We start from the raw sequence: 58,602 nt of genomic DNA on the forward strand, positions 1-58,602 counted from the left end.
CCGCCGCCACGACCCATGGAGCGAGGCTTTTGTATGTAGACATATCCAGGGGGAGTGGCTTGATTAAGTGCCATGAAATCCTGCTGATTTTGCCAAGTCTCAGTTAGACAGAGAAAGTCAATTTTCCTGTCAGTGATGATATCATGGATGAGATAAGCAAACTGCTTTTGAAATTCAAACGTGCATGTCAGTTAACATTTGTGAGTTTACCATAAGAATTGTTGATTATGGAATAGATATCAGTAAATATTGTATATAGATATTGATTGATAATAAAAACTGCATTTACATATTCTTGGAATTTGTATATATTTTTCATCTTGTCCACTGCATATTATCATTTTAGTAGAATACAGATAGACTCTCATTCATGTCTATTTAAACATTTGTACTTGATATGTTCCTGACATATTGAAATTGCTATCTGTCTTGTTATAAGAACGACATTTAAGTGCAACACACAGCAGTCAAAAAACATGTCAAAACACCCACATCCATTGTGTTATATGTAAGCCCACACACTGACGGTGTCCTGACGTGCATTATTGGGAGTTGACGAATATCAGCTCGCCATACCAAACACTACTGTCCTATTTCCTCCTATGTCCTATGTGCTTCATTTAAAAAGCATCTGTTTTATTCAACTGTCACTTTATTCCATTCAAATGTTGTTAATCTGTATCCAACTTTACGGTTGCTATGATCAAACTTTTCCTGTCCTGTATCTCTACAAATTATATTCATATTGGACTGTTCGGTACCTTCAAATTTACTTATAGTGCAATCTTCAGTGTCTAAACTTAGCCATTGCTTATTTGCCATAACCATGGTCATCCCCTAACGATTGCATGTGCACATATTGTAAAAAAGAAGGAATTTATAAAATGTTGGCTTTGAACATTAATATACGGTTATTGTTCAATATCCACTTGTCTGGCAATAGGTTGGTAATGTCATATAGCTATCCATCCTTTTCCTGCTGCTTATGCAGATCTGGGTCGTGTTGGCAGCAGGCCACATAAGGTAGTCCAGACATTCTTCTTCCCAGGTCTTTCTGGGGGATCCCCAAGTATTCTCAGGCTGAATTAGATAAAGAATCCCTCCAGTGTCGTCATTGAATTCCAAATGGCTGACTTCCTATTGGGTTTTGGGTATAACTCCAAGAGGCTTTTTTGTGCGTTTCCACATGTTACATCTGCCTACCAAATTTCATACATGTAGGTGAAACCTCAACGAGGGGCTCAATTTTTACAACTTTCTAGGGGGCTTTTGCAACGCCCAAGCCCAAAACCCTTGAAATAACAACATGTTCACGTCATCTGATAAATGTGTAAAGTTTAACAACTTTTCGAGCATGTAAAGGCCCTTGAAAATGCGATTCATTTGAGACAAGAAAAAGAAAAATAATTAAAGCTGCAAGCAGCGATGAACGGGCCCTCGCCCTTATGGGCACATCTGGGGAACGCGCACGTCGGGGCATGTACATGTCTTCAGGCCAAGACTCTTTTAAAACATGTCAAATTTGGGGATGATTGGACAATGTATAGTCAATTTAAAACAACTTGCTGTTTCCTGTAGGGGGCGCTAAGACTATCACGCATAATACCATGTATATGTCTTCAGGCCGGCACCCTTATAAAATATATCAAATTTGGGGAAGATTGGACAATGTATAGTCAATTTACAACAACTTGCTGTTTCCTGTAGGGGGCGCTATGACTTTCACTCACAATGTTACATATATGTCTTCAGGCCTGGACTATTATCCAGCTTGTGAAGTTTCGGGCAGATCGGACTATGTAAAGTCAAGTTACAACAGCTTCCTGTGTCATGGCGAAACATCAGAATTCGCCGCGCCGCCACAACAACGCCGTTTAGCATAAATACAAAAGCTTCTCAATTTAGCATCACGAAGGTGTTGAGATTCTGCTGTCCGACTTTGAGATGGATCGCTTGAATCCTCTAGGAGGAGTATCGCACAGTTCCATACCTAAAACGTGATAAAATGGCGTCTTTGCACATGACGTATGACATCACCGTTCGCGCGATCAAATATTCCTTCGCAATTTATCATCACAGTAGTTTGAGGGTTGTACCACCCAAATTTGACGCGAATCCGATGAACTCTCTAGGAGGAGTTCGTAAAAGTATGCATAAAATACATAAAAAATACATAATGCAATATGGCCGACTTCCGGTTGGGCGGAGCTAATGAAACCCATTGAGGAATATGTCTGAAATCATGAGCAGGATGTGCCTACCAAATTTCATGAATATCGGATCAACTTTGACAAAGTTATGATTTCAACGCGTTAGGGGGCGCTAGAGAGCCCGTTAAACACACTGAACCTAATGGCTGTACATTTACATAAAGTTAACAGGTGTCCATCATATTGCCAACTTTCATGAGTTTTCGAGTACCTCAAGGTATGTTCCATATCTAAAAGACATAAGGGGGCGCTAGAGAGCCAACATGCCACGCCCAAGCAAAATTTCACCACTAAAATAAAGTAATTATGAGTTTGGATGTGCGTGTAAAGTTTCATAATTTTTTATGCATCCTAAAGTCTTCAAACATGTGTTCGTAAATTTTAAAATCACGCAGGAAGTCCAACATGGCTGACTTCCTGTCGGCCAAAAAAATCTCAAAAATATTTAACACGAACTTCAAGACGTATGCAATGACATACTTTAATTTCATGAAGATCGAAGAAACTTTCCCTGAAAAACAGCCTACATTAGGGGGCGCTATCTCGCCCGCTGGCGACACCCGATCCGAATCACTACAGAACTTTGAATTTCGCGCCACTTCTGACGCATATTCCACTTTTGGTGAGTTTTTGGGGATGGAAAAGGTCACAAAAACGCGATATTCCAGCAGAAAAATAATAATCCTTAGAAAAACAATAGGTTTCCTTGCACTTTCGTGCCAGGACACCGTTGGGGTCCTGGCACTTTCGTGCTCGGGCCCTAATAAATAATAATAGAAATGCCATAGAAAAGAATATATATGAGGATGGATGGAATCAGGTTTGTAAAAAATGTATGCGGGATGACCAGATGGAGGGGTTTCTATTGCTGTTTGTGATGGAGGAGGATCGATTTTCCATATTGATGTAGTGCATGAAAAGGTTTTTCCAGTGAGCGATATGTATGGTGTTCCTTGATATCCAGTTCATGACGATAGTTTTGTTTGCGATAGTTAGGACTAAGGAGTAATCTGTTGTTTGTTATATTGAGGTTGACTGTTGATGTGTCTCCTAGTAAGCAGAGTGAGGGGGATAATGGGATGCGGCAGCCCAGAAAGACGTAGAGTGATTCCGTCTTGGATAGTGATTTCTATCCAAGTGTTTAACGGGTGTGCAGTGCCAGGTGGCGTCAAAATAACTATCCAGGCTTTTTTGTGTGCAATGAGAACAAATTTCTGATGAAAATCTCATTTTAAAAATGTTTGCACAGTAAAGGGAGTTCTGTGAAGTATTTTATACTGTATGAGTTGTAGTTTAGCATTTTTAGTCATGAAGTAGATGTTTTTGCATATTTGGTTCCAGAAGGAGCAATGGATATATCTAGTTCCCATTCTATTGATGGTATGGCTAGTGTTTTGTCAGATTGGGATATTATTCTTCACATTTTGGAGAGTTTTTTTGATGAGATGATGTTAATTAACTCTGAGGTTGAGGGAGGCAGATCAAAGTTGGTGGTCATAATGTTAAATTTGGATTGAACGGATGATTTAAAGTGTAGATATTCCAGAAATTGTTGGCTCCCGATGCCGTACTTCTGGACCAAGTGGGGGAATGAAACCAGGGTATTATTATGGAAGATGTGTTTGAGGTGTGTGATTCCTTTATCTGTCCATGTGTGGAAATTAAGTGGTTTCTTGTTACTTATAAAGTCAGGGTTGTTCCAGATGGGGATGAAATTAGTTGGTGCAAAGGTGGAGTTTGTGATTTTGTGGAATCAGAGTTTCAGCTATTGTTAATGTTTTGAAACAAGGATGACGTTCGATAGACTGGCCGAGAAATGGTAAATCTGAGATTTGAATGTCTTTACAAACTGTTAGCTCTAAATCTAACCATATGTTGTCTGATTGGTTGGGGTGGATCCATTTGAATATGTACTGAAGTTGATTTGCCAGAGAGTAACGGTAAAAATGGGTAGCTTCAAGTCCTCCTTGTGTTTTTGGTTTTTGCAGAGTGGATAGTTTAATTCTGATGAGATGATTGAGTCCAGAGATTTAAACCAGGTAGGGGTGGGTTCGGATGGGATAACTGTGAATAGGTAATTTATTTTAGTAAGTATTGTCATTTTAACGGTAGCTATTCTGCCCATGAGTGAAAGTGGTAGGTTCATCCAGCTGAGGAGGTTGTCAATTATTGAGTAGTGGAGTGAAGTTGAGAGTGAACAGCTCTGACAGCCTGGGGGAAATATTAACACCTAAGTACATGATGTGCCACATCCCAGCTGTTGCTATCTAATGGAAGGATTGAAGATTTGTTCCAGTTTATGGAGTAGTCAGAGATGTTGTAGTATGATTCAATGAGTTTGATGGTTTCCTGTAGTGATGAGTGAGGGTTTTGTAGAAAAAAGTAATATGTCATCCGCATAAAGACTGATCTTATGTGTGTTGACTGTTTGGATTCCTTTAATGTTGATGTTCTGACGGATGGTTGCAGCTAACAGATCAATGAACATGGTGAATAAAGAGGGAGAGTGGGCATCCTTGCCTAGTCCCCCTGTGCAGTGTGAAGCTTTGTGAGGTTAGTCCATTGGTGATGACGGTGGCTGTGGGTGAAGTGTATAGAATGTTGACCTAGTTAATAATAATGATTCCCCAAGCCAAATCTTTGTAGAGTAGATAAAATAAATTTCCAGTTTACTCTGTTGAAGGCTTTTTCTGCATCCAAGGTGTCTATGATGATTCCTGCTTGCTGTGATAATGAATAATGTAAAGTAAACAGTCTGCGTGTGTTGTCGGATGAATGTCTACCTTTGATAAAGCCGGTTTGATCTGGGTGAATTATGGATTGAGTGACTTTTTCTATTCTGTGAGTTAGTGCCTTTGTCATAATTTTTATATCTACGTTGAGGAGGGAAATGGGACGGTAACCTGATGGCAGGGTTGGGTCTTTGTTGGGTTTGAGGAGGAGTGAAATTGTGGCTCTATTCATGTTTGCTGGAAATCTTGAATTTTGTTTTATTTCAATTATCATTTTGTTGAAAAGTGGAGCCAGAATGGACCAGAAGTGTTTATAGAACTCAGCAGGGAAGCCATTGGGTCCTGTTGCTTTGTTATCGGGCATACGATTGACAGCAGTGGAAAGTTTGTCCGGTGTTATTGGTTTGGTCTTTACAAAGTTGTGGTAGGTCAATGCTGTTGAGAAATGAGTTGATCTTTTCTTGACTTGGATCCTTTTCCAATGAATAAAGATTAGCGTAAAATCTTCTGAAAATGTTATTTATTTCTTCAGGTGAATGTGTGGGCTTCCCTGCTGAGTCCTTAATGATGAAGATTGTTTTTTTTTCTTTATTTCGTTTAATTTGATTTGCCAATACTTACCAGATTTATTGCTATGCTGGAAATTTTCTTGTCGAAGTCTGTGTATCAGGAGTTGTGTTTTATTTTTAATTTCATTTATTTGGAATTTATAATTTCTTAATTCATTCTGGGTTTCCTCTGTTGGGGTGCTTGCATTAATGTTATCGAGTTGATCGATTTTTTGTTCCAGTTCAGCTTCTTGTTCTTTTTCTTTCTTTTTTTTATATACGGAGATTGAAATGATTATGCCTCTTAAATCTGCCTTCCCTGTTTCCCCTTAGAAGTGTTGGTGATGACTTTGGAGAATCATTTATTTCTAGGAAGGATGCCCACTCTTTTTTAATGAGACTGTCAAACTGAAGGTCTTTGAGGAGAGATGTATTAAAGCGCCATCTGATGGCTGGTTTGTGTAGACTGACTCTGTTCCATGTAAATATTACAGGGGCATGGTTGCTAATAATAACGGGGTGGATCTTTGATTCTGAAATATTAGATATAATTGAGTTGCTGGTGAGGAAGAAGTCAATGCGTGAGTGTGTATTCTTTTACAGCTGGATGTTACATCGACAACTATCGGCAATACCAAAATCACTCATGAACTCTTTTATTGTTTCTTGGGACTGCCAGGTACTTTTAGTGTTTGAAATGTTAGATCTGTCTACTGATGGGTTGATAACTGTGTTGAAATCGCCTCCTAATATAACTGGGCAGCTGGAAATGTTTGAGACAGTGGAAAAGAAATTATGAAAAAACTATGGGTTATCGGTATTTGGGCCATAAACATTACAGATTGTGACTGGGCTATCATGTTTATTATGATGAAATATCCTTCAGGATCTGTGATGGTGGTGTTATGGACAACCATGTCATGTGGGGCCAGTTTGGGGCCACCAGAATTACTCTCCTATTCTCCGCCTGCACTCTACGAAGAAGAGGCGGGAGAAGGCTGAATGGAGGGAAGGCTTACAGTTGGCCCTGAGGCCATGGAGCGTCTGTCCCGAGAGGGGGGTTGTCCTTCCCCAGGGAGAAAAACAGAGAGCAATGTGTACCTACCTGGAGGCAAACAGATCTGCGTCCACTGGACCAAACCGGCGACAGATCTCTGATACAACCTCTGGGTGTAGCCTCCACTCCCCCGGGTCCAGACTTCCTCTGGACAGCCGGTCTGCTGCTGTGTTTGTAGAGCCTGGCACTCAGAGAAAGAACCTGGGGGTGCACCCATGTCCAAAGCTTGTGTGCCAGCCGACACAGGAGGGGAGAGTCCAGGCCCCCCTGCCTGTTGACATAGGCTGCAGCTACGGTGCTGTCGGTTCTTACCAGCACATGGTGCCCACAGAGACGTGGCATAAAGTGCATGAGTGCGAGGTGAAAAGCTCTCAGCTCCAACACGTTTATGTGCTGACCTGTCCAGGGGCCAGTCCAGTGACCGCTGACACCCCAGCCTACGTGAACTGCACCCCCCCAGAGAGGCATCTGCTGTTACCAGCTGGCGAAGAACCACTAGACCCAACATGCTTCCCTTTGCAATGTTGCCTGGGTGTTCCCACCAATGAAGGGCCATACGAAGCCTCCGGGTGACCGACACCTCGGTTGACAGGGACCACTGAGGGCACAACCCCAAACTCAGGAGACACCTCTGCACAGGCCGCATGTGTAGAAGTGCCAAGGGTACCACCTGAACAGCAACTGCCATCAGCCCCATAAGGCGGAGACACAGTCTCCAACTGACCTTTGCTCCTAACCGGAACTGGGAGAGACAGGCCATTATGGCCTCTTGCCTCTCCAAGGTCAGTGTCACTGTGGCAGACCTGGAGTCCACTATCATTCCCAGGAACTGTGTCACCTGTGCGGGCTCCAACCTGCTTTTGTTTGTGTTGAGGTGCAGGCCTAAACCCTGGATGTGCTCCAGGAGCAGACACATGATGGCGGCACACTTGTTCCGTGGAGGCAGATATTAGACAGTCGTCCATGTAATTCAACACCTTGAGGCCCTGCCGCCGAGGAGGTGCTAGGACAACATCCATGCACCTCAAAGTCCGAAGGGCAGAAGAGATACCGAAGGGGAGGACTCGAAACTCGTAGGTCCTGCCCTTGAACTCGAACCTCAGGAAGCGCCAGTGATTTTCCCAGATTGGTATCTGAAAATAGGCGTCTTCGAGGTCGATTGTAGCAAACCAGTCGCCTTGGCTGACTGCCTGTCTCAGCCTCGGAACTGTCAGCATCTTGCATCTCAGGGGACAGAGATACTTGTTGAGCCCCCTGAGGTCCAAGATTGGTCGGAATCCCCCGTCCTGTTTGGGGACAAGGAAATAATGGGAGTAAAACCCTGCTTGCCGGTCGCCCTGTTCCACCTCTCTTATGGCTTCCTTGGACAGGAGTGATGTCACCTTCGCCTGCAGCACTTCCCTGTGCTTCGGGTCCACCAATGTAGCCCGAGGAGCTGAATTTGCCAGAGGAGGACTGCACAGAAATTGCAACCGGTATCCCTGGGTCATGGTAGAAAAAACCCAGGGACTCGCCCCTCTCGTGTCGAGAGGGGCGAGTGGCGGTCTGGGTTCGGCACACCGTCAGGAGCGAGGTGATGGCCTAGAGCAGGGGTGCCCAATACGTCGATCGCGATCTACTGGTCGATCGTGAAGGTAGTGTGGGTAGATCGCATGGCATTAAAAAAAAAAAAAATAGACGTCAGCCTATCAGAGCAGATTGAGAAACTGTCTGTCAGAGTTTGACAGACGCTTTCAAGACTTTGTTTTACTGGAGCCAGTCGCTACATTCATGTGCTACCCTTTTCGGGAAGATGCTGAGGCTGATTCACTCGCATCAAAAATTGCAACACTGTTTCACCTGAACTCATCTGGAGTGGAGAATGAGATTTTGACACTACAAGCTGACATTCAGCTTAAGTCCAGGGCTCATGGACAGTTCTGGAACTTACTCACAGAGGAAAAGTACCCCAACATGAGGAAATGCGCTACCTCTTTGACTGCATTATTCGGCTCCACTTATTTATGCGAGTCAGCCTTTTCCCACATGAAGATTATTAAGTCCAAATACCGTTCCACCTTGACTGATGATCATTTGGAAGTGTGCTTGAGGCTGGCTATCAGCAGCTACTGTCCGGACTATGCATCCCTGGCTGATTCCATTCAGTGCAAGTCATCAGAGTAAGGTAATGACAAAAAATTTACAGAGTTATATTGTACAATATGGGTTCATGCAGTTATGCAAGGTACACCAACATATACAGACGTAGGCAAAATTGTTGGTACTCTTCCGTTAAAGAAAGAAAACCCCACAATGGTCACTGAAATAACTTGAAACTGACAAAAGTAATAATAAATAAAAATTTACTGAAAATTAACTAATGAAAATCAGCTGTTGCTTTTGAATTGTGGTTCAACAGAATCATTTTAAAAAACAAACTAATGAAACTGGCCTAGACAAAAATGATGGTAGCCCTAGAAAAGATTGAAAATAATTTGACCATAGGGACATATTAAACTAAGGTGTGTCCTGTAATTAGCATCACAGGTGTCTTCAAACTTGTAATCAGTCAGTCTGCCTATTTAAAGGGTGAAAAGTAATCACTGTGCTGTTTGGTATCATGGTGTGTACCACACTGAACATGGACCACAGAAAGCTAAGGAGAGAGTTGTCTCAGGAGATGAGAAAGAAAATTATTGACAAGCATGTTAAAGGTAAAGGCTATAGGACCATCTCCAAGCAGCTTGATGTTCCTGTGACTACAGTTGCACATATTATTCAGAAGTTTAAGGTCCACGGGACTGAAGCCAACCTCCCTGGACGTGGCCGCAAGAGGAAAATTGATGACAAATTGAAGAGACGGATAATACGAATGGTAACCAAAGAGCCCAGAACAACTTCCAAAGAGATTAGAGGTGAACTCCAAGGTCAAGGTACATCAGTGTCAGATCGCACCATCCGTCGCTGTTTGAGCCAAAGTGGACTTAATGGAAGACGACCGAGGAGGACACCACTGTTGAAAGCAAATCATAAAAAAGCGAGACTGGAATATGCCAAAATGCATATTGACAAGCCACAAAGCTTCTGGGAGAATGTCCTTTGGACAGATGAGACAAAACTGGAGCTTTTTGGCAAGTCAAATCAGCTCTATGTTTACAGACGCAAAAATGAAGCATACAAAGAAAAGAACACTGTACCTACAGTGAAACATGGAGGAGGCTCGGTTATGTTCTGGGGCTGCTTTGCTGCATCTGGCACAGGGTGTCTTGAATCTGTGCCGGGTACAATGAAATCTCAAGACTATCAAGGCATTCTGGAGCGAAATGTGCTGCCCAGTGTCAGAAAGCTTGGTCTCCGTCGCAGGTCATGGGTCCTCCAACAGGATAATGACCCAAAACACACAGCTAAAAACACCCAAGAATGGCTAAGAACAAAACATTGGACTGTTCTGAAGTGGCCTTCTATGAGCCCTGATCTAAATCCTATTGAAAATCTGTGGAAGGAGCTGAAACATGCAATCTGGAGAAGGCAACCTTCAAACCTGAGACAGCTAGAGCAGTTTGCTCAAGAGGAGTGGGCCAACATACCTGTCGACAGGTGCAGAAGTCTCATTGAGAGTTACAGAAATCGCTTGTTTGCAGTGATTGCCTCAAAAGGTTGTGCAACTAAATATTAAGTTAAGAGTACCATCATTTTTGTCCAGGCCAGTTTCATTAGTTTGTTTTTTAAAATGATTCTGTTGAACCAAAATTCAAAAGCAATGTCTCATTTTCATTAGTTAATTTTCAATACATTTTTATTTATTATTACTTTTCTCAGTTTCAAGTTATTTCAGTGACCTTTGTGGGTTTTTCTTTCTTTAACGGAAGAGTACCAACAATTTTGCCTACGTCTGTATTGTACATATAAAGAATACTCAATATATTTATAAATAAATATATGTTTTGCATTTTTATAGTAGGTAGATCATTTTGACTTGGTCATTTTATAAGTAGCTCGCATGCTGAAAATGTGTGTGCACCCCTGGCCTAGAGGGTCTCTGACCTCGGCCATGCCTCCCTTTCTTTCCTTGCCGCCAAGCCCTCTGCCTACGAAACGCCTCCAGCTGGGGTCTAAGGTCCTCTGGACCCCACTGGGGCTGCGCAACAGAACCCTGGGGTTGGGGGCCACCGACAGAGGGCACCCGACATCTCCCTAGCATAGTGCCGGGCTTCCCTGGCCTGTTGCAACATACTTACCGTATCCGGACCAAAAATGGCAGAGAGCTTAACAGGAAACCGTAGAAGTGTGTCTCGGTCTTCCTGCTGCAGCCGGGGCTGCGACAGCCAAAGGTGGCGACCCACTGTCCAAAGGGGCGCCATAGCTTTGCCTGCTGCCTCAGCCTGCTCCTTCATTATCATAGGTAGAAGAGAAGAAGCCTGGTGCATCTCTTCTGTCAGGCTCACCTCCCCCTGCTCATCCTGTGACCTGCGTGACAGTTGGCGCAGATACAATGATAGGATGGCACCAGTATTGACCAGCTTTGTTTGAACAGCCATAGCCTTGTGCATTTTAAATAGTAGACCATGGTCCTGCAATTTTTGCTAGGGCAGCTAACCCTACTAAGCAAGGATTGAGAAGGAGACATAAGGGCTGACAAAGCCTGGTCCACTGGAGGTAGTGGCCCACAACCAATCCTCTCAGCTCCACTTATGTCTTCCATCCACCTACTGACACCAGACCACCTGTGTGCTGCTGTAGGTGCAAGAAATTGCTTCTGCACTACCTCCTCAAAATCTGGAAGGAGGGGTACTCTGGTAGGGGCAGGTCAAGCTTCACTCTCATCCTCAAACAGAGAGGGCGGTGCCCTTGGGTTCTCAGGCAGAGGAATCTCAAGCGCTCCTACTGCCTTGTCAATGACCTCCTTAAACCGGAAAGCCAAAGGTGGCTCAGCTGCCCCTAAGCCCTGCTCGGTCTGCTGCCAAGCTGGCAAATCGGCCTCATCCTCCGAAGGAAACAGGGAAAGCACATCAACCTCCTCCTCCTCTTCCTCCTTAGCCCTCAGTGCATGGTCATATCCCAAGCATGAAACACACCTGTCATGCCCATCCTCCATTGGCAAATTAACACTACAACCATTTTAAACAGGAATGGCCTGCAGTGTCTGCCATACTGACTGAACAAAATATATATATATTTTTTTGTTCTTTTTTTTTTTTTTTTTAAATCCAAAGAATGCCTCTCTTCCGCACACTTTTTCTTTATTTTATTTTTTTCCCAGAAATGAAACAACTCTTTAATGCCCAGGAAGTGATGTCACCAGGTATCCAGTCCCGTGATACATGGAACCCGGAAGCGGCGCATAAGATTGTGTACATCTCTTTTCCTTTTTTTTTCGGAATGTCGCCTGAGCCTGTGCTTTTTAGGAAGCAGGATAGGAACACACACACACACCGGTCGACGTTCGCCGCTGTAGCCGATTTAACGGCACAGCAGACAAACTGCCTCTGGACGCGTTAGCGACTCTCGCAATACGCCCTGGAAGCCCCGGTACCTCGGTCAACCAGATTAGCCGCCACGCAGCACACCGGAGACACGGTTACCAGACAGGGACAACAGCAGTCCGGGGAGGCTGCCAAAGACAGACGCCCGCTCCTTACACCAAGTAAGTGGACTCGATGCTGTAACCCTGATATTCTGGTTTTTCTGTTAGCTGTTTCCTCTTTCTTTATCACACGTTCTGCACCGGTGTGTCTAAAATAAGTGTCCACATCACCTGACCTAGGAGAGGTCATTCCCCATACATATGGAATATGTAAGCTGGAGAGATAGTCTCGATACGATAGAGAACTGCTTGTAGTTTGGCCAGATGATTCAGAACTTTTATTTTTTTTGCCTTTGTACCAATTCCACGGATATTCCAGGTTATGAATTTGAGTGATGACATATTGAAAGGGTTATTATGGTCTAAACATTAATGTTGACATAGGAGTGTGTGTGTGTTTGTGGCACAGTTGGACCTGCAGAAACAAAGCAGAGAAAAACAAAAAACATATAGAGGCACACAGACATAAGAACACAAGCAACAAAATGCATTAAACAAAGAAACAGAAAAAAATGCAAAGTGTACGGTGCAGATGGACGTACTGTAGAGTGGAGTGAGACATGCGATGAATGAGTAAAAATCCGTTTTGGGTGTAATAATTAATACAGGATATGTATGTCATCAGACAGAGAGAGAGAGAGAGAGGGAGATGGATATACTGCTGGACGGTGTGTGTGTGTGTGTGTGTAGCTAATGGAGCGGTGTACAAGAGAGAGAGATAGAGATGGGGGAGGGGGGGGGGGGGGGGTTAGAAGAGTCAGGGGGTTATGTCCTTATCACGGTACAACTGTCCATCTATGTATAATTTGTCCACTGAGATTATTGCTTTTTTGCCTTCTTTCATCATTTGTTTACAGAATGGAACTAGTTCTTTGCGATGTAGCATGATTTCACGTGGATATTGATCATTGAGTTCATAGTCCGTTCCTTTGAGCTGCCTGCCTTGTTGTTTAACCTGAAGTTTTTGTTTGTAATGTTCAAATTTTGCAATGATTGTCTAGGGTCGGTTATCATTGTTTTTGGTCCCAGTTGGTGTACGCGGTGGAAAGTGATGTTTTGGACGGTCTCGGTGGGTAGTTTAAGTTGTTTTCAGATGAATTCCTTGATTGATATTTCCAGGTCTTCTGTGAATTGTTCGGGTATGCCGGTGAAAACTAGTGTGAGTATTTGGTCCTGACTGTATTCTAAGCTGTGGTGAATATGTAGTGTTTCAATGTGTGAAAGTCTGGCGTCCAATCCGGTAAGTTTATTTTGGATGGATATTAGAATGTCGCTTACCTCTGTGGTGGTTTCGGAGATGTGGATGGAGTTGTACCTGAGCTGGAAAGTGCATCCTTGCGTGATCTTTTACTGTATGGTGTGGTGGTCTTTTCCATGTTATCCGTGTTGTCCTTATTCATGGTGCAAAATCTGTTAAAATACTCGTCGATGTAGTTTTCCAGATGTTCCAGGTCGATTGATGGTATAGTCTGGGTTATGAATGAAGAGAGAACGGAACAGTGAAGAAAAAACAAGGTTTTGTGTCTGAAGGGAAATGTTTGTTTCTGTCAGTCTAGCAGCTGGGAACCGTCAGGTTGAATCTCGCAATGGCTCGTGAGAGATTCCTTCGCGCTGGCATCACAGCCAAAATGACAAAAACGTAATCTCAATATAATGTAGTTATTTGCACTTTATGGGGTTTTGTTGTTTGAGTTTGATGGATGCACTTTTTGTACATATTGTAAATACTTTGATTGATTGTGATGGAATTATGCATTTTTGATCATAAAACTGACTTCAATAATAAATATATAACTGGACTTACACATTTCCAACAATTTCAACAAAAACTGAACTTCATGCTGTTGTATTGGACTGCATTAAACCGTAAAGGGGTGTTTCATAAAGTGGCCACTGAGTGTTACTATGAACAACTATGCTAACCAGTCATTGTTTTGAAAATATGGAAATAAAATGCGGATAAGAACTGAGGTAGAGAGGCTTTTTGAAATAGACTAAAGTGCAGAATAAAGCTGTACATTGTTTGTAGAATACAGTAAAACCAGTCTATAAAGGTGCAGAGTAGAGCTGTTGGTGGTGTGCATAATTCAAAGTAGCTCAGTCTATTAAAGTGCACTGTGTGCATTATTATCTGTCCTGCAGACCGTCCTCCTTTGTCCCCCCTCCTCCCCAGAGAGGTGTTGTACAGTTTGATGGCTCAGGGGACAAAGGACTCGCACACTCCTTTGATTGACATCCCACCCCCCACCCCCCCCCCTCTCTCTCTCTCTCTCTCTCTCTCTCTCTCTCTCTCTCTCTCTCTCTCTCTCTCTCTCTCTCTCTCTCTCTCTCTCTCTCTCTCTCTCTCTCTCTCTCTCTCTCTCTCTCTCTCTCTCACCCCCCTGGCCGTTAATATACCTGGGCGTCTGTGTGGGAAACACTGATATTACATACAGTCAATATGACTGCTATGGCCATTCAAGGTAGAAATTCTCAAACTATTTTGTGTTTTGTAATTTTGGTAAAATAACAAACAGTCTACACTGTAAGATTTTTATTTTTAAGGTAAAAACAAATAAAAAAATAAGTGATTTTAATTTTTCATTTTTTATATAAACACTGATATTTATTTGACAATGGAAGCTTGTCTATAATGGAGAAGAAACACCTTAAAGACATTAAGCTACTGTAAAAACGTTTGCTTGGAAATAGCGTGGTTAACCCGGTTTACCTGGTGAGAGGCCGAAAAGATGAACACCAGTCTCTGAGTACAAATTATAAATTGTCTTTATTTCATGAACTACAATAGACTATTTAAAACATGTATACTGTAGTAAATCACTCTGCTATGGCTGGGTGATACCAGGCGACCGGGCGCTAATTATGGCTTTCCCCACCTGACTAATACTGAATCACTCATTGGGAAAAAGTAAATGAATTATAAGGAAATATCCTAAAAAAAGAAAAATGAAATAGGCCTAAATCCCACCATTTGTCCTCAGATAATAGTTATGATCAAATAACAGATAATAATATCCTTAATATTACTTCACGGACGTTTTGAAAGCCCTTCCCTCGGATCCCTTCACATCAGTCACACGCAGTCAGTCAGTAAGGCAAACACATCTCAGTCAGATATTCACCTGCTAGAAAAAGGTTTTGTTTTATCTCCTGGAAGGAGATATGTAGCATCCCCTTGTGCGCCCGGTAAGCCTATTTAATAAATCCAAAGGAAAGAATCGAACGACAGTAAGATTAATGGAGAACAAATGAGAAATGTAATTTATAGTACATTTAATATAAGATTTTCAAACCGACTGATAGACATTAGTCTGAAACATCAGTACAGTAGGCCTAATTGAAATACACTATACTTTTGTGTACGTGGGGTTGCTTTTGGTCTGCTCCGTGGAGCCATGCATACAGTATTTAAAAATGCATTTGTAACTGCGTAGGTAAATCGCACAAGCTTCAAACATGTGAGGTGTGTGCGTTTATCTCTCTTTTTTGTGAACATAGCGTGCCAAGCAAAGTTCATGTTCGTGTGTGACTGTGAGCAAGGCAGGTGCAAAAACCACAAGTTTGCAGAAGCAACAGGTGCACAGGAAAAGCAACTGTTGGAAACAGGAAAACATCTGCTTAGACACGATGCACCTGCTCTGAGCTGATGCAGAGGCGAGATGAGTTGCGGTCAAAGTGAGCATATAAAAGAAACGCAGTTAAAACGCTTCGGGGCTCACTTTCCTGATGCACCGGGAGGCTTTGTCTATATGGCTAAAAATACCTTTTGGCATTTCACACTTTGTGAGATAAATTAATTTAATTCAATTCAATTTATTTTTATGTAGCGTCAAATCATAACAGAAGTTATCTCGAGACGCTTTATATAGAGAGCAGGTCTTAGACCATACACCATAGTTTAGAGACCCAACAGGATCCACCAAGAGCATTGCAACGCGCTGTGGCCAGGGAAACTCCCCGTTTAGCGGGTAGAAACCTAGCGCAGAACCGGGCTCTGGGTGGGCGGCTATCTGCCCAGACCGGTTGGGTTGAGAGAGAGAGAGAGAGAGAGAGAGAGAGAGGGAGAGAGGGAGAGAGAAAGAGAGAGAGAGAGGGGGATGGAGGGAGAGAGAGATAGGGAGAGAGAGAGAGAGAGAGAAACCATAGCAACCACAATAATAGCCCAGCTGCTGTAATAACTAATACAAGTAGGACTAATAACAAAAATCAATAGCAGTGGATGTAGTACGTCCATGTATGTTGGTGTACGACGTCCCTGTGATCGATACCTGTGCGTTGGTTCCCACAGCACCAGCATGCTCGCTGGGAGTTCTTGATGTTTTTGGCAGTGACCGAGAAGTCTCATTAAGTTCATGGAAGCGTGGAATAGATAGAGACGTTTTTCTCTACTAGGCACACGTCTGCTTTGACAAAAGAAAAATCTAAAACAATCTATATTTAGGAGGTTTCAGCACCTTTACTTTTTCTTTATTTGAATTTTGCTGTGCTGAAGTTTTAAAATGAAATAATCTCTTGATCGCCAGTTCTTGTTGACTTTTTTCCCTGAAGAGACTTTTTACACACAAAGAAGACTTGTCGTCAACACGAGGCGTCGCTCAGCCCCCGAGAGGTAAGTTCAGCGCTCTCCGCACAACGGCAAACATTACTGATATAATTAATACACAGACATAAATCACTAGGTAAAAGAGTCTAGGGTGCTGGTCCCTCCCCGACCAGGACCAGGTGTCCCGGCTCGGAGAGATTCATAACTGTTGAATTTTCTATAGGCTAGGGAGTTTAGCACAGACTTTCTGAGATGAAGTAAATACCCAGACCAGGCTGTTATGCTATTAAAGGGAGAATCAGTGAACAGAGTCAAAGACGTAACTTTATGTTTGATTGTTCGCTTTAAATAAATCTAACTGTAGGCCAGTAGTTTAAATAATAGAAGGGGCCACACTTCACCCTCTCGCCTTCCCTTGTCTCCTCTTTGGCGTTACATGTGGAGTTTACTTCAAGTGGAGAACGGAGCCGGCTAATAGCCGAGGAGGAGTTCAGATCGGGGTGCTATGATAACAACAGGACGTTCACAGTGAGAACTAACTGTTTCTCTTGGGAGCTACTGGCTCGCTAGCAACTGTGATACTGATCCTTGAGTGTTATGACGGCAGATTAATGAACGTGCCAGCAAGTAAATATCAGCTTGAACAAACAAAAGATCTTGTGGGATTTATTCACTACAACATTACAAGACTCCAATATCTCATATTGTGGCTTAAGCTTTCAGCAAAGTTACGGAGATACGGACAGCGCCACTCTGCCATTGCTGACCACATTGTGGTCAAAGGGGGTACTGTATACAGTATCATCAAATCCTGTAATCAAGATTCAAGCTCTCTGCTGCCATCTTGCATCTCTAGTTATCAAGTACAGCCCAGATACATCTAATTTTATTAGTTTTTCTCAAATTGTATTTATGATTTGGTTGAAACCGTAATTATGATTTAATATAAATCAAAATATTTGTTTGGCCAAAGTCAAAAACTTACATTCACACAAAGTAAAAAGATTATTTATTATGAAGACCATAAACTATTTTTTTACTTTGTTACAACTTAATTTTTCATTTTGGAAAAAACTAATATTTACTATTACATCCAAGTAGAGTTTTACTTTGGAATAAACTAATTAAAATGCTTTAATTTGTTACATGCCATTTATTACTTTGTTACAACTTAGAGTTTTACTTTGGATTAACTTAAAAAAATCAAGTTAATTTGTTACATCTAATTTTATTAAGTTTTCTCAAGTCAAATTTCTGATTCAGTACAAACAAACTAAAATTTTAATTTACCTTAATCAATATATTTTCTTTAGTTGCAAGCCAAAATGATACTTTATGTGTGTCAATATAATAGCATTTTTTGCTTTTTTACAACTTACATTTTCACATAAACAAAAGCTAGTAGAATTTTCACATAAGATCAAATTCAAAAAACATTTTGTTACAGACAATTTAGTTTAGTTTACTATTAATAAAGACAGGAATATTCTCTTCAAATACCTAAATGTTTATTGTGATGTCTTTTTAAAATATGCATCACCTTTTCTGTTATGTACTAAAAAAAAGAAAAGAAAAAAAAACCCAAAAAGGAAACCCACAATGAATTGTGCGGCCAATAAAGCTAGCAAGTATACTCAACACTTGAGGAAAAATACATAGTAACTATAAAATCAAATAAATCATGATCTTTTCAATGTTTTTTAAACCTTATGCAACCTTTCTGTAACCTTAACCACAGATATCTTAACATGTGAAACGGGTTTGTACATCTCTCCTTTAGAACCTGAGATATGTAATGTAATAGCCATTAAGAAATGTAAAAATAGATTCTAACAGTGTTAAAACTTGACTATCCTTTGATAAAATGACCAGAATGTATGAATGTCACATTATTTTGAACCATTACAAATGTGAGATCAAGAGACCCAAAAAAACAACCAAGGAAAAGTGCAGTTCAATTGCTGGGGGTGCAATCTATGAACAAAGCTTGCTCTTTTGTGCATAAGTCAGTTTAAGAACATTACCATTACTAGTACTGAATTGCTGGTCATTGTGAATTTAGCATTATTCACATTTCAGTGTTAATAACAGTGCCACAATATTTATACCACAGAAATAATTCTGTTAACAGGGAAAATCTGAAATTAAGGCCATCTATCTTTCAACTCTTCCACTCCTGATTCCTTTCCCATAATGTCCTGTCTTTGCAGTGAAAAAGTCTTGTCCATTTTGTCCTTTATCACTGCACAGTTGTTTCGCTTCTTCACATCACTTAAAAGTGACAGTCTCTGTTAGGTATGTCGTTGGCCTTTCCACTTTTTTTTGCTGGCAATGCATCCTCTGGAGCCAGTTTTGAATTAAAGTCTGTTTCTCTCTCTCTTATTTACAATTAACAATGAAACTCTTCCATCATCTTGGAATGTATTTGAATACAAGCTATAAAACAGAACAAAAAACATGCTGTATCCAAATGTCTTTCTTGATTGATCCAGTATTTAGAGCTTGACACTCAGACTGCACACTTTGCATGTCATTTTCTTTGGCTCTATCTCCATGAATATTTTCTGTAGTGCATCAAAAGTGTATTTGAGCTCACCTGGATAGCTCAAGTTTAGAGCATAGATGAAGCCAAATAACATGGCACATGCATGTGCGACCGATGGCAACTCATTAAGGACTTCCACACCTTCAAGAACAATCCCAATGTCATGTGGTGGCTGGAGAGGATCCTCCTCCTCCCTGATGACAAACACTGCCATTGTACACCTCTCAAGCTCGGTTTCAGCTTCATCCTTCTGCACAACCTGATAAAAAACAAGACATTTATGAGAAAATGATTCTGATGAAACCACTGACTGATGTACCAATACAAGAAAATATCTATACAAACAATTCTCTCAATCAAATCTCAATAAAAAACTTAAATTGGGGTTCTAGTGATGCGAAAATGTTAATGACTTGCAAAGTCCAGCAGATTTAATGGCAGCTCCTCCAAATATTTTCCTCATAGCAAACATTTGACTTTATCGCAAGTAAAGCATTGGTACACGTATTAATAAAAGCTATACTATCCAAAAAGTTATAACATCTTAAATAGTACAATACAGTAGCATACATACTACTATAAGATTCACTATCATGTTAAAAGATACAACTGCCTTGTGTCTTCATATTTTCATTAATTTCAGAATCTTCAGACACTTTCCACAATCCAATATTTGGATATAATATCCATTTTATGTCCAGGCTTTTCGCTACTCCATCTGCACTTCTGCTGCTGCTCTGAAGTGACAAATATTTCACACTGCAATTAAAATATCTTAATAGGTTCCAGCCAAATATAGCCACACTATATAGTGTTTTACAAAATATAAAATATAAACCAGCACAGAGACTTAAGTCGTTGTGTTAGACATATTCAATTTAAAAAAAATTGTGATGATTAATGAACACTGGGGGGCAGAGAACTCCACAATAATTATACGCAGTCAAATGTACAGTACATGAATGTACGATACGCTTGAGTATTTTTATAGGAACTGACACCATGTATATGAGCTTTAAAGTTTGAATATTCAATGTTTTATCTTGTGTATAGCTTAAGTGATTCATGCAAAACTACTTACCAGATACTCCTTGATAAGTTTGTCCACATCTTCCCCAAGGTACAGAATAAGGCACTTCAGCAGACACTCTCTTTTTGGATTCACCTCGAGGCTCTAGGTGAGAGCACAAACACACGCACATAATGCAAAACTATACTGTCCAATTTTTCAACTTGAAGATGCAACCTGAAGATTCAAACACTGCACAATGCAAAAATGGGAGTTACAGTAATTGTGATTTACAAATGCTTTGAGCAAACCAGTTAAAAGGCCTGTCAAACTGAGAAGACAAACGTAGTACATCTTCCAACGTGTAATCTAACTCCACAATCAAATGTGTTGACAAGATGAGCACTATTGCTTCTATTTACAATGTTACTATTTATGTGATATAAGGCAAATGTTTATGTATTGTATGTACCAGTACATACTTGATCAAGAACTTTCAGTATGTTCCGGGTCTTCTCCCTGACAACTCCTCCCTTGTTTCTGATGATGTCAATCAGCTTGCTGTGGTGCTTGTCCAAGGAAGCCAGGAATCGCGGTTGAAGTGGAACAGTTGTGATCCTCATGAATTCAGCATTGACCTTTAAAAAACAAAATAGCACATGCAAATGTTCTTGCATTACATGTTACATTACAGCTGTGTGGTGCATGAGATTTTATTTTTGATATCAAGGGCCAAAACATGCATTTTAAATTGGTTCGGCTCCATTTCTTAGCAGGTTTCTTATGATAGGGGATAATATTATTTACTATACAGGCCACCACTGAAGTTACTTACCTCATCCATTGTGAACAATGCAGGCCATCTCTCTTTCATCTCTTCCACTCCTGATTCCTTTCCCACAACGTCCTGTCTTCGTAGTGAAAAAGTCTTGTCCATTTTGTCCTTTATCACTGCACGGTTGTTTCGCTTCTTCACTTCGCTTAAAAGTGTCAGTCTCTCATTTTCTAATTTTTCAGGGGTCTCTCCAGTTGGAATGTCAGGTATGTGGTTGGCCTCTCCTCTCCTAGGTCTCTTTACTTTTTTTGCTGGCAATGCATCCTCTGGAGCTTTGGACTTCAATGAATTTGCAAGTAATTCAGAACACCCTGCTGAGTTCGGTAGTTGCACATTTTTGTCTTCAGTCGCTGCTTCCACCCGTAGCAACCGTTGTACGAACCAGGCTCAGAGAGGCATGGATGCTTCTTGATTAGTGTTTCGGCAATGTCACTGAAGTCAGCATCTGTTGGGTAGGCTTTGTACTTGAATATCTCTTCAGCTACCTTTTCCAGAATATCTGAATTTGTTTTTGAACTCAGTGTCAACCTTGTCTTGTTTGACCTATACACGGCATTTCCCTTTCCTAACTGCAGTTCAGTGTCATAGGAAAATGTTGGTATTGGAAATTCTCTTGGCCACATCTGAGTTCTTGTAGAGACAGTGCTGGAGGGTGTGGACAGGAGCTCTGTGTCATCTGATTGAGTTGACACTAAATCATCACAGAAAGTGAGAATAAATTCTTGGCTGCAATCATCAGTTATGGGGACGACCTTGACGGTTGCAAAATCCTCAAGTTCCGCAGTAGATGTCAAGTTCACTAGTGCATCTCCAAAGTCTCTGTCTTGGTACTGCAGTCTAAAATTCCCATTTAATCCACATACTTCCCTGACTTCATTCATAAGCTGCTCCATTGACTCTGGTATTCCATCAGGCAGAATTAGCTTCCTGATGTCATCAGGATTCAGAATAACTCGCAACTTGGCTGGCCTTTTCACGGCCATGGCAGCCCATCCAAAAGGATCTAGTAAAAGCAAGAATAAAAACAGTAGTGTTAGTTGGAGTTCAAAATCGGCCATTAACTTACATCTGATTCATATTCACAAATTCATTGATTCACAATTCTGGTGAAAAGAAGTTATTTTTGATTTGTGTTTATAATTCTTAAAATATAATAATAAATTAAACATGTAAAAATACTGATATGAAGTGAACCTGCCAATAAATGTTCATACTGTCATGTAATTTCCACTGCATTACTAATTCAACTGAAATTATTGAAATTGCATTTATATACTACATTAGTAAGTTGGCCTATACATCTGTGGTAACTTATTCTCTAAAGTGCTGTATTTCTATTTTGGGTTTGTCATTCCTATTTAAACATACATGAAAATGATGTTCACTGTTGTTCATTTTGGGACTTACCAAATTCAGCAATGTGGCTAAACTGTGACCTTTTCATGAAACAACAGCAAACCTGTAAACACAAAGCAAAAGGTGAGATTTCACATTTAGTTTTTTGTTGGGATAGTTAACATTGTCCATAATTGTCACTACAGACTCTAATTTAATAATTAGGCCATAGACATAATGGTGGTATTACAGTATACTGCATTAACATTGACAAATGAGAGAATGTGATATGAATTCTTCCTCTTTAATCGATACTCACCGTCTAGTACTCAATCCATTCTCATCATTTTTGATTATGCTTAAAAAGAGTAAAAGTAATATTCATATGAGTTCACAATATTTATATTACAACATGTTGTTTCAAGAGCAAAAAGAGCAAAGTCACCATATAAACTAACGTATTCCTCTTAGCAAAACGGTAACTCTGGATTAAAAAATGTGTAGGGCACAGAAAATTGTCATTCACCTGTCGTACTATCAATCCCTCCCTGTGTTGCTAATCTGAGCAGATTCACTGCTTGGAGGGTACCCTGATAGAGGGAGGTGGGGGTCTGGAGGGTACCCTGATAGAGGGAGGTGGGAGTCTGGGGGGAGCTGCATGGTTTTTCTGGCCTTTTCAGACATGGGATACCTAACTTTTAAAATAAACGAGGTTCCATGCAGTAACCAGAGAGAGAGCTGAGGCTGTAAACAGACCGGCTGTGGATGAGAGACGGCCGATGAACGTGCGTCACCTCTGTCAAATTACGTTTTGTTTGTTAAACACAAGTTTTAATAAATTGATTTCGTTTTTACTCCAAAGGTTTATGACACTTACAGTAACGTTCATTATGGTCGTCAATTCAGTAACGTTAAAGTGTCCGCGGAGTTTCACCTAGTCCTCCTCACCTGGCTCTGCTGCTGCTGCAGCTCTCTGTGTGTCTCTGTGTGTCTCTGTGTGTGAGAGCGGCGGAGGAGCCCAGCCCCGCCCTGGTAGAAACATGTCCAGACCCGCCGGCCGTCTACCCTTCTCCCGGTCTCCCGGTCTCCCGGTATAACACAGCCATGCCTCTCCCGAGCACTTTTCTCATGTGAAGAAAATAACTTTAGCTAACAACATTAGCATTAGCATTAGCTACAGTATTGACTTTGCACTTGTGAAACGTTGGTAAAGAAAGGTTTCTCTTTACATGAGACATTAAAGCAGATAACCTGGTTTAGCTAGTGTTAGCTAACAACCTCGCAAAATACAAGAGACAGTAAAATAGTTGTCCATCCTGCCACTAAACATAAATGTACACGGAAAACACACGTGCCCCTAAAAACAACACAAATAGAATTCTTACCTTGTTTAAAAGAGTTTTCTTGAACAGCAGTCGTCCTCTCTGTTGAAGCGAGGTAATGGCTACAGCAAACTTCACGAAGGAGCGAGCTGATGTGACGTCATGTGGTCACGTGACATGAAAATCTCTGGTTTGAAGTGAAAATACTATTTGAGTTAAATTATTGCTTTACTTTACTCCAGGGGGAGTATTATTTGCTTTAAAGCAAAGTGAAAAAAACTGGTTTAAACCAGAAACCATGATTTTCAATTAGACCAATATAAAAATGCACTTTAAATGAATGACACAGCCGTTGCACTTTTTTCAGTGTACAGGGTGCTGCATTAAAGCTGCAGCTTCAGTCCTAGAAACCCTGGAAGATGTGCTATTTAGATGTGATGGAAGTGTATTTCTTGGTAAACTGTGTGAAGATGATTCTTCTGTTTCTCTGGCTGCAGGGCTGCTTTTCTTTACATTGTCAAAGTATTTCGCAAATGATCCTGTTTTGAGGAATTTCTTCTTCTGTGTAATGTTTTCTGCTCACGTTCAAGTTCTTATAGATGACCTGCTCGCAGACAGACAGAGACTCGCCCACACACTCAGTCAGAGCATTATAAATAAAGATAGTAAGCACATAAGCAGGAGCCTCACTTTCTCCCGGAAATAACACCCTCCTGTTTGTGTTGAGGTATCAGACACCATCCATCAAAGGGCGATCTGTGTTTCTATCAATAAAAACGCTCATGCATTTTTCAACATTCAAATACCTTGCAGCTCCGGGGACGGATGTTGCATTCCTGCCTGTCTGCCAGCTCTGCCACAACAAAAGAATGATTCATAAATATTAGAGTGCAGCATTCCCAGCCTCCTTTTCACTCAATGCTCCCTCTTGATTTACTGTAGAACTATAGAGTTAGTCATTTCTCTCACATGGGCTTTTTGGGGTTTTATAAACTCCCTGCCTGCCTGCTGCCTCTGACACTTTCCCCCGAGGATCAGCCTGCATATATTTACCATTAGTTTACTAGCAGGTTATCCATTCAACAATGTGTCTCTGAAATAAGCTACAGAGATGCCTGTGGTGCACATAAATAGACAAACCCTTATACGTGTGTTGAAGTTGGAAAACAGTGCAGATAGAAAGCACTTGAGGAAAATTGGGCGACACAGATGATAGATCACACAGCATTTGCTCTTTGGCTGTTTAGCTACTGTGTTTTAAAATGATTCATCTCTGCATCTCTGAAAGCTGAGTCCATTTTTTCTTTGTTTGTGTGAATTTAATCACAACACAGACACAATCCTGGTCTCAGCATGACACCTCACTTCAATTCCTGTCTGAATTTGCAGATGCGGCCGACATTGTTATGGATCTCCTGTATTTTTTTTTTTCAGAATGATTATGATAAACGGATGTTTCTCTCCCCCGCCCATTTCCAACCTATTCATCACAGGGCCAATAAAAGATCACAACAGAGGCTTTTAAAGTGCCTCACAATGGAGGCAGCGGCACAGAACTCCTACATTTAGCCTCAAGGGTCTGATGACAAGGATAACACAAGGGCAAGATATTTCTATTCCAACATACACACATACTGTATATACCCTATCTTATAAGATATAACACAATATACCATACAGCCCTGTCCTTTTCATGTCACTGATGATGACTTCTGGCAAGTCAATTCCTGTCTCATTTCATGAGGAATGGAGAGACAGACATATTGTGCTGCTGCTTGACGCCTGGGACACACAGGGAACGTCAGGAGTGCGTGGCGGCTGCGTGGCGTGGTGGCTGCGTGATTCATGCATCAGGTGCTCACACCAGCTGCATTTCTGCTGTGTTTCTGCTGCTGCTGCTGTCAGCTCTTTATTTCTACATAGAGTTTGCCTTTCATAATGGCCATTTCATTTCATTATAAATATCATTTATATTTATTTCAGACAAAGAAAGGTTAAGGAACGTGTGGTAATTTGTAAATAATAGTAATAATCTACAATTAAAACTCGGTACTATATTCATTCATGGAGCTCTCCAAGTCACTGCATGTTCTACAACACTGTCCAGCACATATTTAGAATAAAAGCATTGTGTTAACAAATGAAGGAATTATGTCCACAGAAAAAACGCTTGAGGGCTTTTATTTTGAAATGAAAGCAGGAAGTGTTGATTTAAAAATAAGTCTTTTTCAGGTAACGCAGCCGCCACGCGCTGCTGACGTTCCTTGTGTGTCCCGGGCTTGAGATGGTGATTGTAGTGTTATGTAGCGTTATTAATCTGCTCTATAAAAAAGCATAGAGCAGATTAATAATCAATCATTAATTGATATCAAAATATGTATCTATAATTAATTACCCAAAATTATGAGTCATAAACCCATGAATTGTCATAAAAGGTGAAGGAGAGTGGTGAGACTCAGCTTCAAATATCACACACAATTAGTTTTAATATCAGACTTTACCCAGGTGCCACCCAGTTTTATAAAATCAGGGAAAAATTCACAATTTTATATTAATCAGTTGAATCTCATAATCTCAGGGTTGCTATGGAGTTCTTGGGCATGGTGAACTGTGACACACACAAAATCAAGTAACCAAGTTCTTTATAAAATGAAGTGTTTATTTGACTAACTAAATAACTAAACTATTAACAGAATAGAATTAAATAAAAGATAAAACAAAAGGAAAAAGGAATAAAATGAATAAAGTATAATCAAAGGAATACAGGGAATACAATGATGAACACTCATGGATAGAAACAAATCAAATGTGACCAGGTCAATTCAGTGACTAATGTCCTTCTGATTGGATTGGACATTTGCCTATCAACTAAATATAGTTTTGATATTAATGTACCATTCAGCAGCAGAAAGTTAAGAAGAACCAGGGAGGGTTGAGAAGTAGTTTCATCATATAAATTTAGCCGTGGTCTAATTCATGTTTAGAATTTACGGATGGTTTTCCTAATTTTTCTTGTGTTTAACATTGATTATCCATTTTTGTAAACTGACCTTATTTATTAATTGACTATAAATCTGTTTATTAGTCTAGTCATCAAACTCTTCTGAAAATGCATTTATACATCCCCCTCACTGAGTAGGCTGGTGGATGGGGGGGTTGTGCTGTTTGGAGTAGAGTGGTGGCAGATTCTGTCTGGGGGGGAGCAAAAGGGACCAGCTCCAAGAGCAGAAGCACGCGAAGACTAGCTGACTTCTTCTTATCAGTTGAGAAAGGGGTGCGGCGTTTAGTTAGTGGGAAACAGCATTCTCCTCCCATCTGACAACTCTACTGATTCTTTCAGTTCAACTTCTTTTGCTGGATCAACACTAGCTCATTTGTTACACATTATTAATTCTTTCATATTTGTCACAAAGTGTGGATGAGAACAAAGAAGCAGACATGTGGTGAGTGTGTTTGTGACCACAAAGGAATGTGTTGCACGTCATAAATCAAGAAGGCCTGGCCTGGTGTCTTCATTGCTTCTCTGAGTCTGACCTTTGACCCATAACTCAGAGAAAAACAGGGCCTGGGTCATAGATTGAGGGTTTGTCAACTCCATTAGTGCCGTAGGGGTCATGTAAGCAGTTTCTGGAAGAAGTTTAAGGATTGAGATATAGATGGTCATTGTTTTCATTATCACATTTCCTATTCTTCATCTTTCAGTCATCATTTGCTACATGATGGATGTGCTGGCAACATGCTGATTGGTCAGAGACACACACAAAAGCAAAAGTGAAATGCACACATGTAGAAGCTGTCACGTATATGAAAGGGGAACAAATGATGACATGGACATATTTCCACGGAAGGCAGCCAGCAGGTGTACATGCTGCACGTTACATGGTTCTTACTCAATATTATTTTATGTAAGCAAAATGCCCAGAGAGGCACTGATACAAGAACATGTGTTTATTTTGTATGTTTTGATGCCATTCTCTAATAAGAGTTTCTAAGTTGTAAGTAATAGCTGTATTAAAGGGACTGTTTGTAAGAATCAGAAATTGGTTGTAACAGCGACACCTGTGGCCGTTAAGTCAACGAAAATCAGCGCCCTGTTGCTCGCGCTCGCCTGTGTGCAGGCGCTATCTGAATGTGAGCAACTTTGATGTTTTGATGCTCCCGTGTAGTTTGTGTTGGAGTCTGAGTCTGAACAGCGTAGCCACACGTGAGCGCGCATTGGACACCCACCCGGATTGATTTATACGTGTAAGAAGTTACAAACAGTCCCTTTAACCCTCTGAGACCGGCCCACAATCCCGACTGATCCAGACTACTGACCTTACAGTCTTTCAGGGGCTATATCAGGTTCAGTTTTAGTGCTAGACTGAAGGTACAGATATAATATGAAAGTAGAAAAACCTAAGGAATCCAACCATGTCATGCTAGCATGTTCGGAAGAACGCTAAATTTTACGCTAAAGTTACGCTAAATTGTGTCGCAGAAAACTGACACATTGAAAAGAGTTTACACAGCTCCACAAACAGCTTTAAACAATTTAGAAAATCATAGGGAAACAAAAGACTCAATTAAGTAAACGTTTTTTCATATTCCTCAGACATATAACATGAAGAAAAACTCAATATATTAACTTATTATGCACCAAAAAAATTAACTTCCATGGTCTCTGCTATTTCTGACGACGTCAGCAAACACGCCACAACCAACAGCAAACACAACCCCATTTGAAGGCAGCACAACACGGTTGGGTGATGAGGTCTGGCTCTCAGTCGGCGTTCCGCTTCATCCCAAAGGTGTTGATGGGGTTGAGGTCAGGGCTCTGTGCAGGCCAGTCGAGTTCTTCCATACCAAACAGGGGAAAGCATTTCTTTACGGTGCTGGCTGTGTGCACAGAGGCATGTCATGTTGAAACAGGAAAGGGCCAAACACAAACTGTTGACAGCACAATGTTGTCTAGAATCATTTTGTATGATGTAGCATTAAAATGAACCATCATTGGAACTAAGTGGCCTCGCCTGTAGCCCTGGTTTGTTGCTGCCACATATTACCATCACATTCAAGTCACAGAGCTCAACATCCTGTTCTCTGACAATCTTTGAAAACCCCTGAGTAGAGGGGAACACTTCCTGATTTTCTGTTCTGATCTCCAGAACCTTCGAAGACTCTCCCAACCACCTGGAATAGTAGTTTTAACCTGTTTCCCCAAGTTGTGACTCATGATGAATTTACTTACTTACTGTCTTTATATTTTCCATGTGTTGTGTAATAAGATCTAAGACCAACTGTATGTCATTTCTGGGAAAGAAAATAGCTGCAATAGTTGCAACAAAGGAACAAAGTGTGTAGCATTTCGGGGGATCTGTTAGCATAGATGGAATATAATATTCATAACTATGTTTTCATTAGTGTATAAACACCTGAAACTAAGAATGGTTGTGTTTTCGTTAGCTTAGAATGACTCCTTCATATCTCCAAAGGGAGCAGGTCCTCTTCACTGAGTCCTCCATGTTTCTACAGTAGCCCAGAACGGACAAACCAAACTCTGGCTCTAGAGAGAGACTGGTGCATTTTTATGTTACCTGAAGGCCACCGTAGTTCTCGAACTGTGGGAAGAGTTCAAAACCGATACTGGTATCATATGAAACTAGTAAACCTAAAGAATGTCCATACTAGCTTGATATGAAGGAGGCTAAATAACACTCCAAACTTAAGCAAAATTTTAGCAAGGAAAAACTGTCATGTCCATTTTCAAAGGGGTCCCTTGACCTCTGACCTCCAGATCAGTGAATGTAAATGTGTTCTATGGGTACCCACGAGTCTCCCCTTTACAGACATGCCCACTTTATGATAATCACATGCAGTTTGGGGCAAGTCATAGTCAAGTCAGCACACTGACACACTGACAGCTGTTGTTGGCTGTTGGGCTGCAGTTTGCCATGTTAGGATTTGCATAAAGCAGCATATTTGTCCACTCCCATGTTGATAAGAGCATTAAATACTTAACCAATCTCCCTTTAAGGTACATTTTGAACAGATAAAAAATATGCGATTAATTTGCGATTAATCATGGACAATCATGCGATAAACTGCAATTAAATATTTGAATCGGCCCAAATATAAACATTTCCTCGTCAATTTGGAAATATTCTCGTAGCATTGAGTTTCTTACCCAACCTGGTCTCAAAGGAGGGTGTATAAATAGCATGACATTTTAAGGACATTCCCAAAATTCGTACCTGAATGGTAAATGGTAAATGGACTTGGACAGCGCTTTTCTAGTCTTCTGACCACTCAAAGCGCTTTACACTACATGTCAGTATTCACCCATTCACACACCCATTCATACACTGATGGCAGAGGCTACTAAGGTGCCAACTTTGCCCATCAGGATTTAATCTAAATACTCATTCACACACCGATGGCTATGCCTCCGGGAGCAATTTGGGGTTAAGTGTCTTGCTCAAGGACACATCGACATGTGACCCGGAGCAGCCGGGGATCGAACCACCGACCTTCCGATTGGTGGACAACCTGCTCTACCCTCTGAGCCACAGCCGCCCTGTGACAACATAACAGTACAGAAAACAAGTCACAGAGGTCAGTAACAGAAGTTCACTTTGGGACACGAACACCGGTCTCCTGGTTGAAAGCCTTGTGTATGTTTGACCCATCTTTGGTGGATGATCCACCCCCCTTCGTCCCTCTCCCTTTTTATTCTACATCACTAGATCTGAGCGTAGCATATTCACGTGAATGTGTTTACATTGCTGTCAGTATAGAATTCATGGTGTGAAATGACACGCTAAAAGCAAGAAGGGCATTATTATTGCACGATAAATGACTTACAAATTGTTGACATTCATATGCCATTTGGTGAGACCAGGCTGTCTTACGCCCGTCCACACAGGGAACGTCAGCAGCGCCTGGCGGCTGCGTTACCTGTTCTTTTTTCGGTGTCCATGTGAACAGGTTAGAGCAGCCACACTGCTACACGTTTCTTTACCTTTCTCTGTCTAAAATAAATATAAATGATATTTATAATGAAATGAAATGGCCATTATGAAAGGCAAACTCTATGTAGAAAGAGGTTTTAAGGGGTTTTAATTTAGGATTATTACTATTATTTACAAATTACCACACACTTCTTAACTCTTTCTTCATATATATAAATATAAATTACATTTATAATGAAATGAAATGGTCATTATGAAAGGCAACACGCTGCCGGTGTGGACAACCCATGCATGAGACAGCCGTCACTTGCTGCTCACGCAGGCAGTCTAGACAGGCCATAAGTGTTACAATATGTGTTTGCTGTATTTGTATAGAAATTAAATTTTTAGAAGACATGGTTACTGAATAGAAGACATGGTTACTGAAAGAGTATATCCTTTATGTAATATACTAATGTGTAATTCTTGAATGTGTTTACAGTCCATCCATGGCTTTATACATTTAAGAGAGGTAAACCATGGCAGTTGTCAGTTTTGGCTTATGTGTATTTCAACAAACATCAATATTTGACATACTGAATGCAGAGAGAGTATTTCCCCCTTGGTGCTATATAATAAATAATCTCAGTGGGAAAGTTTAACTAAGTGTAAGAAGGAAAATGCTTCATGTCACTTTTCACTTTCAGATGAGAAATACTGCAGACAAGGTTGTTTTAATCTTTGAATAAAACACAGAGCTGCTCTGAAACACAGGCCCATAAAGGAGAAGCATCCATTTGGTGTGTGTTCATAATCACTGTCAGACGGCTGTGACCAGATGGCAGAGATGCTACTTTGGACAAACTCCAGAGCCACTTCTGTTCTCTGAGGAGATTTCTCTGTGAAATCTAACCTTGAATCTGCCAAAGACTTTTCCCAATATCTGCATATGCCCACAAAAAGTTGCTGCCGGCTTTGTTGTGGTGCTTTCAGGATCAGATTCTCTCAAGTGAAAGTCATTCACCTTCAGTGATCAGCTTGAATGGCTGCCATCAACTCACCGCTGGGCTTCTGTGGACCTGGAGAGGAGTCCAGAGATGAAGCAGAAAAGAAATAAGGAGGAACAAGGAATAAGGAGGAATAGCTTCAGCTGGAGACTGCTGACTTTTAGAGAGCAGGGTTTTTGCAGTTTCCCCTAAACTTCTACCATTTGTCATCTCATAAGTGATATATCCTAAAATTGCTGCAATCTCCCAGACAACACTTCAACAGAATGTCATCTGCTTTGAATGGGGCTAAAAAAATCTCCAAATCAGAAAGGCTTTTCTCACAAAGTCAAGGTTGTTTGGGATGACTTATTATTTTGATGACGCCGAGCACTCTAAGTGACGTCGTGACAGGGTTTCATGTCTGTCCTACAGAGTCCTTGATTAAAGGTGCCGGGAGAAAGCAATAACAGCAAAGCTGTGCTCCGGCATTAACCCCTCTGAATTAGAGAGGAGCAGACAGAGACAGAGGAGACAGAAGGCTTATTGTCATATGCAGCCATGTTTAGCATTCAAGCGGCCTTCCTTTGACAACTGTTCAACCCTCAGCCTGCCCAAATGTTCTGGCTCTGTTAACCATCCATTTGGTTTGCATAAATATTGAAATGAAAGAATGTGACATATTTCCAACAGCAGTGTGTGTGTGTGTGTGTGTGTGTGGGTGGGTGGGGGGGGGGTTCACTTCATTGTATTTCTATCATACAAGCTCCTTTAAGACATGCACTTTCAAGTATGTCCCCTACAAAGGACATTTATGCACAGTTAAATGGTTTTGCGTAATACATTTAGCAGGAAACATAACTGCTGCCTGGAGTGGTTGAGGTGAATGGTAGGAGTGCAAAGCTGTGAGACTGTGGTTTGTGTCCTGTCCTATTTAAATGATCTATAGCGCATGGTCTAAAGTGCATTTAGGGCGTGTCCAATCCAGTTTGGTAGTTAAACAGCTCATAATCTGAGCGCAAAGTAAGGCGCAACGGGCAAAGGGCTTGTATTTAGTATCTTAATCAATCATAGGTGTGTTTTGTTCGTAACAGGAATCAAACCAATCAGAATGTCCTCTCCCATTCCCTTTAAGAGCCAGGTGTTCCTGCACCGGCTGCATCGCTATTTAAAAGGCGTATTCGGCAAAATGGATCATCGAGCGGTTTTCTGCTGTGAAAATCTGAGCAAAATTCAATATACTGTATGATTGTCAGCACTAGGCTAAATATGATAAACATGTATTGATAAATAATGAAAACTGTATTGCTTTCCAAGGCTCCCGATCGTCAGACCAGCGTCTTGAATGGTAGCTCACTGCCATCGGTGTGTGAGTATGTGTAATTGAGAGGCAAATTGTAAAGTGCCATATGAATTCTACTGCAAAATAAGTTTTAAAACTTGATGATGTAATGTTTGACACTCATTTACATCATTATCGTCCAACTCACCAGAAATATCACGCAAGCTGTGACCCAAACTTTTGTCTGAATGGAGCCGTTACAGAACATTTAGGTAACGAAAAGCTGTATTCTACGGCCCAAAGTCCACTATTTGAATAAATGAATCCATCAGTGCTAGATTCCATGTAAAGGGGCTATGGTGACTAAGCCCAGATTCATACGCAAGTATCTTTCCAAAATACCATTAGGCCCATCAAATAGCTGGATGTCTTGTTTCTGCTTGTGCTGCGATGTGGAGGATAAAATGAAGACTTAAGCTGCTCTTTTCCTTTGTCTTTGCCATGATCAAACACCCGTCCAAGCAAGAAGCAGCTAATAATTAGCATAATCACTGAGTCCCCAGAGCACTCAATCACCTCCAGTGGCAGTTTATGAAGCAGAAGGGCAGACATGATGGAGAGGAGCTTTTCTAGCCCATAATTGGCTGTAAATATTGTACGCAGTGTGTACTTTTTTTCCATCTGTGGCCCGGATACAGCTGTATGTATGCAGCATGTCAACTGTGAGCAGAAGGAATGGAGGAGGATTCACCATCCTGTTGTTTTCAGGAAAGCTGAATCTTCACTAAACAGGTGTTCAGGTAGATAGCACATCCCAGAGGTAACCACACACACACACACACACACACACACACACACACACACTTAATAGCAATCAGATAGTAACCAAGAGCCAAGAAATGTTTCTAGAGCTCTGAGTGTGTGTGGTGTAGTTCTGTTAGCACATGCAGGCCTGAACATTCATTACTGTATCCAAAAGAAAAAAGTGTGCAAATGATAAAATGTTTCTGCTCTTGGAAACAACAGCAGAATGATGAGGCATTTGGGAAGAGTGCTAGATGTCAGCTTGTATCCACATTCCAACATCATTAGTGTTAATGTCACACTAATGTCCCCAAAATATCATGCTTTGCCTTATTTGACATTTTCAGAGCCACATTTGATGTCAGAGAATACATGCTCGAGGACGCATCAGAGAACAATCCCTCACAGAAATGAACAAAGTGAGTTTTTTTCCAGTCCCTCTGGAGAGATTTATTTATACAACTGTCATCTAATTCTGTCGCAAACACGCACACACCCACACACCCACACAGGAGATCTGCCCTCTACGCTGCATATCCCTTGAGAAAGAGGTCACGATCCAGCACCATCCTCCAGGGAATAGCCACATAAGATGGCGCCGCTGCTCCCCGTCTTCCATCTCCAGGTTGTACACTTGCTCTAGCTGCAAATTAAATTTAGCTGAAAAAAACAAACAAACCTCAAAGAACATCTCTGAGGGCCCTCAGACCTTGTGAGAGGAAGAATAACTTGTCTCTCACATTAGCAGCACCTCAGACATGTCAGAAAGCCAGGCCATCGGTCACCTGCCACTCGCTTGTCAACACCGACTCAAAGACAGTCTCACACCTCCTGCGAGCTGCTCAGACCCGCTGATAAGAACTCATCTTCACTTCAGACATAAACGCCCGCGGCTGCTGCATTGTGTGAAACGCTCATCCTGTGCATAAATCAATCACACTTCCGACTTAAGACTATTTTCCAAATAAGTGGTGACTTGTCAGATCTGCAGTCTGGGAGATGAAGGGGAGGATTTGTCAAACACAGCTTTCTCATCACTCTGCCACCCACTGAAATGAAGATGGGTGTGGACTCCGTCTTATTTGTTAGAAATATGCGGTCGCAAGTTAGATTGTTGTTTTGTGCTCCTTTGTAAAGAACATCATGTGTGCCAGTATGCTCCCATGAAGGCACTGCACTGTACAATCATGTAGTCCATATATTAAATCAATCTTTTTTTTTTATTAACATATGAGTTTATTACAAATGTCAGTGTGATTTTGCAAGAGAGGGAGGGGGGTTGGATGGGTCAAACAAACACAAGACTATCAACCAGGAGACCGCTGTTCGTGTCCTGTGTGAAACTAAAAGTAACGTTGACTTATTTTGTCATGTCAGCCTTTAGTCACGTGACTCGTCGGTATCGTCAGTCCCGTGAGTCACGTAAGTCGAGTCCGTTAGGTTATCGTCAACCATGACCGTTTCCTAACCCTACCTAAGTGGTTGTGTTGCCTAAACCTAACTTTCTGTGAAAACAGAAGTTTATTTTGAAGGGACTCTATGCATGTAACGAACGTATATTGACACGCCGTCCCTGGTCCGTCCAAAAGTAACGCAAGAGGGTACCCCGTGTGTCAGTCTGCGATGCTCGAGGGGCTCTGACCAACGGCGGTATTTGATGAGCTAGGAGTGAGAACGTGTTGGTTTTCTCACCTCTCCACTTTCACTTTAGCGCCCTATCGACCAGGGCTGGGATCGTCTCACAGTGCTCAGTAATGAGGGAAGATGTCAGCCAGCGCCACAGTGTGGATCATCGATGTGTTCTTAACAGTTTTTGGACAACATGGAGCTCTATGGCACAGAGGAGAGAGATACAGGCTTTGATACACACAATACTGGTTAATAGATCCATTCACTGTTGGTTCACATTTTCCGCAGGATTTCTTGACAATAAGACAAATATAGAATGCCATCAGGCTTCTCTTTTAACTAGGGCTGTCAGTTATTCAAATATTTAATCGCAATTTATTGCATGATTGTCCATGATTAATCGCAAATAATTGCAAATTTATTGCACATATTTGTATTTGTTCTAAATGTACCTTAAAGGGAGATTTGATTTTGAAAATGGACAAGACAGTTTTTTCTTGCCAAAATTTAGCGTTAGTTTGGAGCGTTATTTAACCTCCTTCCCAACAAGCTAGTCGTTAGCTTGCGTTAAAGCGTTAAAGAAATTAGTGTCGTTAAGTAATTTGCGTTAACACGTTATTATTGCGTTAACGTTGAGAGCGTTAACTCTAATTTTTTTTTTACAAAGTACCACTCTGAATTTATGCAAAGAAAGAGAAAGTGAGCTGTTTCAGTTGTTTCACACTGTGAGTTGTCAGCAGTGTATCTGTAGACAACCAGTTAGATTTTGTCTTCTTCCCTGATTTGTCCAGTTTCAACGAAATCATCTGCTTCACTCTCGGTACGTTCTTGCTGTGCAAGGCCACCAGTCCTTCTTTTCCTTTAACAGTTTCCTAGCAGGCTCTGTGCCTTTCTCTCTCAGAGTCGATTAAAAACATTGCCGCCACACACGTACTGATCAATGCTATCTGCCGGCTGATGAAACAGGAGTGTGATTGCCCATGGAAACACTGTGTTTAGTTCCTTATTAGCATGTGAGCTAGCACTCCCGACGGGGGGTCAACTTCATCAGGTCCAACTCAAACTCTCAGCGGTAACCGCAGGGTGGGAGAGCCTGTCAATAGCTTCCTTTGACCTACCTGCACAGCTTTACAAGCTCCCTTTGAACAACATCCTGATGCTCATGAACATAATGAGTGAAAGAGCCACACTCCCTTGCTGACTTGAATTTGTGGTGATCATTATTAATCTTGATCTTAGTAAATACACGGCATCATATATTTGTTTCATGTTTTACTTGCACTTTTTTTTTATTATAAAAGGAAAGGACAGAAAGAGGAAAAAGTAACTAGAAATAAAATAGATATGCAGGTGAGGCAGAAAGCCACTACCAAGGGCTCATCTAAAAGCTCACCTAAAAGAGAAAATATACAGTATATTCATAAAAACAACGATGCTAAATAAAATACCAATTAATATGCATATATTTGACATGCTTAAACACATCATATTTTTACAAGTTAGGCTGCTATTGATAAGAGCAAAAAAGTTGAAAATAAAATCAAGATTATTCAACATAAAATATTTTTGACATCAAAAGTTTACACAGTATTAACGCATTAATGCAAATTCAGTTTAACGCATTAATGCAACTTGCAATTTCAGAATTTGTACCGAGCATCGTTTTTAAGCTAGAGTGAAGATACTGGCATCATATTACGAAACTACCTAAAGAATCCATCGGTACCAACCATGTCAGACTAGCTTGTAGTGAAAGAGGTTAAATAACGCTCCAAACTTACACTAAATTTTGTCGAGGAAAAACTGTCCATTTTCAAAGGGGTCTTTAAAAAGAACAGTACATATTTGAAGAATGTTAATATCAAACATAGACAATACATTACATTTGAAGAAAGATGCAGAGGCTGCAACATGGGACTTTGAGAAAGTTCTGACAAAACGTTTCTACAGCAGGACAATTTTAGATATACAATATTACAAAAGGTAAGGTATCGGTATATTAGGCTGTAGTATAATGTTAGAAGACAAGAAGTGTGTAATAAAGCACTAATTATTCTAATAATCCCCAGAGATTTTGTAATATGATCTGATCTGAGCTTCTCATCGATTAATAAAATCTTGTTGAACTTTGGTCATTTTTCGTCAAGAACTAGTTCCAAGTTCACATCTAATGCCCATTTATTTGTCTGAAACTATTTTGAATATGTGAGATGTCCACTGTTCACTTCACTAATGAGCACTGTCCAATCTCTATTGGAAATTAATATTATCTGCTTTTTGTTAGCTTTGTTCCCCGTAACGACCTTTAACCCTGTGTGACCATTTACTGGAGGACAATGGCCATTAACAGTATGTAATCAGCAGCAAGCACACACACCCACACACATGCATTCACACACACACACACGCACGCACGCACGCACGCACACACACACACACACACACACAACCTGATAAGAATATATTTTTTTTTTCTTTCTTTATTTTCTCTACATTATTATCATTATTGATATTATTACTTACTACTAATATAGTCTTTTCATTTATACTCAAATAAATTATTATTATTATTATCATTATTTGTATTATTACTGTTGTGATGTCATGCTGTGATGATGATAGTAACAGTGGCTTTTTTGTGTGTTTGGTATGCTCTCATGTTTTATTTCCTCTCTTCTCACTCTCCCTCTAAACTAGTCCCGAAACCGTCCTTATTAGAATTATGTGCACTATAACTACTTACTTAGATATTCTTTTCACTTGTAATCAAATAGTACCATACTAATTGAATTGCCACTTTGGCCCCAGGGAGCATAGACACAGAGAAGGACCTAAAAGAAAAGAGCGTTTTGTTTTCCTGACCTCTTGTGGTTGTGCATGTGATGTTTCTCAGAAGCAGAGGAGGAGCTAGAAAGACATGAGCCACTTTTCCACTATTATAACATTGCAAGTGTTGGGGACGCAGGGAGGAGCTGGTCTGGTTATTAGCAAATATTAAAGGTAATTATTAATATCAATAAAAAGTATATTAATACAATTATCAATATATATTAATAATAACAGGGCACCACAATTATGGTTGTGCCGTAGCTCAAAAAGGCATTACAAGTAGTCAGTAATTATCAAAATAATGTATTGAATTATTGAATAATATGACTTAAATTCATATTAAGTGAATTTGTGGGGCACCATCCTTCTTATCAAATGACAGCTGATTAATGTAGTCTCATAGAAATAGTCTCATAAAGTGTACTAAACTATCAATTTGAACTCTGATTAATAATTAAATGTTTCCTGTATAATAGAACTGAACAGCCTGGCAGAATTCATGAAATCTCCTCCTCCCCAAAAAACGTGTTGAGGTGTTGCACTGGACCACATCAGCCTTTAAGCAGCCTCTCAAAGCCTAATGGTGTACGTGTCCACAGGCTCCGTCCTTTCCACGCTTCCAATTCATTGTCTATGTAAGGAGCCGTGCAATGCATTCTGCTAGTGTGGCGACACGATTCGAGAGGCGGAGCGTCACGACAGCCGTTCCTCATTTGCATAAATGTCTAGTCTACTTTATGCAAATCAGGGGCATCCAACGTGACTCGCTGCCTCTCAAAACTCCCGAGAATCTTTTAAACTAAACGTTGTCGATCCAAAATAAAGACAGATTCAGCAACTGCACGGCTTATTTCTCGCCTGAAATATTTTCAGAAACACATTTCGCTGAACTGTTTTCGTTATATAAGAGAAGGCAGTTTCCAAACGAGCCGCCATGTTGCTTCCGGTTTGAAAGCTGAGAGCAGCAGCCCACGAGGGAAAGCGTTCATCCAATCAGGAGCCTAGTGCCTTGTGTCTAGTGGCAGCCCATCAAGCATCCAATGCTGGGAAGCGGCGCGTACCCTCGCGATAAAATAAGCCCGGTGGACACGTACCATCGAAAGCTTGAAAGCTTGAAAAGTGTTATGATTATTCTTATTATTACTACACTAGTTGCCTAGGTTACCCATCTCTACTTTCTTCTGTAAAACAACAATCACTGCAGCCTCAGGGTGAGAATGAACCTTGTGTTTGTAATGTGTCACTAGAAGCCCGTCTGTAACAGCAGTCTGTTGCCCAGTCCGGGATCCAATGCAGCAGAGTGCAGCAACATATTGGGTCGCCGCACGTCACCATAGTCCCGCTGTGGGTCCAGCCCGGACAGCTGACGGCAAGGCCCACGGCAGGATACGGTGGGGTTCGGTGACCCAATATGCTGCTGCACTCCGCTGCATTCTATCCCGGTATGGGCGACGGACTGCTGCACGGATTCATCAGAGCTGCTACAACCACCACTTTCTTGCCTGCCCTGCAGGTGTCGCTGTTGAAGCATTTTAATCTGCAAATAAAAACATATTTTATAAACTAGAATGACACTCGGAGGCCAAGTGTAGAGTACGAGCAGGGAGGCGGGGAGGCATCTGATTGGTTCTTTCCAAGGAGGACCGCGAGGCAGTGATTGGTAGACGTTTTTACAGGATTACAGCAGCTATAGATGACGGCTCTTTTCCTTTTTCATTGCTCATCAGTAATGGATCGCTATCGGGGGGTAAAGACCATTTCAACCAATAGAACAGCTAGTGAAGCTAGCTAGCTGGAGAACATCGTCAACCCTGCCTTTAAAATGTAGCCAGTTTTGATATTATGTCTTATATAGTTTGTACAATATTTGTATAATACAAATATTAACAGTTTTACTGGAAACTATGTGTAGCAGCATAGGCCTTATACCATCCGTCTTATTGAAACCATACAAAACATGGAGCCCAGAAAAACCTGGTGACCTTTTGGAAATAACATCCCTGCTTGCTCCCTCTCTGTCTCTGCATGATAGAATCACATTGTCTTTTCTGAGGGTTTAATGAGGGTTTAGGGTGAGTATAGGAGCATCTTCCTCCTACAGCTGGCAGCTCTGAAGATACAGAAGCCTATAATTAGAAGTTTAAACATGGCCATCATTTACTCTGCCTCTGATGTCTCTGTCTTCCTCCACCTTTAAAATGCTTTCTCATAGTCGCAACAGACACCGGGGAGAAGCTGAGACGGAGAGAGTCATTTGAGTGATAATAAATCTCTATTTTCAGTCACAATCCTTATCCTTAATAAAGCCTCCACTCCTTTAAAGTGTGCACAACCTGCCAGTGTTTCCCAGATAAGGGTGGGGGGTTGCATTTTGCTCACTACCACAACCCCCTGGATGCTGTCCCACCACCCATGCTGTGTCGCAGGTACTTCTTCATGTGCCATTTGATTAATAGATTAATTCCAAAGTAACATGCTCTTATTCATTGTTTTCTCTGGTGGGACTCGTTGGCAGAAACGTTGATTAATGGGATTGAGTGTGGAAATGGTAATCTGCACTTCTGAAATTCATGACCTACTTTATGGACTACTTAAAAAAAAAAAAAAAAAAGCGGCTCTCTTATTTGGCTGAGTCTTTCTCATATTATATCTGCGGTAACAGACATATATGCATTGAAGCTGCAGCATAATTCCCCTGGGCCATTTTGTTTATATCTGCAATAAAGTGCTAGTGTCACATTAAATATGGTAGACTGGAGACAGGGGAGAATATATTTAGTGTGGAGCCTTCAGTGAGTGAGTGTTCCCAGGCCTGGCTGCGGTTTCTCTCCACGCATTCTAAACTAATGAATTGGTCCAGTTAGTGGACCAATTAACAACACCAAGAGCTGTGCTATCAATTCTCCAGCTCCGTGAGAATACACATACACATACTGTACTGTACATACTAATAGGAACTGTTGCTTCCCGGGTATTGACTTTTGATTTAGCAGGAAATTTTAACTTTAAACCTGCTCTGGGCAGATTTGCATGTCAGTACTTCAAAATGTCAGAGAATTGATGTTGTGGTCCGACAGGTTACCAGAGGAGCTGACGGGCACACTTCCCAAATCTCAGCAGTGAATCGTGCTTAACATCAAGCAAGCTGTTTGTTTGAATCAACTCCTGCCAGCAAGTGCGTTGGAAAAAAGTGAAGAAAATGCTCTAAATCGTATAAAAGTGATAATATGCAAATGTCTTCAAACCTGCTTTATCAATAAGGGGAACTCGTTGGTCTGTTGTCTTGTCGGTGCACCACTTTGATCCAGACTGTATTTTTGAACTTCAATTTTATTAGAATCATCATATACATACAGGTACACAAGTGAATTTTGACCTCTGCATTTAACCCAGTGAGTGGGCTGCTGTAAAGAGCATCGATGGGGACTGAACCCTCAACCTTGCAGTACCCTGAGGATGCTTCCGATCGCCAATTACCCACTGACTGCTACATCTCTGCGGATGGAGTCGCCGCTATGAGAACCTCGCCAGTACCAGTGGTCACCGGGGTGGATCTTCATGACGCCTGCTTCCTATGCCTTGGAGTGGACCACACAGAGGAGGGCGTTCAGTAAATGAAAATACATTCCTCAAAAAGCACATTCCTCCCCTCTCCTCATGGCTTCTTGTTGAGATCGGCCAGAACCGAGCATTACGATTATTTGAGTGCCCAGTGCACTTCAAACACATAACGGCCGTGTCACCCCACCACCAGTAACGAAGGCAGCGGGCTGGCACAGATCCCCTGTCCTGTGCAGCAGGGTCTATACTCTCCCTTTTAACAGTCCCTGATGGATAGAGGGCTGTTTCATGCCACTATTAAAGTGTATGCAACAGCCATTTCTTCCTGTAATGAGGGTTTTGGCGACAGACCGGTCTTTGGCCACCCTCACATGAAGCGGTTTCTGCAGGGAGTCAGGAGGCAATGACCAGTGGTGTGTACCTCCTCCCCGCAGTGGGAACTGCTATTGGTGCTCGAGGCTTTGATGAAGGACTCCTTTAAGTCTTTAGAGCTGAAGGACTCCTTTAAGCCTTTAGAGCGTTCCTCTTTGAAGGCGTTGTCATTCATTTGACCTCAGCTAAGAGAGTATGTTGACTAACCACCCTTGATCCTCTTGGTGTCCGCAGCAGGGCTACTCTCAGACCAAACCTCTCCTTTGTTCCTAAGAACTTATGGAGTTCATTCAGGTCGATGGTCATACAACTGGAGGCAGAGTTGCATCTGCTATGTCCATGTACTTCGCTGATGGTATTGCCACAAATTGTTTTCCAAGAAACGCCTGGCGGGATGTCTTTGTGAGTGTATCTCCCAAGCCGATAGGCCGGTGGGAAGAGCCCTCCCACTGTGGTCTGCTCACATTCTAAATGCAGCGCTGCGTTGTCGGCACCTTGTTCAGTAGGGTGAGTGTCAGGGATATGTAAGACCATCATGGTCGACGCCTGATCCGTTCATACGGTTCTATCTCTTGGACATGTCGGGCTCCTTTTCAGGGTCTGTGCTCGCTGGAACAACACAGGACTGGTGAAAAAGGTGAGGTGTGTGTGTTGCACCTGACCCCCCCCCTCTGGGCATGATACACCTACATGTTCCTGTGCTCCTTGATGTGCAGGGTGTCGACTGTTTCTTTTTGACCCCTGCAGTGTTAGACCATGGCTTTACCCAGATCAGTTGTGTATTATCAGAGATGGCTAGGGCCCCCCTACCTCTCTGCTGTGGCGGTCTAACTTATAAAGAAGTAAGCGGGCTGTGGTGTCCTTATCCTTAGCCAGTCTGGATCAGTGTGGTTGGGTTGATGTGGTGTTGCGGCAGGGTGTACATCCATCAGGCTCCACTCACTGTACCCGTAGAGTCCAGTAGAGGGCGCAGCCTGTGTGAGTTACAACGAAGGTTACGGTACTGTAACCCTAGTTCTATAAGCACAGGCGGAGCCCTCTACCAAGGAGGCCCTGTCGCTCCTGCGCCGCTCGCTGAAGAGGGCGTGGCATTGCAGGCAGTGCTGGACGCCACCTTTGTAGTAACGCACGTATTCAGTAGGCACGTCCTGATTGGCCAGCTATGTTTATGCAAATCTCAGTGGGTGAACTCGTGCGCGTGATTGAGGGACAGTAGTACCCATAGAGTTCAGTAGAGGGCTCCTCCTGTGCTTATAGAACTAGGGTTACAATATCCTAACCTTCGTTTTAACTTTGGTAGGGACATTTTTTTTTACTTGCTCTATCTCTGTTTTCCTCTTACATATTCACACGTGCGCACACATATACACACCCAAAAGCTTGTTTACTTCATTCTGCTTCAAACAGGACTTGTATCATTGCATTATTCTATGATTTTACTGTCAAAATAATATATATTTTGAATGATACAGAACAGCTACACGGTTACTTTACTACACTTTGGTTCTTGATGTCCTTATGAATAAAGTGAATGAAGAAAAGATAATTGTTTATCATAACATATTATGTGTGGTAATAAAGTCTTGACAGAAACTCTTTGGACTCTACAGGGAGATTTGTAATCGAGGGGCGTGTACCCCGAGCAGCAGCGAGATAAATCCCCCCATGAAGTCCAGACACTGGCGATGATTCTGCTGAGACTGGTCGGCTGAGAAGGCTGATGAAGCTAATGAATCTAGGCAGTGAAGGGGAAGTGGAGGGGCGCTTGTAACAGCAGTATGAACGCAATGAAAGCAGAGAGAGAATCTTATTTAAAAGGAGACAGCAGCAAGATGATAGGCTAACCATGTAGATGTGTGACTGTACTATTGGATGTATGTGACCAGCTGATGAGAACAGCTAATATTGCCATTACTTGAAACAATTACAGCAAGGAAATTATGAGTGAGCATACGTGAGAGGAGTGAATGGCAGGATGTATGAGAAATAAACCACAGGCCTAAGCATGCAAAAGTATAGTCTTCCTGACGGAGCTTAAGCTAGAGCCTCATGTCTTAACAACGCTCAAACATCAGCCAACACTGTACATCTCAAGCTGTTTAATTCTGCAAAGTCTGAAACGTTTAAAGTATACTTTGTAAGCACTTCAAACTGCTTTTCATCACTATTCAGACTACCCTACAACTAGCCAACAATTCGTAGTAGGCCTACAGCGGGTGGGTCAGATCATTAGGTCAGGTTTCTCCCATATCTATAACCCTCTTTTTGACAACACACAAACCTGGCGACTCATAGATATATTGAGTAATACTGTGTTGAGCGTGTCTGAGATCAATAAAAAGATTGCACCACCTGACTCTATGTCACTGTGGATAAAAGAGGGCCATGCACGGCCACTGATTTTACACATTTCATTGTGAGCAACGCAGGTTCATCTCCAGAATGTCCAATACACCTATCTGACACTCGCTCCTGAGGCAAGAAAAGAAATCTTCAAAAAAAACTAAATCCTGCCTCATTACCATATCAATTAGATCTGCAGCTCAAGATGGCCCAGGCTTTAAAGAATCTATGTGTTTGCTGCAGTCAATGAATATTCCTAAAGCCTGATCAGCTCCAAGAAAAAAGGAAAAAAGAAAGAAGTGGCGAGCTTAGGCTGACCTTGGATATCGCAACTGTTGACCCTTGGCTGGACCGGTCAATCAGAAAGTGTTGTTCCCTCCCGGGTGGATTAGCCAATTACAGTGTCCAGTGCTGGAAGGCATGTGTCCTCCACTGAGATGTCTGACAGTGCTGAGGGTGAGCACACACATGCAAATGAAGCAGAGAAACAATTAAATGTTCAATCAGAGGTTATTCGTAAATATACCAAAGTGCTGATTTACAGAGTGCCCTGAATTCCTCTTTTAATCCCTGTGTCAGTTTATGTTGAGAGTTTTATGTTCATTTTTTTTTAATAATCCTTGCGTGATCACATTTCACACTTTCAAATATAGTCAGCATGTGTGATGTAAAGCCTTTCGTCCTCTCTCGTCTTGTCCTCTCAGTGATGAAACCTTCCCCTCAGCGGACAATCTCTTCTCGTTGCTGGGAAGAGAACAAAAGCTGTCATTCACTGATCTCCCCATTATACACAGTGTTCCTGCCATCATCACCTCTAAATTCAGCTCTGCTTTTAACTGGGCTTTTCACCGCCACACAGAAAAGAGGACCCAAAATAGAGAGGAGGAAAAACAACACAAGATTTTAAACTTTTTTTTATATTGCTGTGAGACAGATCGATATTTCTCCTCCTCTCCAGGCTGCATGTTTTGGAGGATAGGGAGCTAATTACGATTCCCTTAACTCCCTCCTCTGTCATCTGTAATCTTATTTTAAAGCAGGCCAACCTGAATCCTGCGACCTTTTTTTTACATGTGGGAAATCTGTCTGAGATTGTGTTCTCGTGTATTTGTGTCTGGGGCAAAATGCTGCATTCTGGACAAGGACAGAAGAACATGACCTCAGATAGAAGCACCTCTCTGTCCCTGTGTACATCCAGCCGGTCTCATTCCCAGGGTGTCAAACACCGATGCTTTGTCACGGCCGTTAGCGTTCAATACGCCGCACAAGGCACCCCCTAGCGTCGGTACGAAACTCACCGGGCGTTGCATTAACTACAATGTAAACCCATCCACGGCAACAGTAAACGCTCAGACAAAGTGCGCCTGGAGTGTGGTGACGTATTTTAAAGAATTGTAAAGAGACACACCAGGTGGGCGGGAGGGGAGGTGGATGTGTCCAACAAACACTTTCATCCAGGAAACCGCTGTTTGTGTCCCATTTTCACAACTTTCAGTGTCATTTTTACTGTACAAACATAGTAGATTTAAGCCCGACCATGTATTTCTTTTATAAACCAAGGACCAAGGACCAAGAGATGAGGCGCCCCCCGAGCCACAGCCTATTTGACATTTATTGTTGGGGAGTTGTTGTATTTTCCTGTTCCTGACCACGACCAGTATGTACTGGTACCGAGTCCAAACCAATGTTCGGATTTATTTTAATGCAAATTTTAACTTATTTTCTAGTAGGTAGGTGGGAATGTCGTAATCATTTGTCATAATCTGTCCATGTGCGCATGATGATCTTGCAGCATTGTTTGTACCCTGATTGAAACCTGTAGGAGCCAAATATTAAAAAAGGATAAGTTCAATTCCTTCAGATAAGATGTATGTTGACAGAGTAGTGGTTGGTATTTGTGCCTCATGTGGTCAACCATGGCATTAAATTGTTAATAAATTGGCACCAGTTGACCATTGTAATTAATACCAGCTGTGCACAGCGCACGCTGCTTCAGGACGCCAAGAGCCAAAATAGTTTCTCAACAGGCTTTAATATAGTTACTTGTTCATTTCACAAAGACAAAGTTTAAGTTGATCTTTGTCTTTACTTTGGGTTGCCACAGCATATCCTGTTTGGTTGTTTTAGTGCAGTTTATCACACGCACGCACACACATAGGCTGCACGTTGTCATCCATGCATCCATCGACAGACCTAATGGCTGGATATCTAACCGTGAGTAACAAGATGAATGAGCGTAACATCATTCTTGTTGTTGCACGTTTCTTGGTGATGGAATTATGGCTTAAAGGAAAGAAAGAAGGAAGCCATAAAACGTACTGTATGTTGTCACATCTGAAGCATCTTCCTTTTTCACAGAGTAACAGAGGATAACAGCATAGCAGACTATAGACTTTTACAAACCTCTTCTCTCACAATTAAATGCACACCCAGCAGTAATGGAAATAAAGAAAGGGTTCTGGAAAAGGATGGCAGAGCAATGCTGAATGCTGGCAAAGCCGTAGCTGTCAGGTAACTGTCATCTCATTCAGATCCCTGATTCCTTTTTGGATCCAGTTCCCCTGACGCGATTCTGATCTGATGCCCCTATAGTTAGTGCCTTCCAAAACTGATTGTTGCTATCCACTGCTATGGGTAAGGTTTGAAGGTTATGCTGCAATGTCAACAGAATGGTAGGCTAAGTGTTGGAAGACCTGTTATTCCGAGCTGGGAGTGTACACGCACTGTGAGTGCCACCTTTTCTTGCAAAAATCTCCCAATAAATGATGTTCAGTTTTATTCCAACAACATGGGCTGCTGGTCAAACAAGCAATGCGACTTCTGTAACTCTTCTGGCATAATGGTGTGTACTTCCTAGATACACACTGTGCTTATAAACTGCTCACAATGTTTTTAGTTGTAATGTTTTTCTAACTAAAAACAAAACGAAAGATAGTTTTGTTAACATTCACAAATTATTCTGAGGCACTTACACATTTAAATTAATAATTTGCTTTACATGACGTACGTTCTTTCTGTGGGGCGGGAGGAGAAGAATATGAAGCGATGAAGATTGGGGTAGTAGTACCGGCAAGAGCTTCAATCTACGTTCACCCCGGGGAGTAACTGCCAGCACATTATAGTGAAAGGTCACAGTTTGGGTCATTAAGGTTACCTTAATTGGACCTTAACCTTAATTGTCATAATTAAAAGAAAACCTTAATGTCTGTGAGAACGACCTCGATCGTGGTCAAAAGGAATTGAAATTGTAAAAGAAGGAGGAGAAGGAGTCTTTGGACTCTATAACATCATGCTACTTTTGCCATTGAGACAAGAGTCATAATTGACACGTCCTGTAGGAGGTCAGGGAAATGTAATCATACGTCATCTTTGAGCATTTGGGCAGACACCTGATGCTATTGTTTTTGTCTTGGGAGGACAGTCTCTCTCGTATACCACAAATATTCAATGTTGATTCAATAAATATTACTATCTAGAGCTGCAACCATGACAATGTCTGGACAATGCTCAGTTTGTCATCTTCGTCTTACATTTCCTGAAACCTTGCAAATCTAAATATACTAAAATACAGTATATTGTTTATTGTTATAAGATGCTGTATTGTTATTGAACTACACATGTCTCCTATAGCCTCTTAAATGTTGTGTGTTTGATCCAGCTAGTAATAAACTACATTACTGTAGCAGTCCAGTGTGTTGCTGTTTGAGTGCAGTGTTCCTTTGATACACAATTGGGACGCAAGTGTGAAATCATTTTGTATCAATTACTCCTTTTTTTCCTCTTGTCATGTTAGTACAAAGTTGTTTTTAATAGAATGACAAAGCAGTGATATGCTACATTTACATTTCCCCCCAGATGGTTGCCCACATGCTTTTAAAAATGTATTTGAAATCATAACTTAGACAAGCTGTCAGCGCGTGTCAACAATGCAAGCGGTGTGAAACATGTTTAACGAGAGAAACTCATTTAAAAAGAGTGGATGTGCTGATGAAAGCAGGTAGTGCTTACACAACCATTAAGCAGAACAGACACATAAAGCCTCCGTTTACTGTACTCTGCCTAAGGCACAGCATAAAACAACTAAACAGAAAACAAAAATGCTTTATTGGTGTATGCACACAGCCTGGGATTCTTCACCGCAAAATTAATACCAAGTATCACCAAGTACTACTGCAGTAGAGCTGCTCGGAGAGTATCTACAAGTGCTTCAATAAGGGAGTAAATGTATCTACATGCTCAACAACTATCAACAGCCTACAATGAACTGTTTTTACCTGTAAGGGGACTCAATGGAAGTTAACAGTGACAATTGTGGCCGTCGAGTCAACGACAGTCGCTTGTGCTCGCACAACCGACACACGAGACTGAACGTGATTATTTTCGTGAACAACAGAATGCTGCGTCGCTTTAAATGTTGCGGCTGCAAGGAATTGTGGGACGGCATTATCTCCTTTTCTTTGGTAAAGGATGCTCCAGTGTATCCTATCCTAAAGGAGATAATAAATGAAGAATTGAAGCTCCTTTCCTCAGCATTTGGAGGATTCAAACAGCTCTTATCATGGCTGCTGCTGAGATACTTCTGGGTTTTTCACTCCGTTAGGAACAAAGAAGACTATTAGACCGCAGTGATGGTCACCTTAACGCCACAGGAAGCAGCACCACAGGAAGTGACTAAATACCTGCATGACTAATTACATTTATATCATTCTCAGTGTTGGCCTACCTGCTAAAATCTGTATGTTAGCATTGTCATTGTAAACATATTAGCCAGTCCCTCCAAGAAGTTGCGATCACAACAATTCACGCAAATTCAACCAATCCCTGTGAATTTTGCGCGACCCTGCAATTCTGTTCAATCATAGCAGTCCCCCCCGCCCACGTCACCAAACTCGCTAGCTCTGAGCAACTATTTATTTTAATCAAAGCAAATATTTAAATGAAAATACAGTCTTTTATTCCCTAATCAATTGAATCAGAATCAGAATCAGGTTTATTTCTTCAAGTATATAAACACATGGAATTTGACTCTGTTTTTTATGCAGCTCTCTCAATGTACTTACACAGAATAGAAATAACAGAATAAAGAATACAATCTTAAAAATACAAATAAAATGTCTTTATACAAGTCAAGTGTTTGGGAGTTGTAAACAATACAAATAGTGCAACAAAATAAAAATACTGGACGGATATACGTGGACTAGATGATTATGTACAGTATGTACATGTGGAGATGTTTATATAATGTATGTACAGTCAGGAGGATTGATATTTACAGTGACAGTTATGTAATATGTACATAAAGTGACATGATATGTACAGATTACAGAAAAATGTACATAAAAGACTGTGAGAATTATAGTCTATAACAGCAGCAGCAGATATTTTGGTGTTAGTGTTATTGACCCAATTGTGTGTTTGAATGCAAATAACCCCTATAGATGACGATAGAAAAGTATAATGATAACATTCAGAGTGTCTGACGTTTACACTGACTTTGGGAAGGTTGAAATGATTATTAAAGTATTAAAGTTATTCTGGAGCCTTGCTGTCAATTACAGTTCTTAGAACATCAGAATCGGCACGTTAGACTCTTGGCTTAGAAAACTGCATCTCGACTGTGAGGTACATGTAGGCTTTTGAACAGGCTCAGTGTTTTAGGTTTGTAATTGTTATTGACTAATATAAATCTTCTGTGCACTTTAATATGTCATGTGGTTTTGAATGTGAGCTTTGTGGAATACGCCCAGGTGCACTTTTCTTTTTACAAATAAAACATATTTAGTTAATGTTGAGCCTTTTTGCTATAAGGTTAGAACAGTGCAGTTTTATTCTCACTGGAACAATTTGCGTTTAACTTTCAATGAATTATACAAAACAAATTGCAATTTCACTTGCTCCAGCAAATCTATTGCTAAAAAAAACTAAAAACATTGCAACATGCATTACAATTTTTTAGAAAAGCTGCAACAATCCCAAAAAAAGCCTGCAAAATCCTGGAGGGACTGCTCAGCATGCTGACAGCCTCATAGTGCTGCTAGTGTGGCTGAGACTATTAGTGTTAATACCAGAAAGACTCTAACTACAAAACAACTACAGCTCGTGACTTTCCATTTAAACATTCCACATCAGTAGGCTAATCTACATAACCTAGATCATGCATGATTTGAAATAGTTTTTTGAGATAGATAGAGACTGATATGTCTTTATCCATCCATCAGCGCCCCTGTGGGCTCACTACAGAATAGCTGACCTAAGTTATGGTTTACCCACCCCACCCTCTATTTTACAATTACAGCCCTGCTGTTGAGGTTGCATGCATTATTCTGAATAACCTTTTTCTGTGGCAGCATATGCATACAAACACTGCATACCCACAATGAGAAAACCTGTGATAGTGAATCAGCAGACTAGTAAATGATGCCAGATATAAGGCGGGGCAAGAGTTGGTGTTAGATCAGTCTGACTGGCTTCATGCCAGCTGACACTTGTCAGCGGTTTTGCAAATAGAATTGCTCCCTTGATGGTAGCAGATCATCAGACTAATATTAATTTTGCCATAGTATCAGCAGAGTGCTTTACAAACTCATGTTCTACTTGATGGAGGTTGAGTATGGCACAATGAAGGGAAATGAGAGCTCCACACTATTTTGAGAATAACTGTCATTTTGTATTTTAGAGCCCTTTGCACGACACACAATTGCACTATGCTTTATTTGTGTGATGTTAGTTATATTAACTTTTGAAAAGTGTTTTGCCATAACGGAAAATGCAGAAATCACAGCAGTGGGTCTGCAAACCTTAGAACAAATAAGCACCATGTCTAGTGAGTCACCAGACATGGTGCTAGTAGTGAGAGAAAAAAGGAGAGAAGCAGAACAAAAACAAATCCAGCACAATCTTACTCATTAAGCCGCTAAAAAGCGTCAAAAGAACATCTTGGATTATTACCGCCTTAGAGAACAGAGATGCATTTTTAAAATGATCCTCCTAATCTGTAAACATGCTGGAATCCTTGTTGTCAAAGGAGAAATCCTCAAATCATCTTAGTGCATAACGGCCTTTTTAGCAAAACTGGGTCGTTTTAGTTAATTTACCTATTGCACTAGACTTTTCATTTCTTTCCAGAGGCAGATGCTGAAACGGCATTTCTAAAATAGGAAATGAAATCTGGACGAGCAGCTTAGCAGACGAGCAAAAGGCACATAAACCGAACCACTACAGGGAAGGAATGTAGGGTGTTCAAACATTTGTTTGATACTTTTGAATAGGTGACAGCAAAGACTGACATCAAAAAAATGTAATGTAATGCCTAAACATGCAGAATCTAATGTATGAAAAAGCAGCTTTGATACGGAGTATGAGGATTCTCATCATCTGACAGAAACAAAGAAATCGGTGCACAGCAGCTTCTGTAATTATCTGAGATCATTCAGCACAGAGAGGACTTCAACACCAAGCCTACAGTCAAAAAGTCAAAAACAGACATCCTAACGTCTTCTCCTAACAACTTCTCCTTGACCTCAATGGAGAACGTCATGAGGTCAAGGAAAGATGAGAAGGAGAATTCAGAAGGACTTAGGAAAAGACAACCGCGTTGATCAGAGAATCTGACTGCTCTTCACTAGGCTCCGTCATTGTGATGCGACGGCGGCGAATGTTAGTGACGCGGGTCTGCCGTGATGAAACTACAATGTTCCAAAAATGGACTACAAAAGACGCTGCTCCCCCCCGTGCATTCTTAAACAGCTCTTTCAATGACAGACTGCTTCACCCGCAGTGTGTGAATGAGAGATACCACATGTCCTCCTGCCACTGGAACACTCTATCAACATATAATAAAAGATTGTCTGACCTGACGAGGACAACCGGTGAAGAATATCACTTCATTACCAAGGTTGAAATTGAAATAAACAAAGGAATACTGTATATGATCAATATTGAGTTAATTGTCTCAGTTATGGAGAAGGTGTAGGACCATATACTTCTTCTTACTCCTTTTCGAACGTAATATATATTTGTGTTGATTATTTGTTTATTGACAGTTTTCTAAATGTTTACTGTTCATTTGATTAATTATTCTTCTTTTGTTTTTTTATTATCTGTTTCTTGTTCAAAATAAATAAACAGAAATAAAGTGAAACTAAATGGTTGTCACTGTCCGCTACCAACTAGTATATGACTGTCTCTCTCATCTTCAACCGCTTATCCGGGGTCGGGTCGCAGGGGCAACAGCTCCAGCAGTATATGACTGTATGAAAATAATTGTTAAGTCTATGCAAGATGGGCATATCGTTTGTTTTTATGAACGGCCGAATGGTGTCTGGCTTTAAATGTTGCGGATGGTCCAGTGTATCCTCTGCTAAAGGAGATAATAAAGGAATCACTGAAACACCTTTCCTCAGCATTTAGAGGATTCCAACAGCTCTCAGGCCCATTTCAAAGCTCCCTTTTTTATCCAAAATACTGGAAAAAGTTGTTTACCAGCAGCTTCATCCCTTTTTAAACAAGAATAACATACTCAAGCTTTTCAGTCTGGTTTTGGGAGCAACATAGCACTGAATCTGCTCTTTTAAAAGTTCACAATGATTTATTATTAGCAGCTGTCTGTGGAGATGTGTGATTTTATTGTCCGCTCTGTTGACCTGTTTTGATCCTGCCTGTCTGTGAAGCACTTTGGTCAGCTCATGTTGTTTCAAATGTGCTATAGAAACAAATTTGACTTGACTTGACTTATAATGGCTGCTACTCAGATACTTCCGGCTCCTTTCACTTCGTTAGGAACTTTCCTCAGCAAAAAAAGACCTTCTGACTACAGCCATGCATTCACAATGAATTGCATTTGCAAATCCAGCCCGTTCTCATTCCCAGGGCATCAAATACAGAGGCTTTACCACGGATACCGCCGCACAAGGCACCCTTTAGCACCGGTGTGAGACACACCGGGCTTTCACCGAACTACAGCGTTCCATCCGCGGCAACAGTGTGCAAGAAAGTGTGCTGGGAGTGACTGTGGTGACGTAGTTGGTGACAACAAACACAAGGCTTTCATCCAGGAGACCGCTGTTGGTGACCCGTATTCACAATGTTTAGTTTCATTTTCACTTTACAAACAGAGTAGTTTTAAGCCTGTATGGTATTGTTTTCTTAAACCTGGTTTTGTTGCCTAAACCTAAAGTGATGTGAAGGGGTGTGACAAAGCGGCGGGATGTGACGAGTTGGGATGAGAACGTGTTGGCAAATCTGTAATTCAGGAGCAGCAGAGTGAGAACAGAGAGCTGCAGAGAGTTGTGTAGGCCAATGCTCAGTAATGTACCAGCCTTTGCTTTTACCGGGAGAGAAGAGGGACACCATAATGCCCATAAGCATATAACACAATTACGAAAAAGCTTATGTTAAATGTTTAATTGAGCCACAATCACCTTTTTTTAATAATGCAACACTAAATCTATGAAATGTTTCCTTGTTTTCAAACGCACTTCCATCCACCACAGCCAAAGGCATTTCAAATAACCTTTGTGAGGAGCGAAGCCATGACCCCTCCTTCAGTTTGCTGACAAGCTTTCTTGTATATTTGTTTTAAATTTTAATTGCATGGTTAATTATTAAGCGCATTAGAGCTCGGCTCAGACTCCCTAGACCGCAAGCTAGCCATGCAATAGCGCAGCAACAGTCCACTCATATACACAGAACCCCTCCCTGTCACCAAATCTGCTGCTTCAGAGTCACGTTCAGTTAAAAAATAAAACACTTTGAAGATTGATCTGATAAGGCCTGGTGCCACAGTGAATACATAAAAGATGTCAAATATTTTGTGGGAGCGACTTGGACATAAAAGCGGGAACCTCTTCAGTGTCTGTGCTCTCTTCTAAAGAGGAGCAGACACATGGGGGGGATCCTGTGGGTCTAATCTTTTTTGGGGGGGAATGTGATTTGCACGGTGCATTTCATCTGACTTTTTAGGGTTTTTCAGGCTTTCACAGTGAGCAACATATTAAAGGAACAGTCCAACGTTTTGTGAATATACTGTATTCTTCTTTGCTGTCTTACAAGACTATCCTCTCAAAAAAACAACATTATTCAAGTATTTAAAAACATCCAGTGTTGTGAAATATGTTTATTTGCTTTCTTTACAAGAGTGAGATGAGAAGATTGACATCAGTCTCATGTCTCTGTGTTTAGTGCAGAAGACAGAAGTCAGGATGTAAATAGCCTAGCTTAGCATAAAGACTGGAAGCAGGGAGAAACAGCTAGCCTGGCTCTGTACAAAATTAATAAAACAAATATATATATGTATATATATATACATATATATATTAGGGCTGTCAAAGTTAACGCAATAATAACGCTTTAACACTAATTAGTTTTAACGCATTATCACAACTTGATTTTTAGGTTGTAGCGGCTCAGTTTTAAAGCTAGAGTGAAGATACTGGTATCATATGAAACTATAAAACCTGATGAATCCATCAGTACCAACATTTCAAATTTAGAGTTAAAAATAGGGCTCTCAAAGTTAACGCAATAATAAAACGCAAATGCGTTTTAAAAGGACTGTTTGTAACTTCTTACACATATAAATAACCCGGGTCAGTGCGTATGCGCGCTCGTGTGTGTCTACGCTGTTCAGACTCAGACTCCAACACAAACTACAGTGAAGCACCAAAACCTCTTGGTTGTATCTAGTGAAGCCCGTCTGTTAAACAGTGTTGGCCGCGGTCGGAGGACGCGGGGGAGACCGTAGCTTTGGTTTCCAGGACCGGAGTCTCTGCTGTACTCTGCTCCTCTGCCTGCTTGCCTTCACTCAGCTCGCTCCACCTCACGTGCATGCTGCTCACTCCACACTGCAGAAGAGTTAGTTTAGCTTTGAGAATATCTAGTGAATGTTCAGTGGACGTTTGTGCAGAAATAACTGCTGCAGCTCCTCCAGATCAACAGAGGTTTCCCGTGTCTTGTGAAGTGGGGGGGCTCCGCAGAGAGAAACGTTATCATCTCCGACCAAAACTCCGGTGTCTCCCCTGTTCCCTCCGGCCGCGGTCGGGAGGCTGACGCGGGAAAAGCCAACACTAGGATCAGCATTGATTCATGGAGAGACCTTGGTCTGGTCAGCTAACATTACTGCCAAGCAGCTGAAATATAGAGTGATATTGTGCTTTTAGCTGACGTGTGTCTCCTCACTGTGTTGAGCGATGCTCCTTCATGTCTATGTAGAGCGAGCACAAGCACCAGCAACAGGACGCTGAGTTTCGTTGACTTAACGGCCACAGGTGAAGCTGTTAACAAGACATTTAGGATTCTTACTAACAGTCCCTTTAATGCCACTAATTTCTTAAACGCAAGCTAACGACTAGCTGGTCATGAAGGAGGTTAAATAACGCTCAAAACTTACAATAAATGTTGGCAAGCAAAAACTGTCATGTCCATCTTCAAAGGGGTCTCTTGACCTCTGACCTCCAGATCAGTGAATGTAAATGGTACCCACGAGTCTCCCCTTTACAGACATGCCCACAGACATGCATATTGTTTTATGCTAAATGCAGTACCTGTGAGGGTTTCTGGACAATATTGATTTCCAATAATAAATATATACATACTGTACATTTGCATAAAGCAGCATATTTGTCCACTCCCATGTTGATAAGAGTATTAAATACTTGACAAATCTCCCTTTAAAGTACATTTTGAACAGATAAGAAATGTGCGATTAATCTATTTATTTATTTATCTATTTAAAAACTATTTGAATTAATTGACAGCTCTTATATATACGTATATATATATATACGTATATATATATATATGTATATATATATATATATATATATATATACATACACATCATACCAGCACCTCTAAAACTCACTGATTAACATGTTTCATCTTAATTGTTTAAGTCTACACAAATAGAAATGTAAAAATGCTGGTATGGTTGGTGAATAGGTTTTATTTTAGGTCTGCTTCACCCGCTGAAAAACTGAATATGCAGAATCAAATCATCGGACCTTCCTGTCTTGTTGCTTGAATGCTTTTGTTGATGGTCGGTTAGGTTAGGGCGGGTCATGCCTTCGCCATGGTAAAATATCACAAGGTATGTCATTTTGAATAATAATTAGCCATGTGCTTCTGTCCAGCATAACAGGCTGATGGGACATCTACTGTTGCCGCGGATGGGTTCACATTACAGTTAATGTAATGCCCGGTGTGTTTCATACCAGTGTTAAATGTTGCCGTATGCGGTGGTACCGAATGGCGACGGCTGTGACAAAGCCTCGGTATTTGCGCGCTTAGAAGGAGAACGGGCTGGCTATGCACTGGTGCTCCCCCATTGAGACTAGGCTGAATGCTTAAAGGGACTCTATGTAAGAATCAGAAATATCTTGTTAACAGTGACATCTGTGGCTGTTAAGTCAACTAAAGTCAGCGTCCTGTTGCTCGCTTGTGCTCGCTCTACACAGACATGAAGGAGCATCGCTCAACACAGTGAGGAGACACACGTCAGCTAAAAGCACAATATCACTCTATATTTCAGCTCGTTGGCAGTAATGTTAGCTGACCAGACGAAGGTCTCTCCATGAATCAATGCTGATCCTAGTGTTGGCTTTTCCTGCCTCAGCCTCCCGACCGCGGCCGGAGGGAACGGGGGAGACGCCGGAGTTTTGGTCGGAGACGATAACGTTTCTCTCTGCGGAGCCCCATCACTTCACAAGACACGGGAAACCTCTGTTGGTCTGGAGGAGCTGCAGCAGTTATTTCTGCACAAACGTCCCCTGTACATTCACTAGATATTCTCAGAGCTAAACTAACTCTTCTGCAGTGTGGAGTGTGCAGCATGAACGTGAGAGTGGAGAGAGAGAGAGAAGGAGGGCGGTGTGTGAGTGAAGGCAGGCAGAGGAGCAGAGGAGCAGAGTACAGCAGAGACTCCGGTCCTGGAGACCAAAGCCACGGTCTCCCCCGCTTTAATCAAAATCAAACCAACATTGCGATGTAATAGAACACAATATCCAAATCGCAACAGCTGTGATAATACAAAAAGTTTGTTTTTTTAATTTTACACAATCTAACTAACCAGAGGGTCAGAAACACTGCTGGGTAAAGTGAAGGGGTTTAGCCCCTAAGTGAGCATCAACTTTAGCCCTGGAGGCAAAACAAAGTATCCCCTGTTCTTCTCGATGTTTACAACGAGGTTACCGATCTAAAAATGTTTATAGAGGCACAGCCATTGTCGGTGTGCACTTGAGTTTGTGTGATCTGTTACTTACTGGAGATCAGTAAGACTCATGTTTATTTTTTCTATTCAAATGAATGTTTACACTGCCTCGAGTTAGGGTTAATGAGATTTCATTTAGAAGTTAAATCAACATGTATATTCTACTGTGATTGAAGGTTTATACAATTCAATAGCTAAGTAAAGATATATTATTCATATCAATTCATCAGAACACGTAGGCCTGGCCTACATGAAAGAGCAGTTTATATGTCGACTGTATCCAGTGTGTTGGTCATACTATAGAATGATGAATTGCTTATGTATAGTGAATAATACAGAAAATGAGGAAATGTGTGTCTCTTTCACTCTTTAAACTACGTCACCACAGCACTTTGCAAGAGTATCGAGTGTGTGTGGTGGTATCGAACGCTGATGGCCGTGACAAAGCCTCCGAATTTCAGGCCCGGAGAATGAGAACGTGCTGTACACACACACCGGAGAGCCTCTTGTAGCCCAGCTAAACCTGGTCTCATGGGAAGGCGTATAAATAACACGTCATTTTAAGGGCATTCCACATGTCATGGTAACACATTTTAGGATTTTTGCGTGTCAATGCACTCCACGGGGTTAACGTTGTGAAGCGGCTTTTGGTGTGTCAGTTAATGCCACGTTGTTATGTGGCATCAAATGACACACTTTTTACTATGTTAAATATGTACGTAAACACATCACAAAGTTCACTAAAGTAACTTCAAAATAACTCAACACTTTGGAACATGAACACCGGTCTCCTGGTTTTATTCTACATCACTAGCTCTGAGCATGGATGTATTTATATTGTCAGTAGAGACTACATGGCATGAAATCACACATCAAAATAGAGGTGGGTGATCTGATACCAAGTAATACTGAGCCAGAATCGCCGATATCGATACCAAAACTTTTTATTAATAACTTTTTATTA

General features: G+C 41.2%; 1 protein-coding gene and 1 long non-coding RNA gene across 2 annotated transcripts; both read right to left on the reverse strand.

Moving 5' to 3' along the window:
- Positions 1-18,250: 18,250 nt before the first annotated feature.
- Positions 18,251-21,344, reverse strand: LOC141779794 (uncharacterized). The gene is made up of 4 exons (XM_074654812.1): positions 21,043-21,344; positions 20,690-20,845; positions 20,280-20,372; positions 18,251-19,457 (listed from the first exon to the last, which is right to left on the reverse strand). The coding sequence occupies exons 1-4, from the start codon at positions 21,142-21,144 to the stop codon at positions 19,149-19,151; spliced, it is 660 nt and encodes a 219-aa protein (XP_074510913.1). The 5' UTR covers positions 21,145-21,344; the 3' UTR covers positions 18,251-19,148.
- A 28-nt stretch (positions 21,345-21,372) lies between these two features.
- On the reverse strand, positions 21,373-23,114 carry LOC141779796 (uncharacterized). The gene is made up of 3 exons (XR_012596433.1): positions 22,697-23,114; positions 22,450-22,501; positions 21,373-22,045 (listed from the first exon to the last, which is right to left on the reverse strand). It is a non-coding gene; the product is annotated as an uncharacterized LOC141779796 (long non-coding RNA).
- Between the last annotated feature and the right edge of the window lie 35,488 nt (positions 23,115-58,602).

The sequence above is a fragment of the Sebastes fasciatus genome, chromosome 12, assembly GCF_043250625.1.
Source record: "Sebastes fasciatus isolate fSebFas1 chromosome 12, fSebFas1.pri, whole genome shotgun sequence".
NCBI classification, from domain to species: domain Eukaryota; kingdom Metazoa; phylum Chordata; class Actinopteri; order Perciformes; family Sebastidae; genus Sebastes; species Sebastes fasciatus.

Bases quoted from the DNA above. Each gene is read 5' to 3' on its own strand.
- LOC141779794 (XM_074654812.1), bottom strand. From the start codon at position 21,144: ATGGACAAGACTTTTTCACTACGAAGACAGGACGTTGTGGGAAAGGAA. The intron at 20,373-20,689 runs GTATGTACTGGT...GCTCTCACCTAG, and splicing joins TACTGAAAGTTCTTGATCAA to AGCCTCGAGGTGAATCCAAA. The intron at 19,458-20,279 runs GTAAGTAGTTTT...GTTTTTTATCAG, and splicing joins AACTTATCAAGGAGTATCTG to GTTGTGCAGAAGGATGAAGC.